Source organism: Notolepis coatsorum (genome assembly GCF_963971535.1).
Source record: "Notolepis coatsorum genome assembly, chromosome: 5".
In the NCBI taxonomy this organism is placed as follows: Eukaryota; Metazoa; Chordata; class Actinopteri; order Aulopiformes; family Paralepididae; genus Notolepis; species Notolepis coatsorum.
The window spans coordinates 181,568,846-181,640,934 of record NC_140169.1 but is presented as its reverse complement, the minus strand read 5'-3'; the positions used below and the strand labels follow the sequence as shown (position 1 = coordinate 181,640,934).

At 42.5% G+C, this 72,089-nt stretch overlaps 1 protein-coding gene across 1 annotated transcript; it reads right to left on the bottom strand.

Annotated features, from left to right (window-relative positions):
- Positions 1-22,558: 22,558 nt before the first annotated feature.
- On the bottom strand, positions 22,559-61,218 carry LOC311228476 (glycophorin-C-like; the record flags this gene model as incomplete). The annotated part of the gene is made up of 5 exons (XM_084314381.1): positions 22,559-23,858; positions 26,305-26,346; positions 27,693-27,725; positions 28,497-28,542; positions 61,027-61,218. 5 exons carry the CDS (start codon positions 61,216-61,218, stop codon positions 23,662-23,664), a joined length of 510 nt encoding a protein of 169 aa, XP_084170507.1. The 3' UTR covers positions 22,559-23,661.
- Positions 61,219-72,089: the final 10,871 nt, after the last annotated feature.

Sequence of the window (72,089 nt, the reverse complement as noted above, 5' to 3'; positions counted from 1 at the left end):
CTCTGTAATTATCCCTGATTGTTGTCACCTGCCTGTGTTTTGTGTCACTGGTTCTGATTGGGTCTGCCAGCTGTGTTGAGGCCTTTATAGTAAGCCTCTCTCTTGTTGTCGGTTCTTCAGCAGTGTTACTGGGAACAGCCGTCCACGGGCAGAAGTCGGATATCTCGCCCGTTATTATGATTTAAAGTTATCTTTGCTTAGGTCACCGCCCTATTCTCTATTGCTTTCCTTAAATTGTTTCTCTCAGTACCTTTCCTTGTATTACTATTTACCTGCTTTACTTCGTAAAGTTATATTATCGCTCAAAGTGTTTCTGATAATACAAATAACATATTCGAGAAGAGCAACACCCTCTCCGTCTCCTTCTTCCGTGCCACAAGAACATTTCTTACCTGGATTCCTAACACATGGGGGCTATTCCATGCGATCTTAGGCTATACAAAATATTACAGTATTACTATATTCCCACCAATCTTCAAAGCAAAAGGGTCAATAATAAGAGAGAGGCATCAATTTGAAGTAGAATGTTTTATTCTGTTCTATGTACAGTTTTTAAAAGTGTGTTTTGGCCTGGGGTTATGGATGGAGTGGTAACACAGACAGCTACCACCGCTGCAAGGCTATGACGTATCTTCTAGCACTACCTTGTCAAAAATCACTATGAGATTGAGTCCCCCCAGATAATAATAATAACTTTATTTGTATAGCACTTTTCATACAGAGGTTGCAGTTCAAAGTGCTTCACAACAGTACAAAAATAAATCACAGTGTTTCACATTAGGATCTAGCTCTCTATTCAGTAATACAATTAATAAAATAATTTAAAATGATTAAGTTTCTAAAAATTATAAAATAGAACGGACATACAACAACAGTAAAAAATATACAGGCATAAGCGAGCATAAAAATAAAAAATTTAAATAGCAAGGTTACAGTAAAAAGATAAAGATAAAAATAAGATTGTTCAATCAGATGAAAATGGCCCAGTTAGGAGAATCAATCTTGGCTAGGCGGTGAGGTTCACGATGTACCTAACTGGAATGGTAAACAACTTTGCTAGATTTAGGTCAAAAGTCATCTTCTCCTCACAACAGAGCGTCACTCCAACATCATAAAACCGACATATGAATTTCATTGGAAGTGTATGAAAGTAGGTAGGGTAAGAATATAGCAAGGTATGGTAAATCACAGTGTTTCACATTAGGATCTAGCATCCCAATAGGCTCTCTGTTTACAGTTTGATTCAGTAAAAAAATTATAAAAAAAAATAGTCAAGAATTATACAATAGAACGGACATACAACAGGGTATTTAACATACAACAGCACAGTGTTTCAGATTAGGATCTAGCATCCCAATAGGCTCTCTGTTTACAGTTTGATTCAGTAATACAAATAATAAAAATAGTCATCTGTAAGAAGTTAAAAGTGTGATAACCGACACATGAATTTGATAGGCAGTGTATAAAAGTAGGCAGGGTAAGAATAGTGCAGGTAAGTACAATTTGTGTCAGGATATCCCTGATGTTTCTATAATAATATTTCCCCTTGCCACTAGGTGGTAGCAGATATCTATTTTCAGATATTTGCCTGCATTACCCCACAGTGAAATGCCTGAGCAAAGAGATAGGTTTTAAGCTGTCTTTTAAAGATGTCTAGCGAGTTGGCTTCTCTGATGTTTTGGAGTAGTTTGTTCCACAGTTTTGGGGCATAGTTGATAAAGGCTGCATTACCGATCCTCTTTTGACTGTTTCTGGGAGCCTCTAGTAGTCCAGCAGCTGATGGTACCGGTGACGCCTATTTTGAGGTCCTGGCTCATGGACTAGATGTCTGATCATACTTAAACTATTTTTAAATGGGACACAGTCATCCTTGGGCTAATGAGTTGAAATCCTCATTTTATGTGAATGATTTGTCATTCATTTTCCAGAACCGATTATTGTGTGATATTCAGGAGATTAGGAGTCAAATGTTTCTCATGTAAAAGGAAAGTCAAAGTCTGTTGATGTATGGTATTTAAACAAAACTGTCTCAAATAGAATAGGTACAGTGCAGAACGTTATGTGAAGTATAATTTTAACAAAAGACAAAGATCCCTATGTGCTCAGATTTGGTCAGGAACATTACCACTAGCCCTAGAGACCGGCAGGTTTAATGCCACATGACAGACTTTGTGTGAGCTAGGTGAAACTGAGCATTTTTTGTTTTACTGTCCTGTCTACGAGGACATAAGGGAAGTTCTTTTGAGCAAAATATCCTTAATTTATGTAGATATTTTTTTTTTTTTTCAAAAATATGTTTTTGGTAGATTTTTTTATACTACCGGGCAGTCCGGTAGAGAGAGAGAGAGGAAGAACGGGAGACAGAGCGGGGGGGGAGACATTAAGCAAAGGACGCCGGGTCCGGGAATCGAACCCGGGTCGACCGCTTTGCGACGCAGCGCTTTACATGGGTTGCCACTTGGGTGCCTTTATGTAGATTTTCTTGAGCGTCATGAATATGAATATGTGCTTCAGGAAAGGGAACTTTTTTTGTAGCAGATTTCATTTGCCAAGCTTGGGAGAGAAGGCAATTTAATGAAATTAAATGTAATAATGTAACACTGCAACTGTGTTTTATAAACCCGTGAGGGTTGGGCACTTGTGTACATGACATGGAAATCAATCAATCAATCAATCAATCAATCAATCAATCAATCAATCAATCAATCAATCAATCATCTTCTCCAGAGTCAGACAAGAAGCTACCAATTTCCTCTCCGTGTGTTCAGTTATCCGGCTGCAAGCTAGCCTAGCTTAGCACAAATTAATGAAAGTTGATATGAACCACTAGCCTAGGTCAAAACTCAGCTAGGCAAGCAGGTCCGTATCCGCTTCCATTCATTTGTGCGAAGCTAGGCTAGCTTGCAGTCGGAAAGCTTTCTACTGAACTTTCTACTGAGAGCTTGAGTAACTACAGCCCCTCACTTTGGTTCACTGGCCTCTGCGCTGCAGCTGAAGATGCGCTCTATGGCATCAAAGGGAGGTGGTGGAGATGGGAGCGACTGTTGGAGTGAAGTTGAAGATGATACTGAAGGATATCGAGCTCATCTCCTAATTCCTTTATTCTTGTCACAAATGCCTTTGTGGAGAGGCTGCTCTCCCTCATGACTGGTATGTGAACGGACCAAAGAAACGGATGCAGTGTGGATCTTGTGAAGAGCGATGTTCAAGTCAAAGTTATTCTCTCTGACATGCCAAGAGCTTCATAAACATCAGCAGGCTCTAAGCGGGGGAGCATACCTATCTTCCCCGGGTCCCATGTTCCCCTGGGTCCTACAGTGTGTTCCCTGCTCCTGAAAAAAGGGTCCTATATTCCCCGGGTTCTATATTCCCTGCTCCCGAAAAAGGCTTCTAGATCCCGGTTTCCATACGATTTTCAAGCGAATTAAAGGCCAACTTGCAGGTTAAACCCTACTCTTCAATTATGGGTAGTTTAAATCATTGGTATCTAATTTCATTATTTATTTTTTTCCATTTGACGCCGGAAATGCCACTCAGAAAAGGTTAAAAAGGTCCACGCATGCACGAATAACATGCACGGATCAAATGAAAAAGCTTATCAGACGCTAGCAGGGCCGTGACGTCACTCGAGGCAACTTATGCCTTATGCCCGTCCGGGTCATAGTACTACTGGCTATATGGCTCTGGCTAACGTTACCCCGCTAACGTTAGCATTATGTCTACTGTCGTGAACCATTTTAGATCGGGGCATGTAGAGGAGTTTGGGGAACGAGTAAAATGTGCAGGTCCTCTTCTCAGACCTGTGGGGCAAAGCACTGCACACGCATCATGCCGCTAGCAAGCTACACGTCGCGGCATGTTGATAGCACAATAGTAGCCCACTAACGTTAACGTTACAAGCTCAAACACCTTATAACTACTACTATTGTCGTGTCCATAAGTTCCCTGGCAGAATACTTGTGAGGACAAAGGTATACAAATAGGAGAGAACTATTTTAAATCGGGCATTGTTAGGAGTTTTGAGAATGCTGGCTACCAAGCTAAGCTAAGCTACGTTAGCTAACTTAGCTACTAACGTTATATACACAATATGTACAACGACACAATGATTTACATTATTACAAATATGGTAACGTGGTTGTGGCTTTTACATATAGTGGTTCGCTTTAGAGATGAATGGCTATGATCACGGAGCAATAGTGTTAGGTGAAACAGAGACTAGCTCCTCGGCTAGTAGTAGCAAGGCTCTCTGCTTCCTGCCACTACCTGCCCTGTGACTCTCAGAGCCCCCTGCTGCCATGCACCTTGTGTGACGTCATCATTAAGATGACACACGCACGCTATGAACCATGGTTTAAAATAACATGTGCGTGAGGTTGTGGTTTGGTCGACAAAATGTTTGATAAAAACGCTAAAACTGGGTCAATTTCGAAAAAAATCAATTCCCTCTTCATGAAAGTCAGCGTTGGCCTAGTCACATTGTTTATTGAACAAAAATACAACCTGCTGGTAGGCCTTTAACACATCCTACGCCATTCACGCTGTACGACGTGTTTCAAGTTCATGCGAATTCTGCCAATCCACGGCGTGTGACATTATTGAGATCATATTTCATTTTTTCGCCATGTTATTCATAATTCCCTCACGGAGCCTGGTCTGATGCAGTGGGACTCGGCACAACTCTGCAACGCTTCAATACTGCCCCCTGGTGGATGAACGGCGAGTTGCCAAACCGGAAATGGACAAGTCGACCTCGGTGCGTCTCCGAAATGCGTCCGGCACTCGCATATTGTTGCGGGACTCTAGCCACACACTGTGTATATGGATTGCTGCCATAACTCAATAATCGACATGATTTGGGCGTGTATTATTATTATACAAACCGGAAATGGATAGACTCGATCGGCGTCAAATAAGTGGGATCTTTTTGCTCCAGTCTCACCGGCCAACGGTAAGAGGACGCTGACGTAATTTTCAGAGCATTTGTTTATTATTATCCATGCAAACTGCTCCGATAAATATATCACCCATACTACATAAAGCATTTACCGATGATCACGGAATTATAAACGACCCCCCCTGTTCACCCGCGCATGATCAGTCATAACGTTTAGGATCATGTACAGTTGAAATTTTTAATATAGCGTGTAACGCCAACAAACTGCATTTGATCATCTATATATGCGTTTATGCCTATATCTCACTGCAGAAAACGATAAAAACATATTTATATTCTAGACGGTATTTTCGTATAAACCTGTGAATGAAAAGGTAAAACGTTCCTACATCCTGAACGATAGATAATCGATGTTGAATGGGCCATAGTAATGTCAATTTAGCAATACAATTAAAAAAGTTATAGCCCTGCAAAGAAGGTAAACATCTCCATAGGCTTAGGGCTTGTGTCCAATCCATAGGGGACGTTTTATGAGTTGTCAGCTCCTTTCTGTCATTCATTTCTATGCTGGAGAAGCGACAGGCGCCCTCCTCTTCCCAGCGACGTGCCTCGCGTTTTATGAGCTCTGGGCGGCAGCGTTTTTGGCGGAACGCTCCCAGCTCATAAAGTTGAAACTAGTTAAACTTTTGGAAAAGGAGCGCGCTCATCAATGTAACTCATCGAGGAAGGGGTGGAGCCGCGGCTGGCGCGAGCCTCAGAAAAAACGCTCTTCCGGTTTAGCTGCGATATGTAGCGCACGCATTTGGCAATAGCTCCGCTCCCATCAACGTTAATTTTGTTTAAAAACCTTATTTGGACAATACCAAAAGAGATTAGACCACATCGTATGTATTGATAAGACCGTCTACTAACTATATCAAAAGACAACATGGTTAAGGATAAGGGAAAGACGGGAAAGAAACAAGAAACGGCAACTTCAGCGGCGCAGAGTGAAACACGATCAAGAAGAAACGTTCAAGGCGTCGCGGATACAGATCCGTTGGCGACAAGCCCCGACGAGGAGAATAAAGAGGAAAATACACCGGGACCATCGACTATTGTCCCCGACAGAGAGACAATAGTTGTCAACATAACAGGAGCGACAGGAACAAGCTCCGTGAGAGATATAGCAGCTGATCTTGAGAAGATAATAGCAGACAAATCCATCGTCATCGTCACTGCACCTATACCACCAACTGACACAAGCAGTACAGCCACACCACCCGATTTCAACTCACTGACTAACCTGATGAAAGAACAGATTTCACACATCGAGGAACTCAAAGCACACGTCGATGCTAAATTCGATCACATCGATGCTAAATTAGAAGAAGTTAAGGAAGCGGTCGCTGCACAGTCCGAGCGAATCACGACAGTGGAGAATACGGTGACAGATATTACACGGGCAGTCAAAGCGAACGAAAACAACATCTGCATTGGCATGACAGAGATGGCAAAAGAGATAGAAAGTGTGAAAGAAGCATGCCGGAGGGAAATACAAGAGGTTAAAGATGAAGCGATGGAGAGGCTACTCGAAACCCAACGCTACCACAGGCAAAATAACATCCGCATTGTAGGGCTTGATGAAGCAGTCAATTGCGCAGACGACAACTTTCCAACAGTGCTATCAGTGATTTTGGGTAACAACTTTCCAAACACAGTGCCGAAAGTGGACCAAGTTTACAGAATCGGTTCTCGGGAGCAAAGAAACAACGGGCCAAGAGTCATCATTGTTACTCTGCGGAAGACATCAATAAGAGATGACATCATCAAAATTGCTCGCAGCCAACGTGGGAAGCTGAAACATGGTGATCATTCAATATTTATCTACGAAGATCTAAGCAAAGACGCCATCGCTCGACGTCTACCATACAAGGAGGTGATGCAAAAATTGTTCAAGTCTGGCCACAGGCCAAGGCTAACATACCCGGCGCTGTTATCGATCGTGGGCAGGGACGGCCGCAGGTTTGGATTACACACACCTAAAGAGGCTGAGGATTATTGGAATCGATATGGAGCAGATACCCCAAGGCAGAACGACATTGTCTGAAAACAGATAAGCCGATTCATCTCCCTCTTTCTCTGTGTATATCAGTATTAGAATGACTTTTATTGTGTTCATCAAAGTAGCAGATGATATGCAGGCCGTCTATACCAATGCGTATCTTTCTCTGTGTATATCAGTATTAGAGTGACTTTTATTGTGTTCATCAAAGTAGCAGATGATATGCAGGCCGTCTATACCAATGCGTATTGTGTATAATACGATTCGTAATACATTATAATTTCAGACCTCTGTTCTCCGGGGAGACAAGAACATATCATTGGCAATAAGATCAATCTGGAATATTCTGGGTTTATCGCTCGACTGCCCTGGGTCTCTTAGATCATTCTGGAACACAACAACAGTCTATTAGTACTAGTGTATTCTACAACCTTCTAGAATATAATGCACCATGACAACGAAGGCCTGCAACTCTAACATTAAACATCCGGTGTGTATAAACATGGCATATAATCAATTGACTGAAGTGCAATCAGTCCTTAATAATACTTTAAAATTCAACCACACCTAAACGTATGAACACAACAAGGTTATTCTAACAATTTAAGTAATCACTCCACTGATGAAGAGACTGGCACATTGAAGCTCTAAAAGGCTCTGTTTTTCTATTTTATCTAATCACTTAATTCGGTTCTAGTGGCTTCTCCACGTTGAGTATTATTCTATCTCTCACTCCTTATCTTTATCTTTTTTTTTTATTATTCTATTTTTTCTCTCTTTCTTTTAACTTACATTGTTCTTTTCCATTGTTCTTCACATTAAGGTGTCAATATTTCTCTACAATCTTTTCCTTTTTCCTGACTTTCCTACATGTTAGTAGAGGGTTCAAATGAATATGTCGATGAAAGTTTATTCTCTTTTTTTTTCATTTTTCACAATATTTCATTACAGTAAGGGAAGGAGCAAGACCAAAAGCGACATTCTATTGTATTAGAATGAAAATGTTAGATCCTATGGCAATTAGCATAGGAATATTAGGATTACAATGCTCAGTTTGGGCAATCCGGTGGACTAAGGGAGAAAGTCATACGCGGAGGATGTGTTTTTGGAACACAGGCCTGTACGACTCTCTGGGTGAGGGGAAAATAGGGGATTTTTATTTGTATATATATATGTTTTTAAGCTCGGCTCTCAACGGGACCTCATTAATTGGATGTACATCTATTGTAGCTTCGCACTCCAGAAGCATTACCAAAAACTACACAAAAACATGCATAGATTATGGCTAGTTTGAATATAATGATATGGAACACCGGTGGGATAAACAAACAACACAAACGCAAAAGCGTGCTCACACTGATGAAAAAAGAACACGTGGACGTGGCTCTACTAAGCGAAACGCACATTTTAGAGGAAGACATAGATACGTTAGCGGATAACATATACCATAATATTAGTCACTCTTCTTTTGGTACGAGAACTCGAGGTGTAGCCATAGTCGTCAGACGTAAATTAAATATCGAATTAAAAGGGGTATGGTCGGATGCTGAGGGGCGTATAACTATAGCTAGGATTGTACATAATAACAGGAAAATAGCGTTGGCAGCGGTATATGCCCCAAATTTGTACGAAGTGGGTTTCTTCACTTCACTAACCGTTGAAATGTTAAACCATCCCGAGTACTCATTTATAATAGGTGCGGATTTTAATGCCATTTGGAATCCAAGGATGGACAAATCTTATCTTGCCTTTTCCAGCGAACAAAAAAATTCATCTAAAGCATTAAAAGATTGGTCAAAGACTACAGGGGTAATTGATTTATGGCGTTCACTTAATCCCACGTCCCGAAAGTACTCCTGTCGATCGGCGAGACACAACACATTATCCAGAATTGATTACGTCTTTGCATCCCCGAGACTATTTGATAAATATGAAGTGGAAATGATACCCAATGCGCTTTCAGATCACTGTTATTTAATCCTAAAAGCAACATTTGGTATACTATCTTCCCGGGCCCCAAGATGGCGTTTTAATACTATGCTGCTTAACAACAAGGAATTCATTACACAACTCAAAGAAACTCTCACAGTATTCCTACGGGAGAATGCAAACGCGGTGCAAGACCCCAGAATAATATGGATGTCGGTAAAGGGTATGATCAAGGATTTCACGGATAGATTTTCCTCCATATTGCGCAAAAATCAATGCACAAAACTGTCTGAAATGGAAACGCTTTACTCAACGTTATTTAATTCTTTAAAATACAACAACTCAACTAGACTAGAAAATCAAGTTAACGTTCTAAAAACAGAGATCAATGCAATATACAGACAAAAATCGGAAATGCAAATACGCAGCACAAGACAACAGCAGTATTTCCAAGGTTCTAAACCTAGTCACCTATTAGCCTAATAGCTATGCGATTAAGAATTAATGCAAAATTTGCAGATATAACTGCCATTAGAAAACAACAAGTACTTGTAACAGACCCCAAAATAATAAACGATACATTCAAAGAATTCTACTCCGACTTGTATAATTCAGAAACGACCTTTGATCAAAACAAATTGGACACATATCTTAATCAAATTATTCTCCCTAAACTTTCGGAGGACGACGCTAAACAGTTAGAAGCACCGATCACATTAGAAGAACTCAAGAAAGCCATATCCGGAATTGAAAATGGTAAGGCTCCGGGAAGAGACGGTATCCCATCAGAAATGTACCTTTCTTGTTGGGACATATTTGGACCCTTATTACTAAATATGATCTTATACTCAGTCAAGGAGGGGAGCTTCCATAAACACCACAATATCGCACTCATTTCAGTCCTTCTCAAAAAAGACAAAGACCCCACCGAGTGCGGTAGTTACAGACCTTTAAGCCTCCTCGGAACCGATGTCAAACTGTACTCTAAGGTATTAGCCATCAGATTGCAAAAGCATATGACGTCTTTAGTTCATCCGGACCAAACTGGCTTCATAAGAGGTCGCCTGATCAATGATAACATAAGATGAATACTGCATGTACTAGATGCAGACAAAGAGGACACCACACCTAAGGCGATGCTATCCCTGGATGCTATGAAAGCATTTGACAGGCTGGAATGGTCGTTTCTATGGGCAGTATTAGAAAGGATGGGGTTAGGAAAAGGATTCATTGATATGATTAAAGTATTATACAAGGACCCATCGGCCATGATTACAACAGGCACATTCATCTCCGAAATCTTTCCGGTATCACGCTCAGCCAGACAGGGTTGCCCTCTTAGTCCCAGACTATTCGATCTATCATTAGAGCCTTTAGCACAATATATAAGACAATCCCAATACATAGAACCAATCGTAATCAAGGGCACACAACATAAAATTAGTTTATATGCGGACGACGTAATATTGTTCATGCAAAACCCCAACACCACATTGCCGCATCTACTCAAGTTGATAGAGAACTTTGGTGATTTATCGGGATTTAAAATAAATTGGCCGAAGTCGGCTTTCCTTCCACTTAACATCCATGCAAAAAAAGACACAACCCTCCCAGGTGCGATACCCATGGTAAAACATTTTAGATACTTGGGTGTGGAAATATTTCCCACCATAAGACAAACGGTGAAGCACAATTACACAAAAATACAGAACAAAATCAAAGACGACCTGGACAGGTGGGCAAAACTTAAAAACTCAGTACAGGCAAGGGTATCAATAGTTAAGATGGATGTATTACCAAGAATCAACTTCATCAGCTCAATGCTACCGTTACCCCCTCCAGAGGGCTACTGGAAAAGATTACACTCCTCCACATACAAATTTATTTGGAATAACAAACCACCTCGCATAAAAAGATCCACCGCACAGAGAAATAAAGCAGACGGTGGCATGGCAGTTCCAGATTTTTTACAATATTTTAAGGCTTTCACATTAAGACCATTGACAATATGGTTTGATCCCCAGGCTTTGGTATCTTGGAGAGAATTGGAAGAAAACATAGTAGCCCCACAGAGACTGAAGGACATAGCACACACTAAACTTCCAATCAAGCACTGTGAGCGGAAATTTGGCCCCATAATAACCCATGCAATCAGAACATGGCGGGAAACACAAAAAAAAAATCCTAACCCTCAAAAATGGCATAATCACACTCCCATATTCAATAACAATGCACTCTTAATGGGAAAACGTCCTATAAGATTCCCTATATGGGAAGAGCAAGGCATACACTCATTAGAGGATATTTTTTATAACCAGGGCTTCTGTAGTTATGGAGAAATATGCACAAAGTTTAACCTCACCGAGTCCACATGGCTTTTTTACATACAGTTACGCCTATGTTTGAAGTCTCACAGTGTTCCATTACACATACCAGTTGAACACCACAGATACCACAAATTTTTCTATGAAAGAGAAACATTGGGAGGTTTTGTATCAGGTTTTTATTATCAATTACTAACGTCCTCGTATGAAACCCTTCAACTAGACACTGTCTGGAGGAGGGATATTCCAGACCTGGAAAGTGACTTTGATTGGCAAGAAGCATGGGCAAATGTCCGTCTTACATCAAGGAACCCGGACCATCAACAAATCAATCTTAACTATATTCACAGGACATACTTGACTCCTATAAGACTGAACAGAATGGGCCTGAAACAGGACTCAAAATGCTCCCAATGTACAAATGGAGACGAAGGCTGTTCGACGCGGAAATGGGCAAAGACACAGCTCATCACAGTACTTGTGTTGTGGTGCTTAACTTGGCTAACAAGAAGCTATATGGCTAGCTGGATGCAGTCTGGACAGTGGATATACATCAACAGTCTGGGACTGTGGGACAGTGGACATATACACTTTATTAAGCCCTCCTGGACCACGTTTCAACTAAACAAAGTGAGTCTCTCTCTCTCTCTCTCTCTCTCTCTCTCTCTCTCTCTCTCTCTCTCTCTCGCTCTCTCTCTCTCTCGCTCTCTCAACACAGCGTGTTGTTGTTGTTGTTAATTTCGCCGCGGGTGATGCATAATGGATGAATGAATGAATGGTAACTTGTTTAAAATGACAAGATATACATATGTGTTCATTATTGGATTGATCAGAGAGAGAGTGGAGTTTCTTTTGGATTTAAAAGAAGTGGCTTGTTCAATATCTCGCCCAGTCTATGTTTGAATGAATTAATGAATGAATGAAAACTTTATTTAACAGATTGCAGAATGGGTACAATACAGTACGGCTCAATACATACAATTGTTAAGGGGATGCAGACCAGAGAAAGACGTTTGTCTTGTTTACATCAGGGTCAGGGACGTGCACAGGACTTTAGAGGGGCAGGTGCTTAAAGGCTGAAAAGGGCACTACACTTGTGTGTATATATCAACCGAGCGCGCGTAGCGCGAGAGCGCAATTTTTAAGGGCCCTTTTCTGGTGGGGGGCCCCCTTTTTATGCTTTTTGGGGGGTTTTGGTGATCAAATATTGAATATTGAACTATAATAATCAGTGCAAGAGCTCACTTATCCTTGAAAGACACTTTTATCACTGACTTAAAAGGCCCATATATCTCCATAAATGTTCAGGGGGGAGGGAATAAGTGCTTACCCTACAGACCCCAAGAAGTGCTGTATATTCTGTATTGTTTAATATAAATGCATTTTTTATTCCAATCCCGATTTGTATTTGAGATTCCCAAATTCCATCGGACTTGACTTCTTCGTGTCCCTCAATGAGTGTAATAGCAGCATTCAACAGCGGTTTCTATCATCATCATCATCATCACCACCCACGCTATACATAAAATATATAGGTCCGCGGAGAGGCACGCTGAGGAGGCCGTGCAAACTGCAATGGAATATGGGGCATCTCTCTCTCTTTACCTAATATTTTGATTCTATCCTGACATTTTTCAGTTGGAAGGGCAGTCTATATGCGTAACGGTAAAACATTTTTTTTTTATTTATTTATTTTTTTTTCAAAAAGGGCACTTTTTTGATGATGCTCAAAAAGGCAGGTGCTCAGGCACCCCTTGGCCTCTATGTGTGCACGTGCCTGATCAGGGTCCCCCATTTTCAATTCATATCGATAGTTTAATAGCTAGCCTTGGCTCGTTTAACAATATGCAAAATATGTGTACAGCCTGCCTGAAGTTATTCTTGGTATATACTACACATACTAGGTCTGATTGTGTAACGAATCGATTCCACGTTGCGCGAGTGAGAGAGAGAAAGAGAGAGAAGAGATAGAGGGGGATACTAATTAATTCCGCCCCCGCCGGGGAAGAATTCACGAGCCGCCACTGAGTGTATAAGGCTGTCCCTGAACCCTGTTTTTAGGGTTCGAACGTTCGCCAGGGTTTATCGAACGAACGTGCGAACGTTCGTTTTTTTTTTTTTTTTATGATTTTTTTTTAATAATTTTTTTTATTATTATTTTTAATAATAATTTTTTTTTATTGTATTATTATAGATCCTACGGAGGGCGGTATTGCATAGTCTATTGGTGAAAAACATGTTGTTTACAGTGGTGGCTGTTCATGTAAACATGTAGTTAAACAAAGCACTCAGAAGAAAATAAACAAGCTACTGCATCAAAGTTACTACTTATGATAAACAATAGCCCTTGCACACCGCAGTCACGTAAGGGGCTAGATAAACAAAGGCATTCGTTTTGTGGCATTAACGTTATATAGTTAGTGTTACACGTTCAATAACAGGTATTCACTCTTGGTCGACGGGAAGGGGAGAGAGGCGCGCGCCTCGGCTCCTCAACAGACCCGTCCACTGTCTACCTCGGAACGGGGGACGGCAGAGAGACAGAGAGACACCGGCGGGGGTCCCGCCGGGCTCCCAACACGCCTGCTGCCCGTCCGCCCTCGGCCAGAGTTGTTTCCAACGCAACCACCTCCCGCCATGAAGCTTGCGCTCCGTGGCCGAAAAAGGCTGGTATTCATCAATGATCCTTCCGCAGGTTCACCTACGGAAACCTTGTTACGACTTTTACTTACTCGGCGGGGTAACGTATTAGCTACGGTAAGTCTGTTGTGCTTCTCGCAAGCAGATCAATGGCGGGATTGCCGGAAGTAAAAAAAACTAATAAACGCTTGCCGATTGGTGGTAACAGCAGAGGCGGGTGCAAGCGGTGTGACGTAATTGGCAGAATCGCCTGTCAATCAAAATTGTTCTATTGCATTGGTTGAGAGCTCTGGTTAAGACAATAGTATCCAGCTATAGCCCGGCAGACCATACTGGTTGAGCCGACTGCCGAGCGCTTCACATCGCCTCAACCCTGTGCGCCTCCTTTATTTTTTTTTCACCGAACGTTCGAACCCATTAATTAAAGTCTGAATGTCAGTGTAACGAACGAACGTTCGAACGTTCGGGCTCAGCCTTAGCAAGAAATATATATATCTCTGTCGCGGTTTACCAAATTCGTTTTCTGAGAGGTACAGTAACATTAGGCGCTCGGTAACAACTATGAAGACATAATATCTAACAGTCTATCTGTCTGCAGTTGTTGTTTTTACAGATGTTCTGTTCTGCAGTTATATTTCTGAAAGAATCCATTTGAAAGTAAAACAGAGCCTGTTGAGAATACATTCATTTAATTCCTTTACAAGTGCTTGAGGGCAAATCCTTCAATCTAGAAAAATGGAAACAGAGAACAAACTAAATAGAAAAGGACTTTCTGCTACAATGTGTTATGATATGATGATTGATCCTTTCATTTTGTGTCATGCAAACAACATGCCAAGCCCTTGTTTGTTTATAAGACACCAAAAATTGGGTAGGAGTGGTGGGTGGGTGGGGGACACTGTACAACTGTACAAGCAAAACTGTACATTGGAATATTGACAATCATTTACTGTACATTGGAGGGGGTTGGGTTAGGACATTTACAGGGGCCAGTTTCAAATTGCAGTCTCCCGTAGGTGTTCTTTGAGAGTGATTTTGAAAGTGGGTAGTGATTCACATTCCTTTACAGCTTTGGGTAGGGCGTTCCACATTGATGTGGCATAATTGCAAAACGTGTTTAGTCCCTTGTTTGAGCCGAATCTGGGTTTAACATGATTTGTGGAGCTCCCTCTGGTGTTGTGATCGTGGTATTCACTGACCTTTGGGAAGTATTTTGACATGTACATGGGTACCTTGGTCGTGTAGTGTATCTTGTAGACCAGGCCCATTGCAAGTTGCTGTGCTCTGTCGTCTACTCTAAGCCATCCTAGGTTGTCAAAGTGGGCAGGGGTGAGGTGGGTTCTAGGATTAAGGTCAAGCAGTAGTCTGACCAGTTTGTTTTGAGATGTTTGTAATTTTGTCTTTAGCGCCTTTGAGGTGCTTTGGTACCATGAGGTGCAAGCATAGTCAGAGTCTTCAGGGTATTCTTGTTTACCAGAGAGGAGATACGGTACAACAATCGAGTTCGTTGGTTGACTTTTTTTTATTACATTGGATGCCATTTTGTCACAGGAAAGATTTGCTTCTAGGATGGAACCCAGGTAGGTAATTTCTTCTTTCCTTGTGACAATATTGTCACCCACTGTAACTGAGAAGCCGTCGGTCTTGCTGAGTTTGTTATTTGAACCGAAGAGAATGGACTCTGTTTTGCCCATGTGTAATGATAGTTTGTTAGTCGTTCTTCCCCTAGCGGCGGGTCACAGTAAATGAGCTTTGTGTAAAGTACTTCACATCTACAACACTTTGTGCTTTTCAGATTGAAGAATATGTCCCCCACCCCCCAGATATTTATCACTAGCTGTTTGCAGTGTCCGAATGACTGAATTCATTTTGACAGCCTGTACATTTCAGACCAATCCACTTGCGCAGCACACATTGCACAGCTCATCTCATTGTGATGATAGGGTATACACCCCCTAACCTTGAGATTCTATGTTCAAAATAAACGATCTAGTGTGTGCGACCCGCAGTCCGCCAATGCCTGGGCAACCATTTTCAAATGCCTCACAGGTTTTGAAAATGTATTCATATTTAAATATATTTACTTGAATTGATGTGGTCTACTACCCCTGTCGAAGGGCACATGGCAGAGTGTTGTGCCAAGTGCAGTTTGCAAAGCACAGAGGAGCATAAATGATTCAAACTCTGGCTGTATGGTTCTAATCAATCATAGACCATCGCCATTAACACATACCTTTCAACCATTTGATGAATGGGACAAAATAATTGCCCTACATACTGTACGACTAAAGATAAAGCCATATAAATATATCAGTGTACGCTTTGAAAATTCATTTGACTATGAGCCTTTGGCAGTAGTGGAAAGTAACATATTTTTACTCAAGTACTGTACTTAAATACAATTTCAAGCTACTTGTACAGTACTTTATGTGATTTTAAATTGTAGGGAACTTTATACTTTTACTCCACTACATTTCAAAGGAAATATTGTACTTTTTACTCCATTTTACTTTTGCATAGAAAACATGGAAAAAATGTATGAAGATTATATACTTTCACGTTTGAAGCCTGCCAACTTCAAGAGGATGTAATCAGAGCAGCATAACTGGACCACCTACAGTACCACTTTAACATAACCTTTAATCAGAGCAGCAGAGCTGGACCACATACTGTACCACTTTAACATGACATTTAGAGATCAATGGATCGAGGTTTGGATGCTCCCAAGCACTGGAATACACATGAAATGTCATGTAGAATGCATACTTTTACTTTAGATACTTAGGTGCATGCAATAGCAAATACTTCTCTACTTCAACTTAAGTACTGTAGAATTTGAATGGATGACTTTTACTCATTTATCTGGGTATTTCTCCTTATACTTAAGTAAAGGAACTGTGTATTTCTTCCACCATTGGCCTTTGGTGATTGGTTGAAAGTCATTTTTTATTTATTATTATTTCAACCATGTTATTGCTGCCAGTGAGAGTTGTGCTTCGGCCGTACAGTACCATCTCAACCTCCAACCTGGCATTCGTTTGAATCACGTGAGCTCACTTAGGATATATACGAGTGCCGACATTCTTTCACTTCTTAAAAGGAAAACTTCTACGGAGGCAGCAATAATTGATAGTCCATTTCCAATGGGTTTTTATTGATGAACAGAAGTAAACACACTCAAAGCCAAAGATGGACAATCAACGGACACACTTAAATCCTCAGAATACGCAGGACCTGTCATGGTTCAGTACATAATGTGGAAAAAATACTTCTGAACCCTCTGGAGCACTTTCCTCTCATTAATAATTGTATATTTGTCATTTTCCGAACTTGGAAATCGTACTTGTTTGACTTGGAATGCCTTTTTATTTGCTTTTAGTTGGATTTACCTCACATAGATGAATAAAAGATTTAGAAAAATAATGCAGAACCATGAATATTTCACCATATAAGAAAACATTTCACAGCGAAGGGGTCTTAAAGAGTGAATTCTTACCATTTCAATCCGGTTTTCCCTTGATGCAATAGAAGAAGAGAGAAAAGAGACCAACCGGGCACTTTCCGCTCCGCTCCTCAGTAGCTGTGGTTTCACTGAAAGAAAAGTTCTGTCTCCAACCGTATTTACATTATGCAACACAAAAAGAATACCCCCCCTCCATGCACACTGTAAGAAAAAATATCTGTAGTTTTTACTGTCAACGTTTAGGAGGAGGTCAATAACTCGAAGTTAGCACCACTTGAGGTTAACCTAAATAACATTACTACCAAAACCTGCACTTGCTTTCAAAGTGTATTATGGAGAGAATTACCAGCTAGATGTACAGTATGTGCATAATAACTGCTAGAGATGAGAGCAGCCAGAGTCTCTACCAACAGTTATGGGATGGGAATGGACCACTAGGCGAGTCAATCTATGAAAAAAAAGCACTTAACCCAAAGAAAATTTATACAAAAGGTTTTTCGATGGATTCCGATAGTATTGGGCGTGGTAAATAACATACTAAAAGTCGACCAAAATCGACCCCCCCGAAAGCCGCCATTTCCAAGATGGCGTCCCAGATGGCGGTGGAGATATTAAAATGGCTATATCTCAAATTGAGAATATGGTGCAAAGGATTTCTCAACTGATTCTGGTACCTCTGGGCATGTTCACGAACATACAAAAAATCTAGGAAAATACACCTTCCAGAAAGGCTTAATTTTCAAGATGGCGTCCAAAATGGCGGCAGACCAAGCTTAAAATGGCTATATATCTCAATAGAAAAAAATATATAACTATGATTTTTCACTTGATTCTGGTACCTCTAGACATGCTTGTGAACATACTAAAAATCTAGGAAAATACACCTTCCGGAAAGGCATAATTTTCAAGATGGCGTCCAAACTGGCGCCCAGGAGTTTAAAATGACTATACAAATACAAATAGCTTACTAAAAAAGGTGTTTGCACTCTCCAGCTCTCGACTACAGAGACACTAAAACTACAGAATGCCCTTGATTATATTCCACAATCACTCCACATTGTGTTAAAAGCTTTGTTTGTCGGTAAAGAGACAGAGCAGAAAATTGCTAGTATTGGCCACGCAATCATACAGGCAGTCCGACCACGAGCTGTCCTTGCCCCTTTGCAAATTGGCCTAGCAGTGCAAATGCACCACTTAAACCGGTCTCGGTTCATTGTAGATAAATTATGCTGAATAAGATGGGATTCTGCTCTTCCTATTCTGAACTGCAGAGGTTTGAAATGAATGCTGCAAATTGTACTGCACCAAACATGCTTGGTAAGGATATTGATGTGTTGAACACGACCGTCTTATTTGCTGCAGACAATGTAGATCATAATATTCTAACAATTGATGGGAAAGGGACATTTCATGGGATGGGCATGATAGCTGCCTTGACACCAGGACAGAAGACAGACCAAAGGATTCCGAGGTTCAGAATTAATGAACTGAATCTTGTGCAGAGGTCAAACGTTGTGATAATAGATTATCACTTTGCCAAACACTTTTGTAGAGACACCACATTTAAAGAACTTCCAAGACTCGCAGAATGTAACAAGATGGTTGATCTGCTTTGGGAGTTATCGTTCAATTTCAAACAGCCTGCACCTGGTTGGCAGGGGATGATGCACATTATTCATAAGGGAGATGAACATCCAGGGCAGTCTTCAGTGAGATACTTACCAATGATAGACATGTACTCCGGAGACAAAACATGCATTCTGTCAACACTGGAGTTCATTTGTGGTCTGGCATCCAAACACCACCTTGCCCCAGTAGTTACATTTGACCAACCCCTATATTGGAAAGCAGCAGAGATAATCCTAGATTCACCACAGTGCAGTCACCTCAAGTCCTTTGTCCTGCTCCTATGAGGATTTCACACATTTATGAATTTGCTAGGAGCAATTGGTACACTGATGGACGGTACAGGACTTAAGGACATTCTAGGGGTAGTCTATGGGGAGAACTCAGTAGCCCATATGATGACAGGCAAATCAGTTCAGAGAGCATTCCGTGGCCATCTTCTGGTTGACAAATATCTTAACCGCATGATAATATCAGAAATGGTAGATGATAGTCATGAATTTGCAGCAATGGTTGAACAGTCTGAAGCAATGTATACCTCAATAGTTAAGGGTGAAATGCCATTGGAAACAGTGTTCACATCAGAGACCCTCATTACAATAAATGAAGAGCTGGGAAAAAAGAAGATGGAACTGTGTGCTAGATCCAAAACTAGTCAGTTGTGGATAAATTACCAACACATGTTAGAAGTTGCTAGGTCACTGATAACAGCAGATCGCACAGGTTCCTGGCTTCTGCACCTACGCGCTGTTTCTGAATGCATGCCGATATTCGCTGCGGCTGGGCATTACAATTACTTGAAATCGGCACACTTTTATGTCCAAGAGATGAGTCAGCTTCACATCAACCACCCAGATGTCTTCAGACAATTTGAAAAGGGTTTTCATGTTATCCGTCGCAGCAGCCAATCATGGGCAGGCCTCAGCTCAGATCTTGTAATCGAAACAACATTGATGAGGTCATTGAAGACTACATGAGGGATGACACATGGAAGTGGAATGACCGACAATCAGAGATCCCTTTGGACAATGTCAAAGGGCATAACATCAGAGTATAACACCGCAATGCAGGAGTTCTCAAACCAGACATACACAACATCAGAACAGCACAAGGATTCAACAGAGGCAAGGATGAAAAGGGATGCTGCTGACCTGGAGAAGATCACTTCAAAACTTGCTATATGTTCACCTTTCTCTCCAGACTCTTCTTTAAGGAATGTTGTTACAGGTGTTGTCGCTGAGGATGGAGTGAACATGCATGATTATGACTCTGTTGGACGCAACATCATGCACAAAATGATCGGACAGCCGGCATTCACATTTTCATTTAGTAGAAAGGATAAAGCCATAACCCTTGGACAAAAATCGTCTATCAAGGTTGCTCCTGATCGAATCATTGATTCTGCACTTCTTTTTCAACGTTTCCTTATTGTCTCCCAAACTGGAGAGCTGTCATTGGAGGAGGTTATGCGTTACGAACTCAGTCCTTTCCCTCCTGCCCTCTTTGAAGCCGGAAACATCTTCCGCAAAGCTGATAAACCACAACTAGCGCACGCAATCTGTGATCATGCAAGTGATGCAATCCTAGATTCTGTACCAGAAACGGAGCATTATGTTCTTGATGGTGGTTCACTCCTTCACCGAATACAATGGAAGCACGGACAAAGCTATGGTAAAATTGCACAGTCATATGCAGACTTCACCATCCAACATTATGGCTCAGCTACAACCATTGTGTTTGATGGCTATGAGGATGGGCCATCCATTAAAGACAACACACATCAAAGAAGAGGAAACAATATTCATCCCATTGTCAACTTCACTGCTGAGACAGAGTTCTCAGGTAAGAAGGAGGAGTTCCTGTCAAGAGATCTGAATAAACAGAAACTGATCCACATGATAAGTGATGAACTGAAAGAACGGGATTGCACTGTGGTCAATTCACTTGGAGATGCTGATGTAGACATAGTAAGGGCCGCAGTGGGATCATCTCTTCTTCACACCACAACGCTGATTGGAGAAGATACTGATCTCCTCATCTTACTTCTTTACTATGCACAGAGAGATAGCAAGGGACTTTATTTCAGATCAGACAAGTCGAAAGCTGATGGCAGTTTTAAAGTGTACGCCATAAACCATTTGAAAGAAGTACTCGGACAGGATGTGTGTTCTCAGTTGCTGTTCATCCATGCTGTGACTGGCTGTGACACAACTTCCCGGATCTTCGGAGTTGGCAAAAAGACAGCATTCCAAAAACTTGTAAAAGGGGATCCTGTCCTTCAGGCTTGTGCCAATGCATTCACTGTACCAAACCAGACAACAGATGTGATCGATGACCTTGGGTGCCAAGCAATGGCTGTCTTTTTTGGTGGAAAGTGCACAGATTCGCTTGCAAAAATGAGATATAACATTTTCAGCAAGAAGGTTGTCTCAGCTTCATCAACGGTAACGCCTGAACGTCTACCACCAACTGAATCTGCTACCAAATTCCACTGTCGTAGAGCATACTACCAGGTCATGGTCTGGATGGGAACAGATGATGGTATAGATGCTCTAGACTGGGGCTGGAACCTGCAGGACAATAGATTTGTCTCACTCATGTCAACAATGAATGCTGCTCCAGACAGTCTCTTGAAGGTCATTCATTGTAACTGTACCACTGCCTGCAAGACACTTCGCTGCTCATGCAGAAAATATGGACTACCTTGTACTACTGTCTGTGGACCATGTCAACTTCATGAATGTGACAATCCACATAACAAGTTTCTCCCAGAGGATCCTGAAGATGATGATGAGTAGGCCTAAAGACCACAATAAGTGGGTCATTTATTTTGTGTTCAACACCAAAGCCAGCTTTCTAGGTTGAATATAATAACCAATTTTAATTTTAGCCAAAATAAGCTACAGGCAGCCATTTTGATGATGCAAATGATGCATTCCTAGCAGATATATTTAGCTAGATATTTTGCTCGTTATTAATGTATAGAGGTGCCAGAATCAGTTTATAAATCCTTTAGAAATGTTTTCCCATTTGAGATACAGGCATTCTAAGCTCCCAGACTAGCCTACACTGTGTGTGTGTGGCGGGGGGTGTAAAATAATGTTTGTGGCTTTACAGATAATCCATCATCCCTGCCTGAGAACAAGTTATTAAGGCTGAGCAATCTGGCATTTTGTTTTCCTTTGGAAGCTATTATTATCTATTTATCTATCACTCACACATTCTAATGTGTTCTTTTCAAACTCAGTCGGAGGTATGAAGGGAAACGTTCCAGCAGGTCTTACATTTACCAGCAGGTCTTATATTTACCAGCGGGTCTTACATTTACCAGCAGGTCTTATATTTACCAGCAGGTCTTACATTTACCAGTGGGGACTGATGTGGGAACAGTGGTTAGGAAAATGTATTTTCTTATTTTATTTTATTTTTACCTCAGGGGTTTATGTTCATTTGCTGTTTCAACTGCAATAAAATGGATGACAAAATTAAATAAATAAATAAATAAAATGAAACGCAGCAATTTTCGATAGCATCGTCCAGACAGAAATGCAAACCAATACCAATGGATTGCTGCCAGTTTTTAATAGATGTGCTTTTCATTTTATCATCCTTTTTAGATTTTTTATTAAGGCATTTTCAAAAGCACCATCACAGCATCCTAAAACTTACAGTAATTACACTAAATAAGCTTCTAGCCTTGACCAAGCAGCGACGCCACAATATCCATACTCTCAGGAATGCACACCTCAGGCTCTCCGAGAGCGACCAATCCCAACAAGGTTAAATGAAAGGTCAAGTTTAATCTTCGGTCTGCACACACGGTATCAGGAACACAAACCTTGTAATTCCTCAAAGACAGTTTGAAGTCCTTTATTGATTAGCAATGAAACTCACGTTGGAAGTCATGCCTTTGGGCTAACTGAGAACACAGGAGCTGATAAGGTCCGGCGCCCGACTTTTAACATGTGGCTAACTTTGACCGCGTCTGAGCAGGTCAATAATACACTGTACACAGCAAGTCTTAACGTGGAATCGATGGAACGACCGCTCAGGAGAAACACTATCAGAATATAATACACTACAGGGAGTTATACAGCCTTAGTATGCCATTTTCAGTGTCATCCGTCCGTCTTTTTGCCCCTGTGGTTGTCGTTGTTTTTGTGGTCCTGCGCGGAATCCTGCTACTGCGCTAGACATTCAAACATGCACAGTGTCCATCCCGGGATTTATTTGGTTCGAATTCAACCATTCGGATGCAGATTTTGTTCACGAGCAGTGCACACATTCAAACATCCTCTCACATTTTTGCTCGAGTTATAATTGTTTTCCTTTTTCTCATATTTTCTTTTGGCAAACACACCATGTGAATCTCGACACATCTTGCTTTCGATTATTCATGTTTCGATTAATGGGCGATTTAACTTATTCTGTTTCATGGCATGGCACATCTAGTCATACGTAATCTATGCTGCAAAGAGAAGAGAAAAACACAGTGGAGGACAGTCACTAAACGTCTGGTATTTTAAGTTGCCTCTCGTACTCCTTCAGGCAAACAAATGTCAGATCAGTCACTCTGAGTCCAAATGGGATATGGTAAAACTAGGTACAGGTGCTCTTTCGCTGAGAGGCATTTCTCCCTACTGTACTTTTATCCTCCAAAACTCTTCAAAATGCGCAGGAAAAAGTTAATTGGAAGACTCTGTCCGAGGGAAACACGTTGGGGAGGGGACACCAATTCTCAGATGAAGTACTCCTTTTTGCTCTCGTCCATGGCCTCCTGTAGGGCAGGGTCTCCCCGGAGCGCCGCATCTGCTGTTTTGGCAAACTCTGTGCCCTTGGCCTCGTTGGTGTGGTAGGTGCCCTTGTGCCGGTACATGTAGCGGATCACTACGACCGCCAGACAGACGAGCACCAGCACCACGGTGACAATGACAGCTGCGGAATGGGGACAGATGAAGGTTTTATCTGGCATTTCACAATGACCGTTACACTGTTTAATATGCATATACGTCATGTACATTATATTGTAGTAATTTACTTTGTATTGTTGTAAAAACAAAAAAAAGTTGCATTTGGGCTGTTATATTGAACCAAAATTAATACAAATGAAAATTCACAACTTAGAATTTAGTGAATGCAAAATTCCAAGCCCTTTATCCCTTTTTGAGTGGACTAGGCTCTAAATATAAAATAAATATATTCTTTTTTTGTATTTATTTTTTGTATAATTTTTTAAACAAACACATAAACAAACATGACAACACACGATAAGATATACAAGCATTAGTTGTCAGTGCACATCCAATGAAATCACATTTTAGTTAATTGTCTTATATAGGATATACCCTTAATACCTGTTATCTAAAAACCTACACACATATGCTCCAGCTCGTACCCCCCCCCCCCCCCCCCCTTCCGGACCCCCCATTGGATAATCCATCCACTTTCCCTCGCTCCTAACCAGACATTACAAATAAATATATTCTTAAGTCCAGGGCGGTCAGGTGGCGTAGCGGAGATTGCATTTATCACCAACGCCGGAGATGCTGGATTCGCGTGTTCGAATCCAGCTCCCGGCGTTGTCACCAGCTTGGCTGGCCGTTCATACCAATACAATTGGCAGTATTACAGGGTTCGAAAGCTGGCGGGTGGGAATCTGGCGTTGTGGACAGCAACGCCTACAGGTCAGGTCTCGGCGCTTGCTAAGCGGGGCAGGACTTGGTGGAGATAGCATGCCCTCCCACGCGTTACACTTCACCAATGAGAGCCCTCGCTGCCAAGTGAAAAGACGTCACTGGCTGTCGGCGCACGCCTTGGAGGAAGCGTGCGATCGACTCGGGACGCCCTTGTACCGACTCGTGGGAGAACATGCATACAGCGCCAGGTAGCGTGTATCACTTCCGCAACGGACTTAGTTGGATTCCGGTTTCCGGGTTCGCCTGATTGGCCGTGACGGCCACGTGACACGCTGTGGCACGCCCCCGCGCGGCAGCGGCAGCGTTGCCGCTGCGCGGATTTCGGTTTCCGGGTTCGCCTGATTGATTTCTGCTTTGCACTATAGCGTATTGTATATTAGTACATTGCGCAGTATATTGTATATTGTATGGTAACAGTCTCTGGAGCGCAACAGTAAGAAGCATTTGCACTGCAACTCGTAAATCTTAAATTTCTGCTTTGCACTATAGCGTATTGTATATTAGTACATTGCATAGTATATTGTATATTGTATGGTACAGTAACAGTCTCTGGAGCGCACCAGTAAGAAGCATTTGCACTGCAACTCGTACACCTTACTGTAAATTGTACCTCATCCCATTGCTGCTTTGCACTATAGCGTATTGTATATTAGTACATTGCATAGTATATTGTATATTGTATGGTTAACAGTAAGAAGCATTTTGGATAAAAGTATTCTGTACTTCTGTATGACAACAATGTATGCCTTTCAAATGTTAAATGATAAATTATTAAATGATACACACTGAAATCTACGCTCTCTCATCCTGCTTTCCACAACGCGACAATATTATTAAACAGCAGCTCTGTCATTGAAGTGGGAAAAGTGAGCCGTATTGTATATTAGTACATTGCATAGTATATTGTATAGCGTATGGTAACTCAGTGGGAAAAGTGATTAAACAGCAGCGCGTCTGCACTCAGAAGATGGCGCGACAATATTGCTCTGGCGTTGAAGTGGGAAAGCGGCAGTGAAACACAGCAGCGTCTGCCGCTGCCGCCTCTGCCGCTGCCGTGGGGGCGGGCCACGGCGTGTCACGTTGCGGCCAATCAGGCGAACCCGGAAACCGAAATCCAACTAAATCCGTTGCGGAAGTGATACACTCCGCCAGGTAGGGGAGGGGGGGGGGAATTGGCACAACGACTAATTGGGACGGGGAGAAAATCAGATAAAAATCAGAAACAGGAAAAAATAAAAAGATATCGTAAGTCCAATGTTTTTATGGACTTGGGCATGGAGTAACATATTTTTTAATACAATGTACTACAAATAAAGTAAAAAAAATAAATGATATTATATGAGCACCTCACCATGAAGAACAACTTTATGGTATAAATACTGTACATATCCACTATCAGGAGACATGGACGATGCTCTGGGCCATGAGAACACCATAAACGAACACCAGTGGCATTGTATTGGTGGCATCTGGTCTGTCGGTTAGCTATCTTCAAAATGACTTTAAAAAAGCTTTGTTCCAAAACATTTAACAGATACTGTTATGTCTCGGAAAGGCGGAGACGTCTATGTTTCCCTCGCTGCGACCAAGCCAAGGCTGATGTCTGCCTCCAGCAACAATTCACTTCCCATATCGACATAATTTTCTTTTTCAGTTTCATTGATGCATGATGTATTTGAACTCACCTCCTAGAATGGCATCAAAGTATCCGTCGTCCACGTCGTAATCTGCTGGGGACGGGGAACAGAAAGAAAGGACAGATTCAAGACATAATGTGTTCACATATAGCAGAATATTATAACTACATTGTCAGAACACCATATCCAGAGGGATGACGCCGTTGAGAACACACTGTGTATCTTGTCAATGTGCATTCATATGTATTCTCCCCCCGGACTTTGACTTTGTTATTTTAACAAATGTGATTTTTCATCAGCGTTTGTTTTCATATCCCGCAGACAGCTGTCTCCCTAGTGTACAGGGGGAGCTTCTCCGTCTCTGTCACTGGGGGGACAAAAGGCTCATTATAGAAAGCGATTAAAGGTAATCATGAATTATTGCACGGGCAACATCTGCCCGCCTTGACATGACTTTCTCTGAAGGACGGAGAGACAGCGGTGTGCTCTTTTGTACAAATGCAAATAAAATTAAAACAAATTAATAAAAAAAATATTGAGATCTAAAGCGTAGGAGAAGGTGCGATGAGGTAAACATCTAATGGCATTGTTAAGGAGGGACCCTAAAGTGTGCAATTAAAAGGCAGCCTTATTAATGCCTAATCACCCAAAACATCTAGGTGCTTGCCCACTCATTAAATTCTCATCGTGCGGCATTGTTTACGATGCGGACATGTTCTGAGCAATTAAAGGAGAATTACAGGACTTGCTCATTTGGGACAGGATGGGGCTGGGGCGGTGAAAATTAAACCACGGCGAGCGCAGACGCGGCTGTGGGAACCTGAAGCCGGTGGAACGAACAGCGGTGGGGGGGAAAAACACGGCTAAACACCGCTACGGGTGGGAGGGTGGTGGGTGGGTGGGTCTTTCAATAACATCAACCAAATTAAGAGTTTAATTTTCACAGCGTTCAGGAGCAGAGTAAACAAACGCTGCTTCGCCGGCTTTGATGAATGCCTGTCTGTATCCGGGGTGCCGCGCTCACTCAGGGCCACTTATTCAAGGCTGTCGTGAATAGCTGAAACCTCATTAGCATTCGTTCGAAAATGTGATTAGCTGTTTTCTATGCACACCCGCAGACCTTCGCCTCTCCTTCTCGCGGGCGTGATCAAAGGCACGGATCTCGGTTATGATGCCGCATCTGTTCAGTCAACAAGGCAGAGGGTCGTCTTAGGTCCCTCCATGTATTTGACCTTATCTGGATAGATACTACGGGCCGATAGAACGCGCGGACTATTCCCTCCATTTATCACACGGAACAACAGAGCGTCAAGAGAAATCTCCAGAGGAAAGAGAGATAGAGGGGGAATATCTCTGAACGATTTCCTTGCTGGTGCAATTTAGATGGAGTGAACAACTTGAAGCGGTAATGAAAAATAGGAGACAGAATGACTCACCAAAAGGGGTTACGGTGGCAGTTTCACCGAGGCCTGTGGATGTGGAGAGACAATGCTTAGTCACGGGGGAGAAGAATCATTATTATTCCAAGATGAAGCACAAATCTCAATCTGCAAAAAGAAGGGCTTGTTAGGTGGTGGTGGTGAGTTAGCGCTTGAATGCCACCATCGGCGCCAATGTTATCGTTAATATCGCCTAATCTATGTTTTAAATTATGGCTATGTGTCTAATCTGCCCGTCGCTTATCAAAGAATCCTTTTCCAGTCAGTGCTGTCAAGGCAGATTGGTTTTTTATCGCTTCATTTCCGTTTGAGAGCATTTTGAAAAGCACCCGTTTTGAGGTAAAAAACAGTCCATTCTGGGCCATTCTATGATAATTGTCTTTTACTGGAATATTCCAGAACGTTGATATTTGTCGGCCTATTTATGAATCGTTTTCAAACAAACACTAGATGATCAATATTATACGTACACGCACGCCCATTCGAGCCACGCACGGATAATCGGCGTGTTAATTTCCTCTTGGATTTTTACAGTGAAACCGATAGAGGACATTTCACAAAACAGCTTATATCTTCATCAAAATGAGTCTGATTATCCTAACACTGATAACATAGATTCCTTACCTGACATCAGATGGTATCCAACTGGTATATTCCAATTCCTGATCACCATTCGAAAAAATCGATAAGTGTATAGATCCAACGTGATACAGTAGAACACATGATTCTGCGGGGCTCAGAGGATCCATAATGAACTGTGGTAACCCCGGCTGCATCAGTGGACTGGAAAATGTGGAGTACCTGATTTTTTTCCCCATCCATTTTCATTGAGTCCATTCCAAAATCCCTTATGTCATCTGGGAGAAGATAGGGGGCGCTTTTTTCCACATCTGATCGCCGGCGGCACTCGGGTAGGCTCGCGTGATGCAATATGATTTCAGATCGCTACAAAAAAATAAAATAAAAATTCCGAGAAATATCGTGAGTGGCTTTCAACGAGATATTAACACTTTGATCGCCATGGTTAAATTCATAATTTACCATCCCTAGCCAGCTCTATTTGTCTATGGAGAAGTTCCCCTTCTTTGCAGGGCTATAACTTTTTAAATTGTATTGCTAAATTGACATTATTATGGCCCATTCAATATCCTATATCTATTGTTCAGGGTGTAGCAATGTTATACTTTTTCATTCACATATTCATACTAAAATACGGTCTAAATGTATAAGTATGTTTTTATCGTTTTCTGCAGCTTTCTCCAGAACTTGATTTATAGCCCTAAATGCATTATATTGATGATCAAATACAGTTTTGATAGCGATCGGTGCCAGATAAAAAATGTCAACTGCACGTAGTTCTAGAAGTTACTATGTATGATCTGATGTTCACCGGATGGGCGGGGGGTCGTTTATAATTCCGTGGGCAACGTTATATCATTCATCTAGTGTGGGTGATATGATCATTAGAGCGGTTAGTATAGAGGACATTAGAAAATAACGCTGAAACTCACGTAGCTTCCTCGCGCCGTTGGCAGATGAGCATGGAACAGAATTATTTCTATTATGGGATGGAGAAATACCCGATCCATTTCCAGGTTGTATAATAGTATATACGTCCAAATCATGTTGTTTATCGAGTTATTGGCAACGGATCGCTATGTATTGTGTCGAGCTCGAGTCCCGGGACCTATAGCAAGTGATCGGACCGAATTGAAATGAGCACCAGCTTCTACATCCTGTTTCTCCCCTGGGCGATCCCCCGATCGGCCACCAGATGGCGCTCTTGAACCGTTAGAGAGTTGAGTGGAGCTCAGCAGTATATCTCAGGTCCCCGGGGGAGAAATATGATTTCGATCACAGATTTTTGAAATATTGATATCAAAGACGTGTTACAGCATCTTCGGCAGAATGGCGGGGAAAGACGAGTTTCGGCGTCTCCGGCGATTAAAGTGTTAATAATTCCGAGAAAACTCGTGAGTGGCATGGAAAGTGTTGGCCCCCTGAACATTTCTGGATTAACAGTCCTATTTGATGGTCGTATGGTTTTTTATAGTATTCCATTTGATCAGGGGGCCTGAAATTCCCATCAACACCCCATGTGGCCACAACATTATTAACATGAACAATCACAACCCAAAAATGGAGGTTACTAATAACTGACTGCTCTTTCGTGTTGTTGAAATGCTGAATGTATCACCCCAAATGTATCACCCTGTCTAATAATGTTTCATGTTTTAATAAGCCCTTAGAAGATTCGATTTCTTTTTGTGTGTGTGTTTGAATGTACAGTTTATTTTTCACCAGTGGAGAAATTTAGTAACCTCTGAGGCAGGACCGTTTTACTGGGTTAGATTATCATCATTGACCATGCAGGTCAATAGTTGAAGGCAGTGTTGTAGTCGAGTCACTAAATCTTGCGTCTGAGTCGAGTCTCGAGTCCCCAGTGTTCGAGTCAGAGTCCAAGTCTGAGTCACCAACGAAGAGCCCGAGTCAAGTCCCCATTACCCTAGTCTGAGTCCAAGTCAAAGTCATCAAGGTTGAGTCCACTCCACTCTGGCAGTCAAAGAGCTGACATACAAATAAAAAAAGTTCTACATTAAACATAAATGACACAGTAGTCACCATTTCAAAGGGAGTTCATTTACTTTGTCACACAATATCAATATCCTATGCCAATGATTAGGGCCTATTACAAAAAAACATATAAAATAAATAACAATTTATCAATTAACAAGTCTGAGTTCTCGTCTGCACCTTCCGAGTCTGAATGCAGTCAATGCTCGAGTCCAAGTCCAAGTCAGAGTAATCAGTGCTCAAGTCCAAGTTGAGTCACGAGTCCTGGACTCCAGTACTACAACACTGGTTGAAGGTACTCCATCTGGAATGGTAGAAATTCAGGGACATCCCGCTTAAACGCAGAGATATTCATAATTCTGAGAACAAAAAGAGGATTTCTGCCGCCTGTCTTAATCAGGGCAGCAGAGAATGTCAGAACAGTAGAGAAGCACAAATCCCAGACAGATTTGCCAAGCAAACACAGGGGGCCTGTCTCGCCTGGAGGTATCTCCTCGTTAGCAAGATCCACTCGCTGCCACGACACGGAGAGTGGGACATCTGCTCTGCCCCGCCAGGGGACCAGTGAACCACTTCCAAGGGCAGATCTCTCTTCCTGTCATCGAACCCAAAGGGACAATAGGCGGGCGGAGCGAAAGGGCAGAGGAGGGGTTACGGGATTGGGGTATCGGGTGCCACAGAGAATTCGAGCCCCCATCGTGGACTTTCTTTCACACGTTTCACAGACACATTGGCAGAATAGCTTTTTTGCCCCGGGAGTGAGATCCACTGCTTTCATCGCATTCCCAGAAGTGGCGTTAATCTCGCCCAAAGCCGGCTCTGAAGCAGGGCTGGTAAGTGTCTCCCGGTAGGAAGGCTGGAGAAACTGGAAGCCAAATTAATTCCACCCTGTAGCACTGTGGCTGACACTGTGCTGATATGATATTCCACAGAAATAAATATATGCGAAAATCCTGACCGCAATTTTAACTCCTGTGACCACGTCACTAAACGCTGTCCAAACACGGGGGCCATCTTGTGGAAAGAAATAACACACTTTAAAATGTGAGACTGGCTGCCATCTTAGTTCTCGCCCCGTCACACCACATGGTGAAATCTAAACAAGAATGTTATCATTTTGTGCAGATAGAGTTTCAGCTCTTAGGGAGCTCTTCCAGTATTGTGGGACAGTTGGGCAGTCATTCCCGGGGCACTCCCAGGCATGAGTTGGTGCGTTTAATGGAGTTGTGATAAGTCTGGAGAGTAGTGAATGCAGCTGCCAGCAGCCATGATGAAAACACCCCAGGACTTTGGCGGCTGGTGCTCAAACCAACCATTCTGCTCCAGCACGTTGAAGTCTTACAATCAATGGCCAGCATTTTATCGGTTTATACTTGCTGTTAATGTTTTGGTGTTCAGTCAAATGGTATAGGCGAGCAGGGGCCCTAATGCTGCCAGTCCGTCGCTGGATGTAAAATGGCAAAGTTTGGCTTTGGGATTAGGGGCAGTAGTGTAGGCCTACTCAACATAGAGCAGCAAATTGTACACTTTCAGAATACTGAGTGCAAAACACAGCAGAAATTGTGCCGGCAATGATTTATGAAAGTGGGAACACAAATTCAATATATTCATACGTTTTTACATTCCTAAGTGCTCTAACGTGCGGACCATTCAAATGGCGGTTTGTGCATTTGTGACTTACATGGGTACGTGGGTTGGTCATTACCATTATTACTGTATTTATGACACCATCTGAAAATCAGGTTAGTATATGTAAATGTGTTATGTTTTTTTATGTGATGTGTGTGTGTGCCATGATAGCTAATGCTGTCCCTTTCTCTTTCTCTGTCAGGTGCCGCCCAGGGGCGGATTTAGGATTATAGGAGTTTTATTTTTTTTTTGCAGGAAAGGGGTGGTTTGGAGGTGGTCAGGCACGACCACCTCCATGGTAGATTTTTTTTTAATTTAATTAACCTGTACGTGCAATTTCCTGCAATCTTGATCAATAAAGCTGCTCTTTTCACTATAAAACTCAGTTAACCATAACGTAGTTATAATAATAATAACTTTATTTGTATAGCACTTTTCATACAGAGGTTGCAGTTCAAAGTGCTTCACAACAGTAAAAAATACAGGCATAAGCGAGCATAAAAAGATAGACAGGTAGAATCACAGTGTTTCACATTAGGATCTAGCATCCCAATAGGCTCTCCGCTTACAGTTTTCAGTAACACAAATAGTAAAAATAGTTTAAAATTATTCAGTTTAAAAATAGTAAAAAAAAAAAAAAAAAATATAAAATAGAACGGACATAAAAAATACAGGCATGAGCGAGCATAGCAAGATATGGCAAATCATAGTGTTTCACATTAGGATCTAGCATCCTAATAGGCTCTCTATTCAGTAATACTCCTGTAATTCCCAACATACTTCTGTAACTTTAGTGATACTAGATCACAGGGACTCGAACCCACACTGTAACTTTAGTGATACTAGATCACAGGGACTCGAACCCACACTGTAACTTTAGTGATACTAGATCACAGGGACTCGAACCCACACTGTAACTTTAGTGATATTAGATCACAGGGACTCGAACCCACACTGTAACTTTAGTGATACTAGATCACAGGGACTCGAACCCACACTGTAACTTTAGTGATACTAGATCACAGGGACTCAAACCCACACTGTAACTTTAGTGATATTAGATCACAGGGACTCGAACCCATACTAAATAGTGGGACTTATTGCATGAACAAATAATCACAGTGTTTCACATTTGGATCTAGCAAATAATAAAAATAGTTTAAAATGATTCAGTTTAAAAATAGTCATCAGTAAGAAGTAAAAAGTGCAATAACCGACGGACATAAAAAATACAGGCATGAGCGAGCATAGCAAGATATGGCAAATCACAGTGTTTCACATTAGGATCTAGCATCCTAATAGGCTCTCTATTCAGTAATACTCCTGTAATTCATGAACAAATAATCACAGTGTTTCACATTTGGATCTAGCAAATAATAAGAATAGTTTAAAATGATTCAGTTTAAAAATAGTCATCAGTAAGAAGTAAAAAGTGCAATAACCGACACATGAATTTGATAGGCAGTGTAACAGAGTAAATACAAGTTGTGTCAGGATATCCCTGATGTTTCCTCTTGCCACTAGGTGGTAGCAGATATCTATCAGTGAAATGCCTGAGCAAAGAGATAGGTTTTAAGCTGTCTTTTAAAGATGTCTAGCGAGTTGGCTTCCCTGATGTTTTGGGGTAGTTTGTTCCATAGTTTTGGGGCATAGTTGATAAAGGCTGCATTACCGATCCTCTTTTGACTGCTTCTGGGAGCCTCTAGTAGTCCAGAAGCTGATGATCGCAGTGTTCTTGCTGGTGTGTAATTTATTAGAGTGTTGGCGATGTAGCTAGGTCCCTGTCCATTTAGAGCTTTGTATGTAAGGAGAAGGACCTTAAAGTCAATTCTAAATGTTACAGGAAGCCAGTGTAAAGCGGCTAAGACTGGACTAATGTGCTCTCTCCTTTTGGTTCTAGTTAGCAGTCGGGCTGCAGAGTTTTGGATTAGCTGAAGCCTCTCTGTGGTTTTCTTAGGGAGACCTGTGAAAAGTGCATTACAGTAGTCTAACCGGCTAGATATGAATGCATGTATTAGCTTCTCAGCATCGCTCTGATTAATAAATGGTCGTACTTTTGCTATATTTCTGAGATGGAAGAACAATGTTTTCGTCACTTTGCTAATATGAGAATTGAAGTTCAGTTCTGAATCTATGATAACCCCAAGACTAGTGACCTCAGATTTGATCCAAGGGGTTAGTCCCCCCAGGTTCTTTATTAATGTTTCTTTTTTAGTTTTGGAGCCGATAATTAGAATTTCAGTTTTGTTCTCGTTTAGTTTCAGGAAGTTCTTACTCATCCATTTATTTATTGCCAGTAAGCAGTCTGTAATGGAGCTAATCGCTGTATCATTTGGTTCAGCAGATATGTACAGTTGTGTATCATCCGCATAGCTATGGAAATCTACATTATGTTCTCTGATGATATCACCCAGCGGTAACATGTAAAGGGAGAAGAGTAAAGGACCTAAGCAACTCCCTTGTGCAACTCCATAGTTGTTGTCGTATATATCAGACATGTGATCTCCTAGTTTAACATAGAATTTCCTCCCTCTGATGTATGTTTTAAACCAGCCCAGCACATGGTCTGAGAAACCGACATGGTTTTCAAGACGATCGATTAGAATATCATGATCGATTGTATCAAATGCTGCACTGAGATCTAACAGGATAAGGATGGAGATCTTATTCTCGTCAGAGTTTAGTCTGAGGTCACTGATTATTTTGGTGAGGGCAGTTTCAGTGCTATGATATTTTCTGAATCCTGACTGAAATTCTTCTAAGATGTTGTTTTCTTCAAGAAAGGAATTTATTTAGATCAAATAGATCCGCTATCAACTCTATCTTTAATCTTTCAAAATGTTCAGTTGCTATCGCTATTTGCTCTATCTTTAATTTTTCAAAATGTACAGTTGCTATTGCATGCACTCATCTGTGTTTCACCACACACATGAGTGCATGCTTACCAACTGTCCGTCTGCAACACTACTATCACCAACATCTAAGAAGGGAGATCCCCCCTTGAATGGCCCTTCTAAGGTTTCTCTCCTCCACACCGCCTGTGGAGCTTTTTTCCCTATTGTTAGGTTTTATTGAGTTTTTCCTTACCTTCGCGTGGGGTATGTCTGGGAGTGCTTGCATTCTTTCATTTATTTGCATTCATCTAAAAAAAATGTGGACCCTATTGTGTTCTTGTTCTGTTCTTGACTTATTGTTATGTTGTCTTCTTGACTTGTTTAAAGAAGACCTGTACGGCCCATGGGGACATTAACGTGTGTTGTCGGGCCCTATAAATAAATTTGATTTGATTTGATTTGATTTGAACTGAAACTATCTTTTCAAGTACTTTACTAATGAATGGTAGGTTGGATATTGGACGATAATTTGCCATTTCATTACTATCCAAGTTAGGTTTTTTTAGTAATGGCTTTACAACTGCTGTTTTAAAGGCATCCGGGAAAATACCAGCCCTAAGGGAAGTGTTTATGATATCTAGCACAGGGCTTGAAACACTATTAAATACCCGTTTGAAGAAAGCTGTAGGTATAGGGTCAATGTCTGAGGTGGAGGAGTTACATTCTGAGACAGTTTTGCAGAGTACATCTAATGTGATGCATGTGAAACTTCTCATGGTTACATTGCACGGTTTGCCGCAATCAACTTTATTTCCATCATTGTTACGTTCTGGACACCGACCTCGGTCGGTGACCACCCACATTCCTGGCATACGTCACTGGGCTTGTCACCTGTCATTTCCCTGTCAATTAGTGCTGTCACTTAGGGGTGGTTCCTGATTGGCTGTCACGGGGGTGTGTGTGGAATGTTGGTATTTGGTGTCTATGTAACATACCTCTCTTCTGCTTGTCCATTGTCAGGTCTTCACTAATTGCGTTCGGGGATAACGCGGACGGTTCTACTCTGGACCTCCAATAAGCTCCCATTTACCTTATTTTCCACTTGTGCTATTAGCACTTGTTCTCTCTTAGAATTTACTCTGTGTTCTTACTATTAAAGTCGAACCTGTTCAAGAGTAAACACTCTCTGTCTCTGTGATTGCCTTCACCCATTGGAATTCACCTACCTGCATTCTGACAGAAGACCTGACCATCAGAATTCCATGGAGGCCATCATGGAGATGCTCCGGACGCAGGGAGCAGCCCAGACACGGATGGAGGAACATCAGCAGCTGGTCAGCGCCGAGTTAATCCGACTCAATGGGGTCGTCGGATCATCCCAAGCGGTGGCGCAGTCGGCGTTGGCCACAGCCCGACAAGCCCAAGAAGGAGTGGCTGGTGTTTAGTCGGCGGCGGGAGAAGCAGCGCTCCACGCAGAGGAGAGTCGGGGGGTGTTCGGGGTCCAGGAGCGGTCCCGCGAACCACATCTGCAGGCGCCCGCTCGCTATGACGGATCACCGGATGGTTGTCGGGAATTCATCACCCAGTGTCTACTCGTTTTCCGGCTGCAACCACGATCATTTCCATCGGAGACAGCGCAGGTAGCGTATATTATCACACTGCTCACCGGTCAAGCTCTCTCCTGGGCTACGGCGGAATTAGAGGCAGGGGCGATAATCTGCGACAGTCTGGACGCCTTTACCCGGGAATTGAGAAGAGTATTCGATACTTCCCGGGTACTCTCGATCTTCGAGGCTGGTGGTCGTCTTCTCGACTGCCGGCAGGGCCTCCGCACGGTCGCAGCTTATGCTATCAATTTTCGGATCTTGGCTCGGGAGACAGCTTGGGCGGAGAACGTCTGCGTGGTTCTGTTCGTCAGGGGACTCTCAGCGCGGATGCGAGATGCGCTCTCCGCGCGTGAGATCCCCGAGCAGCTGGAAGTGCTGATCAACACCACCATCAAGATGGACAATCGGCACCGGGAGAGGGAGAAGGAGCATGTCAACAACACCCAGCCCCAGGTATGTTTTCCTTCTTCTCCTGGTGTTGATAATTCCATGCATTACACGAGTGGGCCACTGGGTGATGAATCCATGCAGCTTGGAGCGCTGTCGCTCCCGGACGACGAGAGGCAGCGCTTCATCAAAGAGCGACGCTGCTTCCGGTGCGGCCGCACCGGTCACCGCTTCGGCAGCTGTCGGGTCCAGGCTGTATCGGCTCGGCGCCAATCGGGGATGGAAGGTGCACCGTCGGGCTTCGAAAAGGCGCCAGCAGGTGGGCTCATTCCCGCCAAAACCACGGATTCTCGTACATTTTTTGAGGTGGCGATCAACTGTGGGGGTGACATTAGGGGAACTAAGGCTCTCATTGACTCAGGGGCGGCGGGCAATTTTATTCACGTGGGATTGGTGAAGGAGTGGGGAACCCCAGTGGAGGATTTAGGGGTTCCCTTACCAGTTTATGCCCTGGACGGTCGGCCTCTGGGCAGTGGGAGCGTCACCCAGCGCACAGTTCCCTTACACATCCGGGTGGAGGGTGGGGAGTGGGAATGGGTTAAATTTTTTGTCATCTTTTCCCCCTATTCTGTCATGGTGTTGGGTCATCCCTGGTTGTCGTCATGTGTTCGTGTCATTAATTGGAGCACGGGCGAACTCTCAACGGCGGCCGACGTCAAGTCGATCGTCAGCGGGAGTTTGCCCAAACCCTTGTCTCCCTCCCCCCTCTTCTCTTTTGTCTCCTCCCTCTTTCTCCAGGATGGTGGGGAGCGTGGCAGATTCTGATCTACCCTCTAATCCCGATTTAATAGGGGTGCCTGAGATCTATTGGGACCTGGCGGACGTTTTTAGCAAGACGCGTGCTAAAGCACTTCCGCCTCATAGATCATACGACTGTCCCATTAATCTTCTACCCGGTACCTCCCCGCCTCGCGGGCGAATGTTCTCTCTCTCACGCCCCGAAACCTTGGCCATGAACACCTACATAGAGGAGGCATTGCTTGCGGGGCACATACGCCCTTCCACTTCCCCTGCCGGCGCTGGCTTCTTCTTTGTTGATAAAAAGGATGGGGATCAGCGCCCATGCATGATTATAGGGGATTGAATGACGTTTCCATCAAGAACCGATATCCTTTACCCCTCATGGACACGGCCTTTGAGTGCTTACAGGGGGCACAGGTCTTTTCTAAACTTGACTTACGTAATGCATACAACCTGGTCAGGATTAGAGAGGGAGACGAGTGGAAGACTGCATTTAACACACCCAATGGGCACTATGAGTATTTGGTCATGCCCTTTGGTTTGGCTAATGCTCCGGCAGTCTTCCAAGCCCTGGTTAACGACGTGCTGCGAGACTTGATTGGGGTGTCGGTGTTTGTCTACTTAGATGATATCCTGATTTTTTCTCGCGATATGGTGCAACACCAAATGCACGTTCGGGAGGTGCTAGACCGTCTCCTCAAGCATCAACTATTCGTTAAGGCTGAGAAGTGTGTGTTTCACACGGACACCGTGTCCTTCCTGGGCTTTGTGTTGACGAAGGGCGATCTGCGCATGGATCCAGCCAAGGTGAGTGCAGTTTTGGACTGGCCACGGCCTTCGTCGCTCAAGGGGTTACAACGTTTTTTGGGCTTTGCAAATTTTTACAGGCGCTTTATTCGCAATTTTAGCGCCTTAGCCAATCCCTTAACAGCTCTCACTAAGGCCTCTCTCCCTGGCTTTGAATGGTCGCCTAGGGCTGAGTCGGCCTTCTGCGATCTTAAACGTCGTTTTACATCCGCTCCTGTATTGATCCGCCATGACGCGGAGGTTCCGTTCATTGTGGAGGTGGATGCCTCTGACGTCGCGGTGGGGGGGGTGCTCTCTCAGAGATGCTTAAAGGATGGGAAAGTGCACCCGTGTGCTTTTTTTTCTCGCTGTCTGTCACCAGCCGAGCGTAATTACGACGTGGGTAATCGGGAGTTATTGGCGATCAAATTGGCACTGGAGGAGTGGAGACATTGGTTAGAGGGGGCGGCACATCCTTTCATTATTTGGACTTATCATAAGAACTTGGCTTACATCCAAGGGGCTAAACGCCTTAACGCTCGCCAGGCCAGGTGGACGTTGTTCTTCACACGATTTCGATATACCATCTCCTATAGACCCGGCTCCAAGAATATCAAACCTGACGCGTTGTCGCGCCAGTTTGATCTTCCTGGTCGGGAGGAGCAGCCCCATCCCATTATTCCACCGGCCTTGATTTTGGCACCCGTGTCTTGGGGCATAGAGAAGGTGGTAAGGTCGGCGCTAACGCGGGAGCCCGATCCTGGTGGGGGTCCTCCGGGACGGTCGTATGTTCCCAAGGTGGCGCGCTCACGCTTGCTACAGTGGGCACATGCGTCATCCCTCACCAGCCACCCAGGGGCAACCAGGACCCTGGAATTTATCCGTAGGAGGTTCTGGTGGCCGACAGTGGAGGGGGATACGCGTTCCTTTGTGGCGGCCTGTCCGGTGTGCGCACGTAGTAAGACCTCTCGACGGGCACCGGCGGGTCTCCTCCGACCACTTCCTATTCCTAAACGACCCTGGTCACACATATCTCTGGACTTTATTTCTGGTCTTCCCCTTTCGGACGGATTCACCACCATCTTGGTGGTGGTGGATCGGTTCTCTAAGGCGGCTCACTTTGTCCCTCTCCCCAAGCTTCCTTCGGCCCGGGAGACTGCTGATTTAATTATACAGCATGTCTTTCGGGTCCACGGGCTGCCAGTAGATATCGTGTCGGACCGGGGTCCTCAGTTCGCCTCCAGGTTCTGGAAGGCGTTTGCCGCCGGCCTCGGCGCCTCTGTCAGTCTGTCGTCTGGGTTCCATCCACAGTCGAACGGGCAGACAGAGAGGGTCAACCAGGATTTGGAGGGGGTCTTGAGATGTTACGTTGCCGGTAGTCCGGCAACGTGGAGTAGGAGGTTGGCTTGGGCTGAGTACGCGCATAATACCCTTCTCTCCTCTTCTACCGGTATGTCTCCCTTTCAGTGCCAGTATGGTTTTCAACCTCCTCTGTTTCCCGAGCAGGAGCAGGAGGCGGAGGTGCCCTCGGCCCAGGCACATGTGGCTCGCTGTCGCAGGACGTGGAAACAGGTTCGGAAGGCGCTACAGAAGGTTTCGGTTAGTACCCAACGGCAGGCTAACCGTAAGCGTCGTCCGGCTCCAGTTTACCGTCCAGGGCAGCGGGTTTGGCTTTCCACCCGGGATCTCCCTCTCCGGGTGGAATCCAAGAAGCTGGCTCCTCGCTTTATAGGACCATTTAAAGTGATTCATCGGGTTAATCCAGTGGCTTACAAGCTACGACTTCCGAGCTCTATGAGGGTTCATCCGACGTTTCATGTGTCCCTGTTGAAGCCATTCCTCTCATCGCCCTTGGCCCCGCCACTGCCTGTGGTTCCTCCGCCCCGGTTTATTGGCGGTCAACCCATTTACACGGTGCAGAGGATACTGGGTTGTAGGCGGAGGGGTAGGGGGTTTCAGTTCTTGGTGGATTGGGAGGGGTACGGGATAGAAGAGCGTTCTTGGGTGCCTCAAAGGGATATTTTAGATCCCAGCCTGATCGTTGATTTCCGGCGGCTGAATCCCGAGGCTCCTAGGTGAACGTCTGGTGCCGTTCGTCGGGGGAGGGTACTGTTACGTTCTGGACACCGACCTCGGTCGGTGACCACCCACATTCCTGGCATATGTCACTGGGCTTGTCACCTGTCATTTCCCTGTCAATTAGTGCTGTCACTTAGGGGTGGTTCCTGATTGGCTGTCACAGGGGTGTGTGTGGAATGTTGGTATTTGGTGTCTATGTAACATACCTCTCTTCTGCTTGTCCATTGTCAGGTCTTCACTAATTGCGTTCGGGGATAACGCGGACGGTTCTACTCTGGACCTCCAATAAGCTCCCATTTACCTTATTTTCCACTTGTGCTATTAGCACTTGTTCTCTCTTAGAATTTACTCTGTGTTCTTACTATTAAAGTCGAACCTGTTCAAGAGTAAACACTCTCTGTCTCTGTGATTGCCTTTACCCATTGGAATTCACCTACCTGCATTCTGACAATCATGAGTAATGCTGGCCCTGATCAAGGTTATTTTGTTGTTAAAGAATAGTGCAAGTTCTTCACACTTAACCGTTGATGACTGAGGGGGTGTAGGGGCAGTGTTGAGTAGTACATTAATAGTGGAAAAGAGGATTCTGGAGTTTCCAGCATTTTCTGTAATGATTTTAGAGAAGTAATCTTTCCTTGCTAAGCGGATGGTTTTATTATAAGCAGTTAAAGCATCTTTGTATATATCACAGCATATGGTGGTTTTTGTTTTTCTCCATTTTCGCTCCGCTGCACGACATTTCCTTTTTTCTTCGTTGACCGTATTATAGTTTAACCAGGGCGAGGCTCTAGTTTTCTTCTTTTTCGTTTTTAATGGGGCGACAGAATTTAATATAGATGACATTGCATCATTGAGATTTTCTACCATTTCATTTAGAGAGCTGTCATGATTGTGTGGTTCATGTAGTCTGATAAGATCAATGAACTTTGATTCAGCTTTGTCGTTTAGGAGCCTCTTTTTAACACTTTGGTTGCCTAAGGTTAAATTAATGATATACCATAGATTGCCAGCGCTATTTGTCTATGGAGAAAGTCCCCTTCTTTCCAGGGCTATAACTTTTTAAATTCTATTGCTACATTGCCATTATTAGGGCCCATTCAAAGTCCTATATGTATTGTTCATTGTGTAGCAACGTTAAACTTTTTCATTCACATATTCATAGTAAAGAATGGTCTAATGTATAAGTATGTTTTCATCTCTTTCTGCAGCTTTCTCCAGAACGTGATATATAGCCCCAAATGCATTATATTGATGATGAAATACAGTTTGATGGCAATCAGCGAGATATAAAAAATTCCAACTAGACGTACTTCTAGAAGTTACTACACGTCATCTGATGTTGACCGGATGGGCGAGGGGGCGTTTATAATTCCGTGGGCAGCGTTATACCAATCATCTAATGTGGGTCAAATGTTGATAAAAGCAGTTAGTATCGAAGATGGTAACGTTACACGCTGAAACTCACCCCAGTCTCCGCGCGCCGTTGGGCGATCATCGTCGAGTAGAAATTTTATCATTATGGGATATATTATTACCCGGTCCATCTCCAGCTTGTATAATGGTATATACGTCCAAATCATGTTGTTTATCGAGTTATTGGCAATCGATCGCTATGTAGTGTGACGAGCTAGAGTGCCGGAACCTATACCGAGTGCCCGGAAGTAATAGGGCCGACCAGCAAAACCTCTACTGCGCTTCCTGTTAAGCGGTTGCGCCGATCGGCCACCAGATGGCGCTCCTGAACCGCCAGAGAGCTCAGTGGGTCCTCCTGGTGGATCTCAGGCCAGCGGAGGGACATTATGAATCCGATCGCAGATTTTTGAAATATTGATATAAGGACGACGTACAGCGTCCCCCGGCAACTTTAGCATGGCCAGCAAAGACGTCTAAAGACGGGTCCCGGCAGTCAAAGTGTTAACTATGATTTCTTTTTTTGTTTTAGTAAGGGTTATTTGAGTATCAAAAAATATACAGTGATGGTCGGAGAGAGGTAATTCAGTTATTGAGATATTTGATATGCTTAGCCCAGTTGTTGTTATAACTAAGTCTAGTGTATTCCCAAGCATTTGTTATATGCTGTATTAGGTCAAAGCTATCAAGTAGATTTTTTAGTTCCATAGTTTTGGAGTCTGTTTTCTTATTAAAATGGATGTTCAGGTCTCCATTTAGGATCACCTTATCATATCCGGTAACACATAGTGAGATCAGTTCAGAGAGCTCCTGTATAAATATTGGTGAGTGTCTAGGCGGGCGGTATATTGTGACAATAATAGTTGATTCTGTTTTTAGTTCAATGGCAAGATATTCCATTGACATGAACTCGCCTAGTTCTGTGATTCTAAACAAGAGTTTTGAGGAGAAGATTGCTGCAACTCCTCCGCACCTTTTATTTTTTCTGGGTATTTGAAAAAAGTTATAGTCTGGTGGACAAGCTTCTATCATTATTGATGTAGCTGTGTCATTATTTAGCCATGTCTCTACTAGGCAGATGCAATCTAAGTTATTTTCTTTAATCAGATCATTTACTAAGAATGTTTTATTATTCAGTGATCTGACATTTAGGAAAGCTAATTTTATTTGTTGGAATTGAGAGATTTGGGGTGCTTTTTCAATGTATGTGATGTATAGATTGGGGGGAGGTGACCACAGCTAAAACGGTGATTGAAATGTGCATGGAAGACGGTGATATTGACAGTGGTGGAACCAGTGGTTTCACAGGCACAGGCCGCGTCAGCGAGGGTTTTGTTATGAATTCCTTGGAAGAACATCTGAGATTAGAGTGTACTGTCTCCCAGGGCAGGAGGGAGAGAGGTTCATCTTAATGAAACGTGAGTTTATTAGTGTTAAAGGTTATGCAGTTGTCATGACAACACGTCGCATGACAACCAGAAGGTGGGACCGTCGTTGCGACGACGAACATCTATGAGTCGAACGGTGTTTCCGGGTGTAAGCCAGACTAGAATCAGACCAAGAGCGAGTAGGACTGAGATCACACAGACGACACTCTCTCCTCTCATTGAGAGGGGGGGGAGAATGCCACATCACCAGTAGCTTCGGCTACCACGAGGATGGTTAGGCTAACGAACAGGCCTGAACACTATTGGACTGAATCACAAAAGGACGATAGACGAACACACCGAAAGATCATTAGAATAGACTCTTCAAGGACGATACAATTTGATAACATCTGATAACATCTGATTATGAGGTTCTGTTTATAGCAATAACACAACGCTTTTCCTCATAAGGTATCTCACGGTGTCGAAGTGTCGAATTCTTACGGAAGTGGAGAATTAGGATGGTTTATGGATTGCACTAACGGGGGAGATAAGGATCTTATCTGCCAGTATTGGAGACGTCTATTCTATGTGGTCATCAGACCTTTGTACATGACAGCATTGTAAACATTCTCTCCACATCTGAGGGGGGTGAGCGAGTCTTTCGCATCCCACCTGTCGTCGTCTCGTGACAACGCCAGCGCTTCCGATTTCCATCACCAAGCAGCTCATCTGTGTCCCGTCGCGCATGTCTAACTGAGGGTGAAAATATCCACTAAACGCCTGGCTGACCCACTGCTTTCACATTTACCATCACAACCCCAATCTTCTCTCTCTCTCTGCCTTCCCTTTCGGTGCTTGTCTTTTATTATTTAACATGCTGAGAGCTTCTCATGCACCCTGCCCGAATGGGGAGAAATGCAGAGTGGCTAATGAAATGCACACCGTCTGGCCTATGAAAGGTGTACATGGTGGAGAGCCTGTTTTGGTTAAATGTACTAATAACGCTGTTCCTAAGATAGGAGCTAATTGTAGACAATCAATGAGCTGTTGAAAAGCACCATCATTGTTTATGTATGATCCAAATGTAAATCATTAATCCGTGTCAAGGAGAGACTGTTCCATAAATTACTTTTTAATATCTAATATAAAGCAATGTAGAGAAGATTTAGAGACCCTCTGTGAAGTAAATAAGTAAGTCACATTTTATTTGCCTGCCATCATCAGAGCGGGTGGTTCAATATAGCGCTGCCTCAATCGGTGTGCTCTCAAAGCGTACAAAAAAAAATACAAATCTATTATTCATGATTATGTCCCTCTGTGCACCATAGAGTACTAAAAACATCACTTTGTCTCCGTCATTCACTTTCCTTTTCGCTTCACATTGAGACCAAAGTGATTTTCTTACGTATGCCTCAGTGCTATGGTAGGATAAACACAAGGGAAGCAATCTTTAAATCGACTCTGTAAGGGATAATCAACCAGTAGGTGTGTGTGAAACGGTTTTAAAGCATGACGTGGTGGCGGAGAACCACCCGACCACCCCACTCGCAGCTAAGTGCCTTAAAACCGCACACCTACAAGTTGATTATTCCGCGTATACCATGGCCACTTATGTGGTATGTGCCATTTATTCATGTTTTCTACATTAAAATATAAAGAAATATATTTGCTCACTGCTGACTTTCATTATAGTCCCTCTGCGCCACCTTAGCAAGTGCTTGAACGTTTAATCATTGGGGTGACCGGGTAGTGCAGCGGACTACGCGTCTGTCTACCACCACAGAGACAGTGGGATCGAATCCAACTGTGGTGCTTCCGGCTTGGCCGAACCGTCCATACTAACACAATTGGCAGTGTTAGAGGGTGGGAAACCCCGCGAGGGTGGGTCCTGGTCGTTGTAAACAGAGACTCCTACAGTTCAGTCGTGGCGCCAGCACAGCAAAGGAAGGATCAAAGAGAGGTAGTGTGACCTTCCACATGTTACACTCTCCCAGTGAGAGTCCGCGCTGCCAGGTGAAAAGAAGCGGTGGGCTGGGTACACATGTGTCGGAGGAAGCATGTGATAGTCTCCGCCCTCCCGGACCGATGGTAGGGGGTAGAGTGCGCAACGACCAGGAAGGAGATTGGGAATTGGCATAACGACTAACATTGGGATGGGAGAAAAACGGAAAAAGAAGGAAAAAAATAAATAAATAAAAATGTAATCATTAATCAACATTCCACATCAATGTAAACCTGCCAGAATTAGCTAATGAGCTAGTTTTCATCTGTAGTCCCTGCCGCCTCTATGCCTTCTACAACGCCGCTCAGTTTCCGGGTTCCTCTGATTGGCCACTAAGCCCACGTGACCGCTCGCTAGCACGCCCCCCTTATCGCCCACTCTCGCGCTCTGAAGCGGAGGTCTCTCCCCGGCTCCGTGCGCCGCTGACTCGGTTTAGCTCCAGCGGCCGTCTTCCGCCTGCGATATCTCCGAGGCGGCTCGTTCTTATTAATCCCCCATTGTTCAGGTCGACATGGTCGCACAAACACCCGTTGGAGGAGTAGTGGGGGAGAAATGAATGAATGAAAACTTTATTTAGCAGATTGCAGAATGGGTACAATACAGTACGGCGCAATACACACAATTGTTAAGGGTATGCAGACCAGAGAAAGACGTTTGTCTTGTTTACATCAGGGTCCCCCATTTTCAATTCATATCGACATTTATGACATACACAACATATGAGTAGTGGGGGAGAAGAAGAGGAATATTTTTAAATAGCAAGAATTATCTACTGGTAAATGTCGATATGAATTGAAAATGGGGGACCCTGATGTAAACAAGACAATCGTCTTTCTCTGGTCTGCATCCCCTTAACAATTGTGTGTATTGCGCCGTACTGTATTGTACCCATTCTGCAATCTGTTAAATAAAGTTTTCATTCATTCATTTCTCCCCCACTACTCCTCCAACGGGTGTTTGAGCGGGATCATCCCTATGTTCCCCGGGTCCTATGTTCCCCGGGTTCTATGTTCCCCGCTTTGATTGATTAATAGATTGAACATTTTATACATTTTTATTATTTTATTAATTATTAATGTCCGCCTTCTTTCGAACGGGTAAGCTTAGGCCCTCGTTCGAACTGGTTAAGGTTAGAGTTTGGAATCAGGGCTGGTGGTCTAAAATTTTCAATCTATCAATCAATCAAAGCGGGGAACATAGAACCCGGGGAACATAGGACCCGGGGAACATAGACATGCTCCCGTTTGAGCGACCATGTCGACCTGAACAATGGGGGATTAATAAGAACGAGCCGCCTCGGAGATATCGCAGGCGGAAGACGGCCGCTGGAGCTGGACCGAGTCAGCGGCACACGGAGCCAGGGAGAAACCTCCGCCGAGCCGGGGAGAAACCACCGCCTCGCCCCGCTGGCGCTTCCGCTTCACAGCGCGAGAGTGGGCGATACGAGGGGCGTGCTAGCGCGCGGTCACGTGGGCTTAGTGGCCAATCAGAGGAACCTGGAAACTGAGCGGCGTTGTAGAAGGCATAGAGGCGTCCCTGCCTAACATGCATGCATGTCTTTATGGTGTGGGAGGAAACCGGAGTACCCAGAGGAAACCCACGCAAACATGCAAACATGCAAACTCCACACAGAAAGGCCCCCTGCTGGGGTTCGAACACAGGACGCGTGAATACGGCAACCAACATGTCCTTCCGCGTTGCTCTGATTGGCCAGCGTTGGCCAGCGCTCTCCTTCGTGAATACCAGCGCTCTACGCTTGTTCCCTATGCGCATGAGGCTCCCCCCAGGTGCTCGTTTACACGCAACGCCACGCATGCGCATGAGGCTCCCCCAGGTTAATACGCGACGCGATAATCCCCCTGGTTAATTACCTTTTAAATATCTGTTATGTGGTTAGGGTATGTATGTTTTTTAAATAAATGCCCAGTCTTGTAAATAATAATAACCTATCTCAAACCCTGCCCCTTTTCTTGATCCTCCAATCACAGCTGTCGCTTACCTCGGACTTCCTCGTACAAACTTTGTACGAGGAAGTCAGAGGTAAGCGACATCTGTGATTGGAGGATCAAGAAAAGAGGGCAGGGTTTTGAGACAGGTCCATTGCGTTGTGAAACCTGTGGTGCTCAAGTGCAACATCCCATGGGACACGTGAGCCTTCAGAGCTGCTCTTATTTGTAAATAGAAGAAAAAGGAGTTTTTCATTGTTCAAGAGTGGATATATGTTGCAGAACATGCCTGTTAATTACCTTTTAAATATCTGTTATGTGGTTAGGGTATGTTTTATAAATAAATGCCCAGTCTTGTAAATAATAATAACAATAATTGCGTTGTGAAACCTGTGGTGCTCAAGTGCAACATCCCTATATACTATATACTCATGTACCATGTTCTACAGTAAGTGGGGAGTGTAAACATTTATAGTTAAAGACAGTAGAGCTTGAGTACTTTCGATAGGGCTTTGATTCAAACCGGTGCATGAGATGAGGTTCTATATGTAGAACATGGTACAGTAAGTGGGGAGTGTAAACAGTGATTCAAACCCCCTCAATGTACAGTGATTCAAACCCCCTCAATGTACAGTGACAGCTGGGCTGTGTTGTCACGCGAAATAACGCTATGAGTGAATCTGGTAGTTGTTTTGATAAATATGTATTCTACGGATTCAAACATAACATTACATTTCCGCGATTAGCCTCGCTTGGCGTGTGAGTGCCTATATGTAGAACATGGTACAGTAAGTGGGGAGTGTAAACATTTATAGTTAAAGACAGTAGAGCTTTAGGACTTTCGATAGGGCTTTGATTCAAACCGGTGCATGAGATGAGCCGGACCAACCATGAAAACCTTGACTGGTGGCCAGTGACAATGACCCAGAAAGCTAACATAGGTAATTGCTTCACTGTTTTTAACACACTATGTGCTTGGAAGGACTGCTCAAAAAAACTGGGTATCACCAATTGTACCTCCATATACTCTCCTATCTATCACAATCCTGATCTAGATAAACATCTAAGATCAATTAATATACTCAAATGGGCTCAGTTGGGGATAAGTCAATTCAAAGACCTGTTTTATACAAATATGCAGTTAAAATCATTTATGGATTTAAGAACAGAATACGCCATCCCAAATGCGTGAATATTAAAGGCAACCAACTTGTGTTCGGCTTTTCTCTGATTGGCTGCGCCCCCACGCGCAGGCAAGCGCAGCCGTCCCACGTCCCAAATGAAATCCAAAGAGCAAGCGCGGCAGCGCGGGCAACCAACTTGTGTAGTGTTGGGCTGCTGTTCCAACGCACTTGTGTTGGGCTGCGGTAGCAGTGGAGCGCTGCTGACTGATTATTATGTTTCGCGTTTTTATACAGTTATGAAATAATAAACACTGTTAGGACTCGCAATAATAAACACTGTTACGACTGTCTGACTCTTAATAATAAACAGTTAGGACTATCTGACTCTTACTAATAAACACTGTGTTAGGACTATAAACACTGTTAGGACTATCTGACTCTTAATAATAAACACTGTTACAGTGTTAGGACTATCTCGAGTCACGCGTCACTACTGTAACTAGAAACTCTGGGTGTCACTGTACATCAGTAACGTTATTTCGCGTTTTTAACGTCAGCGGGGCGATGCGGTGGTTTGTCCCCGGCTAACGTGCACCGCCGCCGGCTCTACTCGGTCCAGCTCCAGCAGCAGCGGCCGTTCCTCCGTTGTAGAACGAAGCCCTTCAATGACCGCGCTCTCATATTTTGCGAATGCATAAACTATATCTTAAATTATGGCTATGTGTCTAATATGGCTGTCGCTTATCAATGACTTCGCGACAGCCATATTAGACACAGCCATAATTTAAGATATAGTTTATGCATTCGCAAATATGAGAGCTCTGTCATTGAAGTGGGTGGTGGCAGTGTAACAGCGTTCACCCTGATGTAAAGTAGCGATTTTTATTGTTTTGTCATGACAACCCAATTACATAATCCAACATATGTGTAAAGAAACAACATATTCCAGTTAACGGTATATTTTTTAATGATTCATTACGGTATAAATTAGGTTAACTGGAGCTGTGGAGGCTTCTTGCTGAAGAGCCAGCGGGGCGACGCGGTTGTTTTTTCCCCGGCTTGTGCGCCGCCCGCGGCTTGACTCGGTTCAGCGTTCACCCTGATGTAAAGTAGCGATTTTTATTGTTTTGTCATGAAAACCCAATTACATAATCCAACATATGTGTAAAGAAACAACATATTCCAGTTAACGGTATATTTTTTAATGATTCATTACGGTATAAATTAGGTTAACTGGAGCTGTGGAGGCTCCTTGCTGAAGAGCCAGCGGGGCGACGCGGTTGTTTTTTCCCCGACTTCCGTGTGCCGCCCGCGGCTTGACTCGGTTCAGCGTTCACCCTGATGTAAAGTAGCGATTTTTATTGTTTTGTCATGAAAACCCAATTACATAATCCAACATATGTGTAAAGAAACAACATATTCCAGTTAACGGTATATTTTTTAATGATTCATTACGGTATAAATTAGGTTAACTGGAGCTGTGGAGGCTCCTTGCTGAAGAGCCAGCGGGGCGACGCGGTTGTTTTTTCCCCGGCTTCCGTGTGCCGCCCGCGGCTTGACTCGGTTCAGCTCCAGCAGCAGCAGCGGCCGTTCCTCCGTTGTAGGAAGCCCTTCAATGACAAGCGCTCTCATATTTTGCGAATGCATAAACTATATCTTAAATTATGGCTATGTGTCTAATATGGCTGTCGCTTATCAATGACTTCGCGACAGCCATATTAGACACATAGCCATAATTTAAGATATAGTTTATGCATTCGCAAATATGAGAGCTCTGTCATTGAAGTGGGTGGTGGCAGCTTACTAACAGTAGCGATTTTTATTGTTTTGTCATGACCAAACATAATCCCAACATAGATAGGAGGTGTACTGTATGTCAAATGTCGGTCATGTGGTGGAAGAGTTTAGCACAGTCGCACAACAGAACACCAGTGTTTCTAGTAGATATGTTTATACATATATATATACATACATATATGCGCATGCGCAGCCACTCTGCCGCGACTGCCGCGTCTCTCTTGTCTCTCTTGCCGCAAGGCCGCGTGCTAGTGGATTGATTAGGCCAATCAGAGAAACGCTGAACGAAAAGCTGAACACAAGTTGGTTGCCTTTAATATTCACGCATCCCAAATACTGATTTCTTTAAATATTTACAAATCAGAAACATTATACACATACTGAGAAGAGAAAATAAACTAAGACTAGAATTACATGAAATAGAAGAAATACTAATGTCATCGACCACAATTAAAGGTAAAATTAGTGAATTTTATGACATCTTCTCCAAAGAATGTCACTCATCTTTTTTGCCTTTGTTGGGGATCTGGGAGACAGACCTAACCATGAAATTTGCAGAAAACACATGGCTAAATATTTGTGATAGAATACACTTTCCATTTACAAGTAACAAAATCAAAGAAGCAAATTTTAAATTTATCCATAAATTGTATTTAACTCCAATAAAAATGCATAAAATGTCTAGCGATAATTCAATAAACTGTCCTAGATGTAAAACTAACGAAGGAACATTTCTACACATGTTTTGGCACTGTGATAAACTAAAACGATTCTGGAATTGTATTCATTTATTTACAAAATCTGTATTAGAAACGAAATTTGACTTGTCCCCATGTGCCTATTTACTTAATGAATTACCAGAGATCCAGATGGATCCAAAAAAATATAGACTGCTGATTGTTATAACATACTTTGCCAAGAAATGTATTCTCCTGTTTTGGAAAAATGACTCTTCGCCCACTTTTGAGATGTTTCAAGATCAGATATCCCAGCTTCTTCCATTGGAGAGATTGACCTTGGAGGAGCGCGGCCGGGGGTGGATGTTCCGGGACCTTTGGTCTCCGCTGTTTTCTCGATTGAGCAGAGGGGCTGTTGATTGATACGGCTAGTGGCGGTATGTGAATATATCCGCATGCTGTCGCTGGCCGTGTCGATTGGTGGTTTTGCTGTTTGGTTGGGGGAGGGGTGGGGGCCGGGGGTCTTGGGATGTCTATCCCCGGTTGTGTATTTTTTGGAGGTGGGTTTCCCTAGTGGAAGAAGTTGTACAACAGACGCGTAAGAGGCCTGTCTGTTGTATAACAATGATGTTGTTGTTGTCATTGTTGTTATTATTTATTATTGTTTATTTAAAAATACGTATGAGAAAAAATGAACAGTGTAAACAATATCATTAACTCTGAATATAAAAATATGAGAAAAGCAAACAAGACGCGGTCTCGGACTGGTGGGGGCCCCTGATTCGAGGTCTTGGTGAGTCGGAGTGTTAAAGAGGCATGATGCTCTGGCTCGCTGGGGCGCCGGATTTGGGGTCCTCACGGGGTAGGGACCTTGGTTGTCGATACTGGAGATGACGGGTGCTCAAGTAATCTCGCCTTATGGTACATACATGTGGGTATATGCATGTATATATGTATATATATGTATGTGTGTATGTATATGTATATATATATATATATATATATTCTTATTAATTTATATATTTAATTTATACATGACTATTTTATTTTTCATTATTCTGATTTAACTGATCGTATAAAATAACTTGTCGTTATTATTATTATTATTATTATTATTATTATTATTATTATTATTATTATTATTATTACTGTCATTGTCCTGTGATGTCTTGTTTATTAGTATTGTTATTGTATTGTATTGTCTTGTTTCATGTTGAAAAGGGAAAATAAAGAAAAACTGTGAAAAAAAAAAAAAAAAAAAGCTAACTTTATGCTAGTAAGCCTTTCTGTCAATAACTTTGCCTATGGTTGACAAACAGTGAATATATTTTTTACAAAAAGGCTGGTTTGCTTGCCAGACATCTCATTGTCCCCAAATCAGTAACTTATTTCCCATGTCATACCATGCGTGGTATCACTGTCAGCCTACATTCATTGTTGTAAGTTGAATTGCGAGGATGGGATGTGTAACGTTAGATCTCATCATCAGTGCTACTGACAGGGTCCACTGACAGCCTCTGTAAAACAGCAAGGAGTATGACACGTTTATATGTTCCTTGCAAAAACAGCCACAAATACAAAAATGATGAAAGAAACTCTCCATTATTAGGCTCCTCAATATCGTCACTTATAAAAAGAAATATGATGCTGCATATTTATGCTCTGTCATCTTTGAGATGGCTAGACCCACAGTTGGGGCTGGTGTGAGGTCATGACATGCAGGGGTGTAAAGTACTTGAGTAATTGTACTTCGTTACAATAATTAAGTACTGTTTTGGGGGATTTGTACTTATTAGGTTTGTATACTTTGTACTTTTACTCCATTACATTTCAGAGAAAAAAAAACATACTTTTTACTCCTTACATTTAAGATGCAGACCTACAAAGTACAAAGTACAAATCTCACAGGTCCAACCATTTTAATTAGTATATTTTAATTGTTTATCTGGCCGAACTAACGTTATTATTCCTGCGACCACAGGTAAACAGCCAATCAAATCCCCATGAATGGAAAATGAACCCGCCCATACCCATGCTGATTGGTCCTTGTGCAACACTAGAAAGCGGGGATCTTTGATTAAACACCTGCTATCAGAAGAATAGACAGTCAGATCTGCATTATGCTGTGGTTAATATTGTGATATTATTCAGGGTACTCCAGTATTCTCTCTTTAATATTGTGATATTATTCAGGTACTCCAGTATTCTGTCTTTAATATTGTGATATTATTCAGGGTACTCCAGTATTCTGTCTTTAATATTGTGATATTATTCACGGTACTCCAGTATTCTGTCTTTAATATTGTGATATTATTCAGGGTACTCCAGTATTCTGTCTTTAATATTGTGATATTATTCAGGGTACTCCAGTATTCTCCCTTTAATATTGTGATATTATTCAGGGTACTCCAGTATTCAGTCTTTAATATTGTGATATTATTCAGGGTACTCCAGTATTCTGCCTTTAATATTGTGATATTATTCAGGATAATCCAGTATTCTGTATTTAATATTGTGATATTATTCAGGGTACTCCAGTATTCTGCCTTTAATATTGTGATATTATTCAGGATAATCGAGTATGATGTGGTTAATATTGTGATATTATTCAGGATACACCATTCTGTTTTTAATATTGTGATATTATTCATGATGTGATGTGAATGCCATCCATGTTAGTTTACCTTCAATGGAGAAGTGCATTAAATAATTTTAATGCAAAAAAAGTGTCCTCTGTTCTTTCATTTCAGCATTGTCTATTGCAGAACACATTCCATTGTGGGCAGAGTGTATGCTTGGTTTCATTCCAGCCTTGTATAAACACCAGCTGATGATTTCACTAATTGGCTCACCTCTTCAACTAACTCACCTGGTGCAATGTATAGTTAAAATGAAAACTTGGCCCATGATGGAATGAGACCCCTGGTGTATCCCTTTAAAAAAATTACTTTAACTTTTTAGTACTTAAGTACATTTAAAAGTAGGACTTTTTTACTTTTACTCCAGTGTGTTTTTAGCCAGATACTTTGACTTTTACTTGAGTCAGATTTTGAGACGGTACCCATACTTTCACTTAAGTATAATTTCTGGGTACTTTTTACACCCCTGATGACATGTAAGCAAATCAAAATTATGGGAACGGGTTTTAAGCTAAATTTGTTTGGGAATAGTTAGGACACGGATGGCGTGTGCCATAAGTAATGGGATTACGCAAATCCTGGAATATATTGCCTCTCCACATACCAATCTGCTTTGCTAGCTCTTATCTTGCTCTATAATACTGCATATGTACAGTAATTGCAGGATAGCTATACGTGCGTAACCCACACATGATGTAAGTGCACTGATGCCAGGGCGAACATTGTTGCAAACCTTGTCCCAGAAACACTATCCCAGAGGTAATATACTATTGTATATGAAAACTCTTTAGACATACTGACTAGAGGCTACCAACATTACATCATTTATGCAAGGATTCTTCTCTCCGTGTACATCATGTCTTTGCAATTCAACTCGCAACAATTAATTGTACTTGAGGCTACTAGTTGACTGACTCAGCTGTGATACAGCTACTACACATATTTAACATGATAAATTCATAAATTCATATCCATCAGGCTGCTCAACGAACAATAAACACTATGCAACAACCATCAAATGCACACAGCACACACATCCACACTCACACACTCACTTTAAACAAACAACACAGCAGCACCCACACTCCACACTTTAGATCACCTAAACACACTTTATATTTATTGGTAAAGGATTTGCACTACAACTCATACACCTTACTGTAAATTGTACCTAAATTGTACCTCATCCCATTTCTGCTTTGAACTATATAGTATTGTATATTAGTATATTGCATAGTATATTGTATATTGTATGGTAACTCAGTTACTTCTAGTCTGCATCGAACATTGTACATAATAAGAAGTAAAAATAGAGGTCCCAGTGTTCAGTATAGACATATTATGTCTATACTGAACACTGGGACCTCTATTTTTACTTCTTTTTACATGCTACTTTATTTTATTTCATACTTATCTTGTCTAGCACAGTCTCTGGAGCGTAACAGTAAGAAGCATTTTGTATAAAAGTATTCTGTACTTCTGTATGACAACTATTAAAGAAACTTGAACTTGAAACTATATTGTTTTGGGGTGTGGTAACATTGACTGTGTATTTCATAACTAATATGTGTGAATAATTAGAGAACCATAATGTAAAAGCCAGGTGTACCTTTCAACAGCAAAATGGATTTTCAGTGCTAAAGTAAGGAGCTGATACTGGTGTCACAGAGACAGCCACTCAACCCCCACACGTGACTAAAGACTGTATGCAAATGTACCCCACTAGAAACAAAGGAACTGAAAAGTCACACTCAGCGCCTAACAGATTACAGACAGAGATAAACAGAGGTCTGATTACAGACCTAAACTACTTTTGAGATTAACCAAAAGGTACATGGAAACTAATTTATAAACAAGATCATATTAACACTTTGGCTGCCATGGGTTAAATTCATTATCACCCGTAGGTTGCCGGCTCTATTTGTCTATAGAGAAAGTCCCCTTCTTTGCAGGGCTATAACTTTTTTAAATTCTATTGCTACATTGCCATTATTAGGGCCCATTCAAAGTCCTATATGTATTGTTCATTGTGTAGCAACGTTAAACTTTTTCATTCAAATATTCATAGTAAAGTATGGTCTAATGTATAAGTATGTTTTCATCTCTTTCTGCAGCTTTCTCCAGAACGTGATCTATAGCCCCAAATACATTATATTGATGATGCAATACAGTTTTATGGCAATCAGCGCGATATAAAAAATTCCAACCAGACGTACTTCTAGAAGTTACTACACGTCATCTGATGTTGACCGGATGGGCTAGGGGGGCGTTTATAATTCCGTGGGCAGCGTTATACCAATCATCTAATGTGGGTCAAATGTTGATAATAGCAGTTAGTATCGAAGACGGTAACTTTACACGCTAAAACTCACCCCAGTCTCCGCGCGCCGTTGGGCGATCATCGTAGAGTAGAAATTTTACCATTATGGGATGTCGATTTACCCGGTCCATCTCCAGCTTGTATAATGGTATATACGACCAAATCATGTTGTTTATCGAGTTATTGGCAATCGATCGCTATGTAGTGTGTCGAGATCGAGTCCCGGAATCTATAGCTAGTGCCCGGAAGTAATACGGCCGACCAGCACAATCTCCATAGCACTTCCTGTTAAGCGATTGCGCCGATCGGCCACCAGATGGCGCTCCTGAACCGCCAGAGAGCTCAGTGGGTCCTCCTGGTGGATCTCAGGCCAGCGGAGGGGAAATATGAATCCGATCCCAGATTTTTGAAATATTGATATTAAAGACGCTGTAAAGCGTCTTCGGCAACTTGAGCATGGCCGGTGTTACAAAGGGTCAGATTAAACCGAATATATATATTTATTACTTGAGATATATTGTATAATATTTGTATATCGTCTGATATCCCTTGTATATTCTTTGTATATATACATGGAATATCCCTTTACCTAGGTACAGGCCAGACCATAATATTCGTTCTCCTATTGGACAGCGACCCCTAGGCGCCAACGGCCATACCCCCAATGGCAAGTTCAAAGCTACCGCTAAGACATGTCTCAACATGTCCAGGTTTGCGCAGTAATACGAGACAGAACTGAGGTTGGCACTAGATTATTCACCTTACGTATAAATACGTTGCAGGTGGATACAGAAGCACTTAGACAAAAACGTTGAAGCCTTCACCACGATACAACGTGCCGTGAAGTGGGCCCCTTTTGCCCCTAAATAGAGCCTTGAGAACCGCGTGCGAATAGATAGCTAAAGTGTCAGAGTTTAATGCTGTATCGTCGAGTTCGACTTATTCTATTGTAAAGTAATAGTCTATTATTTATAGTGTATCGTGCGGCTACCGTTCTACAGTGACCAGCATTACCACCGGTTCGTCGTACCGAGCTAGTGCACTTATCCAGGCTGGGCGGCCTAAACTCGTGCCGCCATCCGAGGAGTCCTAGACGAGAACCGTTGGATATGTACACCGGAGAACCTACACCGGCGAATGCAGAGCCTTTTCCGGCTGGATTATATTGCTTTGGTACTGTGGCTGCTGGAGCAGAGAACCGTCTACCCCACTGCTGTGTGGGATCTACCCTGTGAGGAGCACCATCGAGCCCGCCTCTAGGACCACAGAGGCTGGCTAGCTTTCATCCATGCTGTCTTGCATACTGGAGTATAGCTGTTGCTTTGTCTACGGACCAAAGGATTATTGCACTGGCTCCTGTATCTGGAGTCTCTTTATTCCTCGTTGATCCAGACTTTTGCTCCCGAACATTCCTCTCCCCTGCTGGCTTACAACCGGAGGGAACCCCTTAGTATCTCCAGCTGACTACGAGTGTGCCTTATGTAATTCTTATGCTACAGGTGGTGTCAGTTATACCCATCTTATTATGCTCATGGACTTACGCTCTTGACCTACTTAAGTGTTCTTCGCCATATAAGCGCAATTCATAATTCTCAATTTGTAACCTATTGTTGCTGCTCTAATAATAAATACCTCTAAATAGAACTTTCTTTGTCAAGCCGTATTCTTGTGTGGGTGTTCACCAGATATACCGTGTACTGTATGGCCAGTAATTAAAGTACATAACTAAGTAGTGGTTTAATGATACCATACTCTCAATACAGTCAGGGAATTGTACCCCTCAGTTACAGCCGGGAATGACGTGTTTAGGCGTTTTCCGGCAGCCAAAGTGTTAATTATCAAAATGTAAGCAAAAGAGTAAAACTGTGATAATACTGGAAGAGTGTAATTCATATACACTAGAGATATTTGGGTAAAATGTTTAAATAGGAGATGCCTCTGTAGAAGGACGCGACAGTCTAAAAGGAGGGGGGCCACCTGAAGACCCCCGCTGTTGACATACTGGAAGAAGACACCGACGAGGAAATCAGGGGGGGCGGACCGCCTCCCAGAAGACAAATCTAATTGGACCAAAACGTACTACTGGACTGTTCGGATTGGTAGATATCTGGGTATATAATAAGAAACGCAGTGGTAGAGAGATAGGCCAGAAACCAAAAGGGGGGTTTCTGTGTCTCTCAACCGATCCACCCACAGACTGCTGATTATACGTGAGTAAATCATGGAAAACACCAATTGTTGTTTAAAGTTTAGTGCTGAAACCAGGTTTACTCATGTGTAAATGCTCAGTAAAGATTCTCTATTTCATTGATGTTAACACTATGATCGCCGCGGACGAGTTTTCACGTCATTCCGAGCCATGCTCATTCTGCCGAAGACGCCGTAACTCGTCTTTGATGTCAATATTTCAAAAATCTGTCATCGAAATCATATTTCCTTTCCGGAGCCCTGAGACACACTGCTGATCTCCTCTCAACTCTCTAGCGGTTCAAGAGCGCCATCTGGTGGCCGATCGGCAGATCGCCAACCGGATATTAACCTTTGAACCGGTAGTACTCATCCATATATAACTGGTGACAGATATGATACTCACCATTGTGTCCTGTATGATAGGGTGGGTTGGCCTTCTCTTGCAGAAAGGCGCAACAAACACTGGTATTTATTTATTTTTAAAGCCCTTATTGGTAAACAACCTGTTTATATCTCCTCACTGTTAAATTGGAATATTGGAACCTATTCAACTCGATCGAATGACTGGATGGTTCTTAGGGTGCCTCAAGTGTGTTCTGATCTAGGGAAGTCAGCCTTTTCCTTTGATGCCTCTAACTCATGGAATGTCCTTCAACTCACGCTAAAATTGGAGGTTCTCCCTTCCCTTGGAATGTTTAAATGTATGATTTCAGACCATTGTGTGACTACCTGTAACTGTTTTAGTTGATATTTTAAAATTATTTTTAAACGTCTTTAATTTGTTTTACTCTGGTGTTTAAATTTCTGTGAATATTGTTTTTATTATGTACTGTACAATCGTCGTTTCTGTAAATGAGGGAAACCTCAGATGCTTACGATTTTAAATAAAGGTTGAAATGAAATATGTGGTCCGGCCACTCGCTATAGCTCCCGCGACTCCATCTTGAAACACTGGATAATAGATTGCTCGCCCTAACTCAATAAACAATGTTATTTGGACGTATATACTATTATACAACCAACCTGGAAATGGATCGGGCATTTCTACATCCCATAATAGAAAAAAATCTGTTCCACGCTCATCTTCCAGCGGCGCGAGGAAGCCACGGTAAGATTCAGCGTTATTTTCTAACATATTCTATACTAACTGATCTGATGAACATATGACCCACTCTGGATGAATCATCTAACGCTGCCCACGGAATTATAAACGATCCCCCGCCCATCCGGTCAACATCAGATGATGCGTAGAAACTTCTAGAAGTACGTCCAGTTGAAACTTTTTATCTTGCACAGATTCCTACCAAACTGTATTTGATCATCAATATAATGCATTTAGGGCTATAAATCACGTTCTGAAGAAAGCTGCAGAAAACGATAAAAACATACTTATACTTTAGACCATATTTTAGTATGAATATGTGAATGAAAAAGTTTAACGTTGCTACACCCTGAACAATACATATAGGACATTGAATGGGCCATAATAATGGCAATTTAGCAATAGAATTTAAAAAGTTATAGCCCTGCAAAGAAGGGGAACTTCTCCATAGACAAATAGAGCTGGCGAGGGATGGTAAATTATGAATTTAACCCATGGCGATTAAAGTGTTAACATGACTACTGTTTAGGTACAGACTGGGTTTGATGTGCAAACCTTATTAATCCTTTGTACAACATGTGTTTATGTACTCTAAAATAATCCTTGTATGTAAAGCAACCTTCTGAATTCACTCTGAGCCCCGAGGCAAAATAAATAATGAGTTTTGAACTAAAGTTCCTTCTTTGTCTGGCCTGCACACTTTATTTCTCCACTCAGTAGAGAAAGACCATTTGTATCATTATGACCTTATTCCTTTTCCAGATAGCAACCTTATTGTACTGCAACATAACCTTGGATATTGATTGATAATATACGACAGGGGACCATGAGATATCTGTCTAGCAAGCCAGCTATGGAGGATGGGTAGCGGATTCATTTGGAACAGTGATTAATCTTGAGCCAAACTACATGTGCATTAAAGGGTTTTAACGCACACCTGCCGGCCAATCAGACAAGTGTATTCACCCAAGCCATGGGTGCCTACTAGGCATTCAGTGGTAATTTAAAGCTGCACTACGTATAGCCTGCAATTAGTTTAAGAAACATATTTACTATATACTGTATTTACAATACATCAAAACAAAGTCATTATGAGTTACTGTGAAGCATGCCTGATATACTAGATGAAGTTAAATAAAATTGTTGGCCCTGTCATTGTAAATGACGACGACAACAACAACAACAACAACAACAACAACAACAACAACAACAACAGTGAAATTAAAAAAATCTGGTTATTTTAACACATTGATGGCCATTTGGATGCGTCTAAAATCACTGTAGACGGCCAGCATATGTAAACAGACTTGCACAATCCGTGGGGCTGTTTGAGGAGCTAAATCTATACTTTATAGTCCAATCCAATCCAATCCAACTTTATTTATAGAGCGCTTTAACAGCCACAGGGGCACAAAGTGCTGTACAGAGGGAGCATATTAAAAACTATAAGCAGCACTAAAAATAGATTAAAAAAAAACAAGAGTAGCAAAACAGAGAAAAAAAAAAAATAGGTAAACAACAACACAGTAAGACAATAAGATCATAAAATCAACAAGCTACATGGTGTCGAAAGCCAAAGAGAAAAGGTGGGTCTTAAGGAGGCCTTTAAAACGGGGCAGTGATGAGGCCTGCCTAATCTGCAGTGGCAGCTCATTCCACATTTTGGGGGCGACAACGGAGAAATCACGGTCCCCCCTGAGCTTACGCCTAGTTGTAGGCACTACTAGGAGCAGCTGGTCAGCTGACCTGAGAGAGCGAGAAGGTGTATAGACCTGCAACAGCTCAGAGAGGTAGGGTGGGGCAAGGTCATGAAGAGCTTTAAAAGCAAATAAAATAATTTAAAAATGAATCCTAAAGTGCACGGGGAGCCAGTGGAGTGAGGATAAAATCGGTGAGATGTGGTCATATTTACGGGTGCCAGTTAAAAGACATGCAGCAGCATTCTGCACCATCTGAAGGCGAGCCACTAAGGATCCACTCACCCCTATATAAAGTGCATTGCAGTAATCCAGCCTAGTAGTCACAAATGCATGGATTACTGCTTCAAAATGCTGCACCTGTAGGATGGGCTTAATTTTGGCCAGCTGCCTCAACTGGAAGAAACTCGATTTGACCACGGCCTTGATCTGGCTGTCGAATTTAAGGTCTGGGTCGATTTTTACACCTAGGTTCTTCACTAACGGTTTGACATGTTGTGCCAGCGAACTCAGATCTAGCAGTGAGGTCACAGAGGGGCCACCAAAAACCATGACCTCCGTCTTTTTGTCATTAAAATTAAAAAAATTCAATGCCATCCAGGATTTAATGTCATCGAGACATTTGGTCAGCGGCTCTATGGAAAAGGAGCCAGACTTTTTTAGTGGCATATAGATCTGGCTATCATCAGCGTAGCAGTGAAAAGGAATGCCGTGCTTTCTGAGGATGGAACCAAGGGGCAATAAATAAATAGAGAACAGGACGGCGCCAAGTATCGAGCCTTGGGGTACACCGTACAATAGGGGGGCAGTAGAGGACACGGAGTCCTCGAGCTTGACACAAAAAGATCGATCTGCCAGGTAGGACCTGAACCATTCAAGGGCTATGCCTCTGATGCCCACCCGCTGTTCAAGGCGGGCAATTAAAATGTCATGGTCCACTGTGTCAAATGTGGCCGACAGGTCTAAAAGGACCAGGGCCCTCATTCATCAACGTGTTCTACGCACAGATCTGTGCTTACCCTGTGCGTACGATCATTTCTAAGCAAAGAGTGGGATTCATCAATTTCGATTTGAACTTGACTCCGTGCTTACATCTACGCACAGGTCAGACCAGGCGTACCTCGCGCCCAGTGGTAGAATATCGTTACTACGCATAAGCACTCCTCAGTCCTGCATTAGTTTCAAGGCGGAAATAAGCTTCCGTGCATTAGTGTTCAACTTCTGTATGACCCGTAATTCATTATAGTTCATTGTAAAATAGCGACAGTAGTGTAATTATAACGGGCTCACACGCGAACAAGAGGTTGGCCTGCTTGTTTGGCACGGGGGGGCAGACGCAAAACACCAACCTCCAAACGCGATTAGATATTGTTTCAAATAAAAAGCAAATTATTTTGTGTGTCATGATTCCAAATAAGATTGGTCACGAAATGCTTTCTACTTCAATTTGTTGGTTAGAATAGATGACCTCCGTTGAAACTTCACTGAGACTAACAGTCTATTTGTGAGCTCCCGCACAGATGTGATGATAATAATAATAATAACAATAATAATAATAGCTTCATTTTATATAGCGCCTTTCAAGAGACCCAAGGTCGCTTTACATAGATAGGGGGGGGGAATAACAAAGTAACAAACATAGTGGACAGACACACAACATATATATATATGATGATGGAATTCATTCAAGATCCTCTCCACCCTCGGGTCTTTGCCACCGCGGCACGGTCCATCGTGATATTGGAGATGGATCGACCAATAGACTGTTACTGTAGCTGTCAAAGCTCCATCACAAATGCAGTTATGTGAATAGAAAGGGATTCCACTCAGTCAATGTTGCGATGCGCATTTGCCTGATACATGTTATTGCTGGATGCCGGGAGGAAGGCGATGCTGAATGTTTTCAATTCATTAAATAAAACGGATACTTTTTGCAAGGGTTTACTGACTGTCATGCAAATGATCAACCAACTACATACTGTAACTTTTCAGTGCACGTTCTTATTTACATTGTGACAACAGCCTTGTGAGTTCCCGCAGTGACCCGCACACAGACATGATGGAATTCAAGTTCATGTTTGTATTGATCACATATAGGCAGGCTACACATGGCGTATCTGCTACATCATACATGGCAGTAAGATTCATTGTTCTTGTATAGCTCTCGTATTATTGTTTATGTAGGCTACCCAATACTGACATCAAAATGGATTGTAGTATGCCTCTAGAAATCATATGCAGCAGGTAGAAAATTGACGGGAGATCCATCGCGATTTGGAATCAAATTGAGGAGAACTTTAATCCCTGGGTATTAATCAAACAACACGGGAAAAGGCAGTCATATTCCAGCGCGGTCTTTATTAGCCGACAACAAAATAGATGCCTCTAAAAATCATATAGCCAATCGAACACAACTAATAAAGGCATTCATATTACAGCACGGTTATAATGACACACAACCAACGCCAAACAGTGGTCAACGAACGGTCTTTATTAGTATTTTGAGCTGTCCAGGCAGAATTGCAGCAATGGTCTTAGGGAGCCGTTGATATCTGACATCACCGTTTACAAATCCGCCTTTTATTTATCCCATAATACGCGATAGTGTCTTCTTGGTTCGACAGCAGTGAATTCTCCGTGGAGTTTCTCAGAGTACCGCTCGGGTCAGTCCATTATTTCACATCCCATGGGGGGTGTTTCCTCACTTTCATGACCATATATGGATAATCATGCACGAGCATTGACGGTAGAACAAAGTTCTACGGAGGAGCGTAGAGCCTGCGTACGCACCGTGTGATGAATCCCGACTTCCCTGTGCGTACACTAGTTCTACATTCCGTGCTTACGTGTGGAAATAGAACATATTCTACGTCCACGTTGATGAATGAGGGCCCAGGACAACACAGTCACTGGAATCAGTAGCTAAAAATATGTCATTAAAAACTCTTAAAAGTGCCGACTCTGTGCTGTGCAGGGATTTAAAACCAGATTGGAAAACCTCGAGAATATTGTGCTCGTTTAAAAAATTAGACAATTTTCTCAAGGATCTTTGATAAAAATGGCAGTTTAGAGATGGGCCTAAAATTTGACATGGCTGCAGGATCAAGCCCAGGCTTCTTGATCAGGGGCTGCACAACCGCATGTTTAAAAAGTGCCGGGACCACACCAGAGGACAGGCTGCTATTTATTATGTTGAGTACAGTAGGCCCAACAGCCCTATAGTATTGCTATCTGTCCATTCTCATTGTCAATTGAGACCATAAACCGTCCCTTCAAAATGGCTTAACACTTTGACGACCGATGGGCTTAGTCTAATTAGTGCCTAGAGGACCGGGGAATGTAAACACACATGTAGGTTTTCTAACAGCTATATCTATACTTTATAGTGTTGCTATCTGTCCATTCTCATTGTCAATCGAGTGCATAAACCATCCCTTCAAAATGGCGTAAAGAAAAAAAAATCCATCGGTAGGTTGTCATTTTATAGCGCCGTGAATATAAGCTTTATCGCAGATTTCGTATCATCTATTTTCTGGAAAGCTAGTTATAGAGCTGAAGGCTACTAACGTTATATTCAACGGCATTTCCGTTTTATATATGCTAATGAAATAACACAAATTGCTTATGATCCGGACTATCCCAGAGCATCTATGGATGAAAGGGGGGCGGCGGGGGACACCGATTAGTATTATTGATTACCAATACAGTGTCCGTGTAAGTAGCCACATTCACAGATCGATTGCTTGCGTTGCACAGCAAGCTCCGATCCGGCTATAAATTAGGTGATAAATGTCTTACCGTTAGCCCGTGTGATACCCGGCAGCATTTCCCCGTTATCTATCGGCATCGATATGTCCATTGATTGATGATAAATCCCCTTATTCCATGTTGAAATCTCTGCTTCGAAATGTGATACACGGTGCATGCTGTCGGTTTGTGATCAGAGTAATATGATACTCCGTTGGAGGGTAAAAAAAATATATCCATTCGCCCACAATGATACTGCAGTGGAGCAATGGCGCCCCTAAGAGGATCTGGCCGGTATTGCATGTTGCCGATTCCACAGAGGCGGGTAGATCTGCAGAGTCGATCAGGGATCTTGATCCGGTTATTAATATGGAATAAAACAATAACACCTTGCCACGGCTATATACGTGCCTCTGGTCCACAACGGGTGGAATCGAAGGCCGTATATAATTTTTTCATCAATACGTTCTTATTTTATAGCGTCTTGAATATAAGCGTTATACGGGATTTGGTCTAGTATATTTCCTGGAAGGCTGGATAAAGGGCCAATAGCTACTAACGTTATATCCAATGGCATTTCGGTTATACAGAAGCTACAGTTAAAACTCAAAGTGCATATGATCCGCACGATCCTCAAGCATGAATGCATGAAAGGGGGGGGGGGGGGGGGGGGGGGGGCGCGGGATGACGTTTCTGATTATTGATTACCAATAACCGTGTTTGCCTAGCCACATACGCTGATCGGCTGGTTGAGTATCATAACAAGCCCTGATCAGCATGTCATATACGTGAAAAAGATCTTACCATGAGCCGGTTGGATCCCCCAGACCATTTCCCAGTTATCGATCGCCATCTGGTAGATCGATATGTCCATTGGCTGATGATATATTCCCTTACTGCATAGTGGAATCCGCGTCCCAAAAGGTATTCCATGCAACAGGCTATAGGGATCGCTTCAGGTTAGTAGAAAACTACATTGGAAATCCAGAAAAAAAAGACAACTTCTGCCACAGGGAACACTGCATTATCGAGATAGCGCCCCTAAGAGGATCTGGCCGGTAATGCACCTTTTCGAATTCAAATAGTAGGGTACATCTGCAGTGCCGCTCGGCGACCTTGAATAGGTTATTCAAATGGAATAAAAGCCAAAACAACCTTCCCACGGAGATATCCTTGGATGGCCCTCTTGCGGTGGATTCGAAACACGGATATACTGTATACGTCCTTGGCCGCCATTGTGTTCCACTGACACAAGTTTGTTTATTCAGTTATGAGTAAAGTCAAATCTCTAATTTCTCCCAAATCTGAATATTGCACCTAAAGGCTCAATCTGTAATCCAAATAATAAACAAAAGGGTAGCCCCACCACCAATGTTCAAAACGGTAGAACTGTAAACATGTTATCAGTCCCAAATATATAGTCCCAGACATAAATACTAAATATTTGTTTTAATGTTTTCTCGTGCTCTTACATGTTTGGTTTATTGGTAATCATCAACCTTTATTTATTCTCAAATACAATTGAGGTCACCCTAATTTTCAATGTCATCGAGACTTTACAGACATTTCAATGCACATATGTCTACAATATAACAATAATAAATATTAATAACTATCTATATAGTACTCTTCACACATGGACCGCAGTCCAGAGTGCACCACAGCAATTAGTATAAAATTAACATAGGCATAAAATCAGCACAGAAATTGACAAAATAAAAAAAACAATGCATAAATTGCAGACATAAGAATAGGTATTCAAGACAATAAAAGTAGTGCAATGTAATTGTGCAGACTTGAGAATAGGCATAAAAGTCATGTAATGTTTATTGGTAATGTCTGCAAACATTTGGAGTAGAAAATACCTATATTTTCAGGGTTCCAATGTCCAGGAGTTTTTTTTTACAATCCAGGACAGCACTTGCTCAAAAACGGTCATAACATTTACCAGTAGGCCTAGTATTGACACATTTAACCCCAGTTTTATTCCTCCTTTTTTAATGATGCAGGGTTCATGATGAAGTGTCTCACGTTCATTCACTATATGAATTGAAAATGGGGGACCCTGATGGAAACAAGACAAACGTCTTTCTCAGGTCTGCATCCCCTTAACAATTGTATGTATTGAGCCGTACTGTATTGTACCCATTCTCCAATCTGTTAAATAAAGTTTTCATTCATTCATTCATTCATTACAGGTGACAGCTACACCCATCACTGCTAACTGTACAAAGGTTTTCAAATTTACAAGCTCAACTCAACAAACAAACGCCACAATGTTCTGTGTTACACTCAATGAATTGTGTTACAATACCTACTCCAAACACTGGCTTATACTCCAGGTCCCTTATATGAACTAAACATAATTTAAAAGGAAAGACAGAAAGTGTCACAAACCATGTGGCACAGCCGACAAATGCTCAGCTCATAGAGAATACCATAATTCCTTGTAAATGAGGCATATCATTTTATTAAGTAGCACTGTGCTACATTAAAACTCAGATCACATACCTTTTAGCTGCACAAAATGTTTTGTAGTCGTTAGGATTTTACAGCACTTAATGCACTTAAGCACTTGTAGTTACTTTTCAGACTGAAGATAATTCTGTGTTCAAAAGCTGTTGTTTTAAAAATAGGCGGCTGGAACAGAAACGCTGAGATGGTTTATTTCGTTTTGGTTTATTCAAAGAATGGCAAAAAGACAGTCAAGGTTCAATCTCCAAACAATGTTCTGTGTCTCCTCTTCCCCAAGTCAGACATTTTATTACCAAATCAGTCCCTCAAATCACAGAATGGTTTCCCCCGATAACATAGCCAATAGATTCAAATGAAGATTATATCCCCGGCCACTGTTCCCAATAACTGGTTTAGCCTATGTATCTGTTTCAAGGCTCCCCAACTCAGAATTAACAAAAGGTTATCCTTTTTGTTTTCACATGATACTGTCAAATCTTGATTCAATCAGCGTTCTTCAGTATATTTCCTAATGTCTCTGAGTCTCCCAGACGGCTCAAATACACATTGTCAACTTTACCTGTTAGCTGGTTTTAACTAGTTCTTTACCAACGGCCATATGAAGATTGAAAATACACGTCACACTTAAAACTTTCAGCACCAGCCGTTTAAGCCATCCTTGTACTCTTTGCGCCATCGCTGTAAGAGATAGGGATTTTCACTGTGCGTCGCGGTGTTTTGCAGGGCTATATCTATATTCCATATTATAGCTATGGAGACAATACTAGTTTGACATTAACTATCCATTGTTCAACCTGTGAAAAATAATAATTTTTTTCATGTATACGTTCGCATGTTATACCGTGGTGAATATTGTATAGTGATCCTGGCTAATTCCTGGTAACTGTGCTATGGAGCGATATGTGAATTTTGCTAAAAGCGTTTGCGTTGCTCGCCTGGACACGCTACAATTTCCAAATCAAAGTTACATAATAGGTATTATGATTCATCATGAATGCTTGAAAGGGGGGGGGGGGGGTAGTTTTTTTATGTTTTGATCCTCAGCAACGGCATACGTTTTGGAGTATGTTACATATGATCGGTGCGATCGATGTGAAATCATTGTTGGATCAAAGTAGGATTGATGCCATATAGTCCTTACCTTTACTAGGAGGTATCCCAAAAAGAATATTCCAATTGTCTGATCGCGATTTCCAGTATTGATGTCTATCAGGTCCCTGACATGAAAAAACTGCCAAAACCCGACTATTACTCGGGTATGGCGCTCAACCGCTGGCGAGATAACACAACTTTTTTCTGCTCTGGCGCCCAATGTGTTAAGCATGAGTGTCACGTACGTGGGTTGTTCATTATCATTATTGCCATATTTTTAACACCATGTAAACATCAGGTTAGTATATGTAATATTATGTTAGTTATATGTGGTGTGTGTCTTGGTACTGTTGTGCTAATTCCCTTTTTCTTTTTTCCCTTTGCCAGGTGCCGCCCGTCCCTCCTCTGGAGAGTGCTGATTTCCCAATGTGAAACAGCTGACGGCAATCACCTCAACAAGGGACGGGTGGATAAAGCCTGGCATGTGACACACATCGGCGCGCCTCCCTAAATCATTGCCACTAGCCAGGGTGGAGTGAGGAGGTTGCCTATCTTACCATTATTGAGTGGATGCTTTTGAGCACCTTTTGTAAATACCATTAACCACTGTGTGTGGGCAATCTTATTGTGTTGGTCTTATCTTCCACGTTATGTGATTCCCTAACAGGTGGGATTATTATAGTATATATTATTGGCCTCTGTGCCTTTTCCCTCCATCAAGGGGGATATATACTGTAGTGCCTATTGCTGGGTGGTTCCCAGTGTTTACCTCTGCTTAATAGTTTTTGTGTCTTATGACACGTCTGTATTTTCGCTTTGTGTTTGTTTTGTCTTATTATATATTCCCTGTTTGTTCTCCATTACCCTTTTACCCTTTGTGTATGCTGTGGGTTTAAATCCCCACTATAATAAACATCATTTTCCCTTTGGGAAAACAGTGGGTTTCAAGCCCCGCTATAATAAATATCATTTGCCATTTGAAAACGCCTTTGTTTATTACTTGCCTACCGGGACCTGTGCTAAGGCACCTGACTGGACGGGCTGGTGTTCACATACGGCCCGCTCCAGGTATATTCTATATGGTCATCAGACCTTTGTATGTGACAATGAGCTTGTCAAATGCACAAAATAAAGGGAGCGTGGGCCAAACTTCCCTGTGGGACGCAAACTGGGTGGCGCTGCTATAATCCTACAGCCGAGTTTCAAACAAAATACACACCTAGGTTTTACATACTGTAGGCGGTCTGAGTGAGGGGCTAAAATACAATAAAAATAATTTCATGACAAGATACGTTTTTTTTCAGGATATTTGGTCATTCTATTCTATTTTCCAGGTATTTTCTTAAAACTCAAACTCTTCAATGAATTTACAATATGTCAAATTGATATGGTTAAAATAATTACAGTTTGGGCCTTTAACACATTCAGCGCCAGAGGTCGCTGTGGGTCGTATGGCCGTGTGTGCCAGTGCTTTAATGAATGGGGATACATGCCGGTGTTTGCAGGGCTAAAACTATATTAAATATCATAGCTATGGATATAAAACTATTGCCCATTTGACATCGAGTATCTATCGTTCAATTTGTGAAAAAGAACGATTTTTTTCATCCATACATTCCCGTTTTATACCGTGGTGAATATGAGTATAGTTTTAGAGTAATTCTGTGTAATCCCAGGAAACGCTAAGCAGCGTTTAGTGCATTCACTAGAAACCGTGCCATTCCTCACCTGGATCAACAATCAATCTGAAATCAACGCTATATTATCGGTATTATGTTTCATCATGCATGCATGAAAGGGTGGGGGGGGGGTTTCTATGCTTCGATCGTCACCAACGGAATACGTTACACAGTACATTACAGACACACGCTCCGATCGCGGGGAAGGAATTATTGGATCAACGCAAGATTGATAGCATATAGCCCTTACCTTGACTAGGATGTACTGCAAAAAGAATATTCCAATTATCTGATCGCCATTCCATGTATTGATGTTGATCGTGTTGCCAACATAATAAAGAGAACATGAATCGACAGTGTTTGAATCCATGTGTTATAAACGTTACTCCTGCCCGACAAGGAAAACCTGGACCAGGCTTTTTAGATCGACGTACAGGCTGAGCCAGATGGTTTCCAAGGATGTGCAATACCGGCTGCAAGGCATTAGGCGGCGGTATTGGACGTTTGCGGTCTCAGACCCATTCCCAATGATAACATCAGGCTCCCTCGATGGATTATGAATGGAAATAGCGAATAAAAGAAATAACGACCAAAACTCGACTTTTCTCGGGTTTGGCGCTCAAGCAATGGCGAGTTAACCCGACTTATCTCTGGTCTGGCGTCCAATGTGTTAACGAAGTGCAAGAGTAACCTTACGCTTTATAATATAACAAGAGTAATATCACACTGTAATATTAAAACACAGGCATGGCTCTTGGCACAGCATGACGCAATACATTTAATCCCGGAAGTCAGTACACATCATTGTTGTTTATGACAAAAAAGTATCCAACCAATTGGCCATAGAAATATTGTTTCCTTTAAACTGGGGTATTGGGTCCTCTAAGCAGGTTATCCTTCACTCTGCATTATGTTGAGATAATATTGCTCACACATGTACTGACCTCAAAATCACCTTCTGATAAGGATACAGGGCAAAGGGCTTGCTAAGGGAGCATTTGATCAGCCCAGGGAGTTATGCAGACAGATTTGACCAGAGTTCATTAGCTAAACACTGGTCCCTAATGGGGACATACTTTCTCCATATTACGCGCTTTTGCAGTGCATGCAGTGTTGCGCTTTGGGGTTGTCGGTGATGAAGCCTTGAGGATGTCTTTAGAGAGAGCTCACTCGATATATGTTGCATGAGGATCCAGGCTTGCTGGCTTGCCACCAACCATACAATGCTGTTGACGTGAGAGAGAGGTTAATGAAACTAAATGATAGCCAGAGGGATGCTGAATGGCTTCAGATTTTAATAAAGCGCTCACTCGCTCTCTTTCTCTCTTTCGCTCTCTCTCTCCCTCCCTCCCTCCCTCCCCCTTCTCCCTGTCTGAAAATGGCCTGCCAGGCATAGCAAATCAACCCATTTTAATGAGCTTCACTCTTCTGCTATTTTAGACACTGATGAACAGGAGGGGCCATATTGCAATCTCCTCAATGGCAATATACTTTGATGAAATGCGAGAGATTCCTGTCAAAGTCATAATGTCAGCTAGGGCAATCTGCCCATATGATAACATTGCTAATGAACTTTTTAAGAGACCATTGCAAGGCATAGGGCTGACATAGCCAGGATGGTTATTTGGTGCCATTTTCTTTGGGACCAGGCGACGTGGCATTGAGTCCAGGCTATCCAATAATTCTGTTGGATTGCACATTGTCCTCTGGTTAACATCTGGCTAAGCAACCGTAAATGAAGCCAATGTCATTTTTATTTCAAACACAAAGCACAACTAGAACAACTCTCAGAGAGATACTATAGCAGCGCTGCAGGCTGTTGTGAAGCCGTCCTCCAGCCATGAATATTTAGGAGAATAGTCAAAGTAGATTGAGGAGGTGGCGGAAATGAGTCTCTTGTGGCATCTGGTCAGCTCAGACATAGGCCTTTCACACCGGCCAGGCTCCGTGCTGGAGCCGGTTCCCGAACGTAATCTCGCACCGGCCGGCGCGTTCACACCGGGATTAATTGGTTCAGAACAATTGTTGCTTTTTCCTCGCGAACGTAGAGAGTCTGCATTGCACTCAACCAATCCATTCAACAGGAAGCGATTTGCGACTGATCTCAAAACGAGATTAGATTCAAATGTATTGTTATGATACAGCAGAAGTACAATACACCATCCAACCAGAGTGAATAAAGAAATGCTCCAGAAATGAATATGCGTAAGGAAAGGCTTAGCGAGTCAGCGCGCGAGCGCACACTGTATACGTTTTAAATTAATCGTTCCAGCAAAGTAGGCTTCTATTATTCTAATGACTTGTTTTAATGGGTATCATAGTAGTAAGTCCTACTGTAGAACATGACATATTAGCATAACATCTGATTTATTAATGCCAATACTGGACGACAAGCGCAATTGGCTCTTGACAATTGTAAACCATGGATTA